This window comes from Glandiceps talaboti, chromosome 13 (assembly GCF_964340395.1).
Source record: "Glandiceps talaboti chromosome 13, keGlaTala1.1, whole genome shotgun sequence".
Taxonomy (NCBI): domain Eukaryota; kingdom Metazoa; phylum Hemichordata; class Enteropneusta; family Spengelidae; genus Glandiceps; species Glandiceps talaboti.
Window position 1 is genome coordinate 9,541,857 of NC_135561.1, and position 72,089 is coordinate 9,613,945.

The 72,089-nt window shown below is 33.6% G+C and overlaps 3 protein-coding genes across 3 annotated transcripts in view; 2 read left to right on the forward strand and 1 right to left on the reverse strand.

The window, feature by feature from the left end:
• Nucleotides 1-927: 927 nt before the first annotated feature.
• Nucleotides 928-6,823, reverse strand: LOC144445101 (tyrosyl-DNA phosphodiesterase 2-like). Its single transcript, XM_078134655.1, has 6 exons — nucleotides 6,692-6,823; nucleotides 5,569-5,723; nucleotides 4,618-4,788; nucleotides 3,859-4,072; nucleotides 3,016-3,186; nucleotides 928-1,238 (listed from the first exon to the last, which is right to left on the reverse strand). Exons 1-6 carry the CDS (start codon nucleotides 6,821-6,823, stop codon nucleotides 951-953), a joined length of 1,131 nt encoding a protein of 376 aa, XP_077990781.1. The 3' UTR covers nucleotides 928-950.
• Nucleotides 6,824-7,003: 180 nt separating this feature from the next.
• On the forward strand, nucleotides 7,004-20,784 carry LOC144444200 (uncharacterized protein YbdG-like). The gene is made up of 11 exons (XM_078133616.1): nucleotides 7,004-7,295; nucleotides 7,812-7,938; nucleotides 8,224-8,289; nucleotides 8,976-9,052; nucleotides 9,882-9,932; nucleotides 10,323-10,402; nucleotides 10,539-10,661; nucleotides 11,430-11,510; nucleotides 13,144-13,365; nucleotides 18,245-18,341; nucleotides 20,608-20,784. The coding sequence occupies exons 1-11, from the start codon at nucleotides 7,134-7,136 to the stop codon at nucleotides 20,782-20,784; spliced, it is 1,263 nt and encodes a 420-aa protein (XP_077989742.1). The 5' UTR covers nucleotides 7,004-7,133.
• A 41,531-nt stretch (nucleotides 20,785-62,315) lies between these two features.
• Nucleotides 62,316-72,089, forward strand: part of LOC144444201 (polycystin-1-like protein 2) — a 13,079-nt gene continuing 3,305 nt past the window's right edge. Inside the window, exons 1-15 of the mRNA XM_078133618.1 lie at nucleotides 62,316-62,361; nucleotides 62,595-62,765; nucleotides 63,504-63,769; nucleotides 64,223-64,369; nucleotides 65,246-65,377; nucleotides 65,780-65,870; nucleotides 66,454-66,527; nucleotides 67,106-67,351; nucleotides 67,808-67,916; nucleotides 68,144-68,259; nucleotides 68,899-69,148; nucleotides 69,411-69,499; nucleotides 69,898-70,128; nucleotides 70,686-71,017; nucleotides 71,546-71,850. Of these exons, the coding sequence (XP_077989744.1) occupies nucleotides 62,316-62,361; nucleotides 62,595-62,765; nucleotides 63,504-63,769; nucleotides 64,223-64,369; nucleotides 65,246-65,377; nucleotides 65,780-65,870; nucleotides 66,454-66,527; nucleotides 67,106-67,351; nucleotides 67,808-67,916; nucleotides 68,144-68,259; nucleotides 68,899-69,148; nucleotides 69,411-69,499; nucleotides 69,898-70,128; nucleotides 70,686-71,017; nucleotides 71,546-71,850 (2,605 nt within the window). The remainder of the gene's footprint in view (nucleotides 62,362-62,594; nucleotides 62,766-63,503; nucleotides 63,770-64,222; nucleotides 64,370-65,245; nucleotides 65,378-65,779; nucleotides 65,871-66,453; nucleotides 66,528-67,105; nucleotides 67,352-67,807; nucleotides 67,917-68,143; nucleotides 68,260-68,898; nucleotides 69,149-69,410; nucleotides 69,500-69,897; nucleotides 70,129-70,685; nucleotides 71,018-71,545; nucleotides 71,851-72,089) is intronic.

Genomic DNA, 72,089 nt, shown 5'->3' on the forward strand with positions numbered 1-72,089 from the left:
TACAACGTACACACGGATTATCGGTACATTTTCTGAACATTAAAACAGTGACATTTGACCTGTAGAATCCATATGTGAAATATTACTATGGTAACTATGAACAACACTGATAACAATTGCTGGTGGCAGACTTTCAGCTATCAAAGCATTACCTTGGCTTCTGACATCACACATTGAAAACACAGAACAGGCCAATAGTAAAGGATCACAAAAAAACCTGGCAGTATCAGAGAGTTGGCTACATTGCTACAAGTGTTATGCAATATTACATGCTATTAGCACACTTTCGTGGATTGTCAGAAAACAACGCTATCAAGCTTTGTGACAAACGTCCATAGCTAAGGAATTACTGACACTAACTGGAAGCTCTTTATTTGAAACAAATGACTGTAAAACACTGCTAACAACAGGACTAGCTGAAATACAGACGACACTACAAGTCTTACAGTCCCATAATTGCAACCGCCAGCAGTAATTATAAACTCATGATGCCATGCGAATGCCTGTGTCTAGTCTATATGCTATCCATGGCTTCCAATTTCAAGATCTCGCTTCATCACAGTCCAGCTCAATGAGAAAATCTTGAACCAAATATTGTTCATGCAAATGAGTAACCCCCAACTGTTTGATGTAAACAATGTATAAGTAGCATCCTGATGATGTTAATGACTGTGTGGATGGCTTCGTTTGAATTTGAAGTTTCAAATAATGACCTCATTGAGCTAGACATGAGAAGTGATTTGAAGCCATGGATAACATCTAGACTTGCCTGTGTCCTGACATCTCCTCATCTCCTTGTGCCTTCAGAAGTAGGCAAGTGTCATTATCAGTGATGGTTTATGGTTGCAGCTAGGCAGCTGTTTACACTGAAAGACATCCAGCAAAAACGACATAAAAACATTTGAGAGACATTTGAAGATTTCACTTTCATATATATTACAGACCACTTACTACTGCACTTTAAATTCACATAGTATTCCCCAATGGTCGCTAGGAAACCGTCCACATGATGCTAGTCTCTCTGTACCAACAAATCTAAAATTCTGTGGATGAAGTTTTGGAGACTCACTGCTTTGTCTCATGAATAATCTATCAAATCGACACTTTGGTTTGTTTTTAAATCTCCAATCTAGATTGTCATTTTTAGAAATATCCCAGGAATATTGTGCATCTGGTGGGCTTCCACACATCTGCCATACATCGTTGATGTCTCCAGGTAAACCACCGATGTCACTTATCTGAAATAGATTATTTTGAGAAATATCAACAATTTCGTATCTTTGTATTTAAATATGTCAATGTTTTCTAAAATAAGAAAGTCTTTGTTCCCTCTTGGAATTTTGATGCCAAGGAGTTGGGCCTAAAAAAAACTGTTTGCTTTCGGTTAACCAATCCCACCTAGTTTTTCACTGCCAATCCTGAACTTTTTAAATACAACAAAATTGCAAATATTGTGAAGTCTTGCGAGAAATAGTAAATGCAGACAGTGACATAACTTAAAAGACAATATAAAACTGTTCTCCCAATCCGTAATGGCTGTACATCTGATGAGAAGAAACCAATAACACAGAGACCATATGGAAAATAACGGAAAACATAACTACCTGAACTACACATTCACACATGAAGAAAAAACATATTCAAAAAAAAATATAAAAAAAATCTACCTACCACATCTATTCTAAAATTGAGCATCAGAACCACACAATTCTTTTTAGGCCTTACAGAAATGGTGAGTGCATGACAGTTGATCACCTATTCAACTATGGCAGTGGGTCTAGAAAATCAGTTCTTTAAAATGGGCCAGATGTACATTTAAAGCAATTGCAAAGATCTTTGTTTGCAAACAGTACACTTAACATGCTAAAGTAATCTGAAATCTTTTACTTTTTTTATTTTTTATTTTATTTTTTACTTTGTGTTTGACACGTCATCAAGTTTCTAACACCATGAGCTCTGTAGCATAGCCATTTGGCAAACTGAATGAAAGATTTCATCACATAATTTTTGAGGGTCAAAGGGTAAAGATATGCATTATGATGTCAGTTGGATTTTATGCACTAGCTGTAACTGGAACGTGTTTTGAAACTGCTTTGTTAGATAGAATAACTTACTTGTAATATCATTAAATGTTGCTTCCACATTGTTTGTACTTTCTTTTGTGTAGTATGTAATGTTTTTGGTGAGTGGTAACAGGGCCAAGGCGGAAATCAGCTTGTGTTGTTTCCTGGCTATCCTATTCTTAAATAAATTTACTACTACTACTACTACTACTACTGCTGCTGCTGCTGCTGCTGCCGCTAGCACCACCACCACCACCACCACCACCACCACCACCACCACCACTACTACTACTATCGTACACTCTAAACTGTTAAATCTCATTTGGGTAAACATATTAGTGTAGCAGCTTTACACGTATACGTATATGGTACAAATAATGAATCCCATCAAAGAGACTAAAAAATCAGTGCCCCTAATGACTCAAGTTTTTACCTACAGCTAAAATAGACATCTAATTAACATGTACAATGTCTAATTGGTGGTATTTTAACAATTCACAAGAGTGAATATATTGTTGGTTGTCTGATCGAAAATATTATGCCCCAGTGGCTCAAATATTTGGAATGACATCCCTGTCGACATATAATATATTAATTCTTTATATCATTTCAAACTAATCTCCAAACAACATTTACTGTCACAGTATAACTGATAAACTGTATATTTGTAATTTAAATCATGTGTACATAATACATTATATATTTTGAGTCCTGTAAGTACCTTTCTGTGAATTTCTGTTTATAAATATATCAAAAGGACAAGCCCAGACTAGCTGTAAGCTATTTCCTGACTCCCCATTTACCCACAGTTATATTTATTTGGGGTAAATAAACTGATTATTATGTTACAGCTAGTGCAGGTTTAAATACTTTATATTTCAATAAAAATAGTACGTCTTAAGTTGGCCAAAATCTTCAAAGAAGTCATTTTTTAGCCATAACAATATCTTACCTCCTTATCTCTAAGATTTGTATCTCCACCAAATATGACGGTACTTCTAGGATTCGCTTCAGACATCTCTTTTAAAACTTTACCTAACTGTCTCTTCCTCTCTGTGCCATGTTCTTTTGTACTCTCTAAATGTGATGTCATTAACACCAAGTTGTGAGTTGAAAATCTTGCCTGTAAAAATAAAACGAGTGTGAACAATGTAAGCACCTAAAGATACATTTATTTGGCATTTAAATAAAGTTTTGAACTATCCCTGTGTATTTTACAATGGTTCTTGAATGATAATTGAACCAGCTGATTCATTCATTCATCCATCAATCAATCAATCAGTAGTCAGTCAGTCAGTCAGTCAGTCTGTCTGTCTGCGATTCAGTCAGTTAGTCAGTCAGTCAGTCATTCATTCTGTCAGCAAGCCAGCCAGTTAGTTAGTATGTTAGTTAGTTAGTTAGTGAGTCAGTCAGTCAATTCGTCATTTTGTCAGCAAGCCAGTCAGCTAGTCAGCCTGATGGCTAGCCAGCCAGGTAGTTAGTTAGTTAGTTAGTTAGTTACTTACTTAGTAAGTAAGTAAATCAGCCAGTCAGCCAGTTCGTCAGTCTGTTAGTCAGCCACTGGGCCAGTAAGCCAGCCAGTCAGTCAGCCAGTTGATCAGTTTGCCAGCCACATAGTTAGTCTGTCACCCACTCACCCAGCCACCCTCCCTCCCTCACTCCAAATCAATCTAATCAATCAACAAATCACTCTCATTCAGGTCATCATTTCAACAGTAAATCCACCAACTAACAAATGACCCATCAGTCAACATGCCAATTCATCCATAGTCTATCTATGATCTAACATTCTTACCTTGACAGTCAAAAAGTTCCTCATCATTTGACTTGAAGTGAATGGCTCTATGCTATGGTCTAACAAAACTATTCTACTTTTCTTTAGTAAAACTGTTGTGAAATATCCTAGGGAATTTCCCGGAATGGCAACATAAGTTGGTGAACACAGTGTCTCTATATAAGCAAATGTTTCTGGAATGACCTCTTGAAGATACACTATATCAGGTAAATGACTGAAAAATAAATAAAACAACAATATTTTATTGAAGGATAAACTTTCGACCTCACAGAATAGAGGTTTGCTACAGCCAGTTTCAACTTACCATTCACTTGCTCTATTTTATACAATCATGCAGAAATTACAAAGAAACTGCATATTCTACTCAAAGATAGCAAGATCACATTCTCTTCTTACATTTTGTCTAAATGAAATAAACCATTTAAACATACTGGAACTAGATGCAGACACATGGGTGCCAATGTTTTGACATCTGAATGGTGGTAGATTAGTTCATTTCATTTATACAAAATGTCACAAGAAACTGTATTCCTTCAATCTTACTAAGTAAAAGTGCAGCATGTGCAATTTCGTATTGGTTTCTGCATAATGTTGTATCAAACAGAGCTGTGGGTGGTAACTTGAAAGTGACTGTATGTAAAGGAATTAACATTATTTACTGTAACAGTAACTGTTCTCAACAACTATCATTTGCAATGCACTATACCACTATGTATGCACTTGGATGATATGGCTACTACATACAGTATTTATGTTTACCTTTTGATAGTGGCGCAAACAGCTTTAGTTCTTTCTGTGATGTTTCTTTCATCCAAACCATCGATATTCCATGTAAGAAGTGTCAATATTGTGGGATCCATTCCTGGTGTTTCAACTTCCGTACTCTCACATCCATTACCAACGAGGGCATAGTCTACAGCTACCCCTGATCTACACACATGAAAGACAGAAAATGTTATATTTAAAATCCATATTTAAAATTAATACTATTGCTTAAAAATTATTTCATCATTTTAAAAAACATACAAAAACTAATTATCCTAATCAGCAATTGCTTATGTCAAAAGGGAGATGAAAATTAATTCTGTAACAACTACATGAAGTCAAGTTACCCCCTCCTTTCATGGACTTTGAAATTACCATATCATGGTTAAAATTCTGGGCAAACTGTTCAAGACTGACTGAACAAATGAAATATATAAATGAATGAATATATCATAAAATATCTCATTTTATAGACAAATTAGTACAGTTTATTGTCATCAATAGTTTTGTAACTGTTTTGGAGTGAAGGGGAAAACAAACCAGTCAGGCAATTGATTACATTTTGTTAGTGCTGCTCCTAACAAGCTTAGTGAGCCCATGATATGAAAGGGATCCAATTGATCAATCGATCGATCGACCGACCGACCGACCAATCGATCAATTGATCGATCAATCAATCAATCAAAAACAATTATAAAGCACCTAAATCAAGTACACAGTAATATGAAAAGGTGCTGAACAAGTATAAAGTACTCTTGTTGAGGTGTTTAAAATGTCCTTGTACAAAAATGAGTCAAGAGTGAGTGAATGATGTAGTGTTCATGCATGGGTCAATATTAGGTTATGTTGGGGGGATTTAAACATATTTAAATCTCAAATACCCAACGATAATCCTAATAGTCTTTATCTATTGCATAACTTCACTCCAGACCAATTTTTACTTACTCATAAGTTACCACTAAATCTGGTGATGTACTCCTTGACGATCCTGAACCAGATGGTGACATCGATGCATGGTCTAAATCTCCTTCATCATAGCTGTTTCCATGACTACCACCCTCAGCAGGATCACTCCCATCAAAGTAAAAGTTGACTGCAGCCTAATGAAAAGGATTGTGAATGTAGAGTAGTGTTATCTATTCTTGGAGACGGACTAATTGCTCAAAGTTTAAAATTGTATGGTTTGTATACAGGAGAAATGAAGATGATTTGGTCTTTGACTAATGAGACATGCTGGTTTTTATACAGACAGACAGACAGACAGACAGACAGACAGACAACATCAACCCAATAAAAACAATTACAGAGGTGTCAAATACATTGGGGATGTACTAGAAAGTAGAAATAATAGATGGGTTATCATGTTGATTTTCACTTGGAAAGCAAACATTGAAGCTTTTAAAATCATCAAGTCCATGTGCAATGTTTTCAGTTGAAGCCTGTTTCTAATGCACAGTAAAAGAATAACAATGCTTTAACTTTTCAGTTTGATTGGGTCAAGGATACTTAGTGGTGTCTCTGTTATTGTTAGTCTAGAATTGAATTATGTCTATCTATGTGTTAAAGATATCACGGATTGTGACTGAATCACCAAGATCACTCGCCTGTAACTGGTGTGTTTTAAGATTTAGTTTTTTAAATGTTTGATGCACGAATTATCTTTCACATAATACTGTGGCTATCTGTTATCTTTGATAGAGACGGTTTGTTGGGTTCAAACTGTTCAGTGAACGAGTATTTACAACCGGAACATATCCATGAATAACGATACATATTTGTTCTATATGTATGTTAATATATCCGGAATGACCCCCGGTTGTGACCTGGTGAGTCAGTCATACGATCCAATAATATGCATCGATGACTCGATCACGTTGTCGCACGCGAGTGTCGGTCATGTAATCCTGTAAATCGCTTTTCACACAAAGGTTTATTTTTCCGGGACCGAAAAAGAAAATATGCTGCTATGTAAAAAATAAAGATTAAAGGATATACGGAAATAAAATGCAATAACAATAAAATGCACATGCCCTTTAGACCATATGATATGGCAGGATGTGACATTTACCTCGAGTTGCCAGTCCTTTTCTCTCAGGTAGTACTCGCCAAGGCTAACGTCTGTGCCCGTTATGGCTGCGAACTCTTCGCACAACCGTCTTTGGTCGCTATTTATGCATTCACTACTTGCCGCCGTAGCCATTGCATCGTACTTCTTGACGAAATTAATGAGATTTTTTTCTAAATGCAAGAAACACGAACAAAAGCAATGCTCATCTGCAATAAACGTGGCTGACACGGCTGACAGGTATATATGCAAATTTCGGGGGAAGCCCTATGAACTACCAGAGCGAGGCTGGGCATGCGTAACACAGAAGGGGATCCTCGTGTGTCGTCGTGGCTGTGCAGCTGTGTGTACTAACAATCTGTGACTGTATTCTACCACTGACAGCTCGTATTTAAAAATTTAAACATATTTTGGTAGACATAGATTACTGTGGAAGGATTTGACCATGAAGCGACCAAAAAGTCAGCGAAAGAAGGAAGGTAACACTCATTCCGAACAAAGGTCAGATCGTTCAACGCCGACAACGGGGTCAACCAGTACAGACGATTCAAATACAAATGGCAGTGCACGTGTAATGACGACCAAGAGGTCACCAATTAGTCCTCAGGTACGTATTATTTCACTGATATTAGTTAGATACAATAGAATAATACTTTGAAATGATAAAAAGTAGTTAGTACACTGTCACTGTGTATTGTATGTATGTATGTATGTATGTATGTATGTATGTATGTATGTATGTACATGTATGTATGTATGTATGTATGTATGTATGTACATGTATGCATGTATGTATGTATGTATGTATGTATGTATGTATGTATGTGTGTGTGTGTGTATGTATGTATGTATGTATGTATGTATGTATGTATGTATGTACGTACGTACGTATGTATATGTATTTAATCATTAGTATTTAATCACCATGCATCTCTCAATTGTATTCTATACAGACATGTTGTGCAATTTCTCTAGTTTGTCAATTTCTGTATATGTATGGCATACTGTGACAAATTCATTCTGTCTATGGCAAATAAACAATAAATTAATGTAAATGTAATTGAAATGCAAAATCCAAAATATGCAAACCAGCAGTTACATACAAATGTCCTTTTCCATGCAGATACAGAAACCAGGTCTTTGTTCCCGGTGCATCAGTATAGGAAAATATGTACTTCTAGCAATGGTTCTCCCAGCATTCCTTAACCATGCATCATTATACAAAGAAGCAGAGGTCCTCACACCTCCAGGTAAGTAAATGTTTTCATGTCCAATTGAAGTAAGCATGATGATCGCGTACTGCAATACATTGTTATTGAACTAGATCTGATGCAGTAAATGTAGATTTAGCTATACCATATTGCCTACTCTGAGTGGAAAAGTTGAATAACAGTTTGCTCTGATAACACCACCTAACCAATGAGCAGTTACTCATTTTTGTAAATAAATAAATCAAGTGTATTGGATGACACCATCATGGCTATAGATATACAGAGTGTTGTCTAACATATACCTGCCTTCCATTTTTATTTCAGGACAACTTTATGACATTGGTGGTCAGAAGTTATATATGCATTGTATTGGCAAAGGAGCTCCAACAGGTATTTAATAATAAGTATTCTTCTCATCCTTCACTTTAAAACTTGGTTTGTTCAAGAACTTTTCCTATCTTAGATTACATCATCAAGTTATATCGTCAGGTGTTATATACCTCTCATAGAGTAGACACACATTGCTTGTAGATACCTGTAGCTAATGGAACTCATACATGACAGAAATACTCATCAGCTTGATAGACAAAATGAATTGCAATAGGGTACTTGCAATCCAGGCTGAGCATGCTCAAATGCAAAGGACTATGGGATTATCTGTGGTTATCATAATACCTAATCTGGAGCTACGGATAAAATAAACCTCCCACAATGGTCAGGGTGACTATGAATTGATTATTTGTGGTTAAAAACAGTGTAACATTATAGTTTACAATACTATTTGGTGAGTATTTATTATCACACATTTCCCATGATGCACCATTCAACATGGTGGGTTTGCAAGTTCCCTATTGTTATAATACAAGGAGTTATACCTTTTAAGCACTGAACTTTCAATCTGTTTCCGTCAACGATCATCCTCAGAATGACGTCATATTCTGTAGATAATAGCTGACCTCGATGTGATGTACGATCTCAATTCAAACATGTTATCAGAATTTGAAAACATACATTGTGGAAAGGTGAACACTAGGATTGAATGTCCTAATTTTGATATGTTTTGTTTTCTCACTAAGTGATATTGGATGCACCTACTGGTATGACATCAGATGTATGGTTTCATGTCCATGCTAAGTTAGCAAAACTGACAAGGGTAAATAATGTCATTCTTTTTTAAAATCACAGTTTTTATTGGATGCAAGTGTGCAATGATCAAGAATGCTTGCTCCTAATATAGAACACTTATCAGTCACTTTATACCTACCATGTTGAGATCATGCATTGTTTGACGCAGAAAGGAACACAGTTAATTACTATCATGATTATCATAAAACTTGAGGCTGCATACATGTCATTGTTGTAAGATTAACAGTATCATCTCACTATATATGTTGTAACACAGATAGACACAGATAGCATATTTTTTACACAGTGTGACTGAGGCAGTCCTTTCCTCTGTTCTGATAGACTAAATCATCATCAGTATAGGCACACTCATAAACCAGTTGCTATATTTAGTCATGATTATAACCAAAGCACCAACAGTTTACATATTCCAACTAATGAAAAATTCATGTAGTGTGATTTTGAATTAGGACACAGTAACCCTTTCCAGTATCTACTTCTCTTTAGCCTGTAGGAAGTAGTTTTCTGCTTGACCTTTAGACATTTGATATCTAGTATCTAAATTATTTAAATAAGGGTGTTGTGATTGGTTGATTGTAATTTCATTTATCAAGATGGTGATCAAACTATAATTGCATTCAAAAATTAACCCTACTGAATTGATTAATTGATACAGTTATGACAGTTGTTTAAATGATCATATTACTCAAGATTAATGTATTTCTTGCATTTCTTTTCATTATTTTGGCATGCTGATGAATGGATACATTAATGTTATTTCCTGTATTTTCATCAAGCCTTATTAGATATTGCAATGGAAGTACTTTCTCTGAATATAGATGACTTTCATATTTCAGGTGTGTGTATATGACAGAGCAGGTCTTGGGTTTAGTGAAGCGCCCTCAAGGGTAAGTTTGACATCTGTTCTTTCTTTTTCCCAAGTATTTATTTGTAAAGTGGGATTCTACATTTTAAAAAAAAATTCCTGATAAAAAATTAAACCTATTCATCTGTAATCTGTGTATTTGATTGACATTAAGCTCCAGATAAAGATGATAAATAATTTAATCTAAATAAGATATAAATTATTATTTTGCACCAAATGACAGGAAATAAATAGCACCGACTATCATAAAGTGAACAAGACTGACAGTTTGCAGTAGAAAGGTCTCAGCTTGTCAAATTATGTTGTGTATTCATTTAAATTTTAGTACTTTTATATAAAGGAAATGTTTCTAAATACCCAAATATCAGACCAAGTTTTTACTTTTCTTTTCTTTTCTTTTTTCCCCATACAGATTCAGAATGCATCAACAAGTGAAGATGCAAAAGAAGTTGCATACATGCAAAACAGATGGCAAGCAGTGACAATTGAAAGGTATTATGGAATGTCATTGTTTCAGTCATCATAATTCAATGATTACAGCACTAACAGCTAAAGTATTTTGATATCAAAGCAATAATTTTTTAACATACCCATGTTATATTATTATTCATTTTGTATATTTCCCCAGAATGGCAGACGACCTAAAGAGACTTCTTACTCATACAGATGTCAAAGTAGAATGGCCATATATCTTGGTTGGTTCAGAGCTTGGAGGATTAAATATGAGATTCTATGCTCAACTCTATGAAAGGTAAGTAATTAGATATAGTTACTTTGATAACCTTGTAGTGGTCTACAGTATACACTTATTGCCTGGCTATGAGGTCATTAGAGATGTCTATTACCCTGAGGGCTGTTATGCAGCTGCTATTTCCATAGGCTGAAAGTCAAGGGAATCAGTTGCTACATAACAGCACAAGGAGTAATATTATGTCTGCTAGTGCCCGAATAAGACCAGGCAATAAATATTTATTAAATACATCTCATTCTTTGGCAAGTATTCCTTCCAGAGGCAATCCAAATCACTGGTAGAACTGTCAATAATACTACCATAGTATCCCAGGGAATATAGATGTTGACCTCTGTATGTAAATTGAGGTCGTTAGGGTCACTAGTCCATACCATGTGATATGATGTTCTATATCTATCTAAAGTGTTCTTGGGGGAACAGAAAATGTGTATGATAGCACAGTCTTTCAGCAACCCTTTGATATTTCTGCTGTTGTGTTTTCCCTTACTCACACTGTAGTAATTATTCATAAACTGTATATATTTACAAGAATGAATGTTCTTGTTTATAGTATCAAATGAAAATTTATTCTAACAGAATCTTGAAAGTGAATCCTATATGTTTACTGACATCTCTCACATCAGCATAGTCACAGGGGGTGTACTACAATGGGCTATAGTGCACCTCTGATGATACTAATATGTCAGAGATAATTTTGGATTTACCTCCGAGAAAATGTCTTACTGTGTGAGTAGAAATTTTCATTTGATGTATACATTTACTTTGCAGTGATGTATCCGATGTGGTTTTGATTGATCCAATTACAGAGGGATTGTTTGAAGTGGATGATGGAACATGGAATCAGTTTTGGTAAGTATAGTTGTAACAGTAAACTCTATTATCTTTGATTGTTTAGGACGATCTCCTTGGTTACCGACAACCAGAGGTCATAGGCCAATTAACATTATTCAACTACAAAGAGGCCGAATAAAATATAAACTCAATATATATTGCAAATGATGGATCACAATATTCTCATAATTTGGCATTAATAGGAACTCGTATTTTTTCATTTATAAATAATAGCTGTCATAACTATAAATATTACAGTGATAAATGAAATGAAAAATGAACTTTGACTGCTGACTGCGTTTAAGTTATGGTTTGCAATGTAATCTGATATTAAGGGTTTTATCTATTAGATTGGTAAACATTAAACAGATTGTATAATTTTATTAATGAAATTCTGCAGAATGAAATAGTTAATTGCAATTTTCCTGATCATTGATTTTAAGTAGACAAATGTATTTTACTCTTGGGATGGCACAAAACAATCATTTCCGGAATAATATTGAAATGCTTTATAATATTGTTTTGGACACAGTATCAACATTTTAAGTTTTAAATGAAAACTTTATATCACACCATTATTAAAACTATATGTAGGAAAGTTTTGTATTCTGAATGCATTGCATGAAAAGTGGTGTTTGCGGTTTCATATGCATAATGGTCACACAACAAAATTGTGGCATTTTGGGATTTTCAGTAATTCCGTTGTGTGAAAGTCATGTATACAGAACCCGAAACGCCACTTTTAGTGATGTAATACATGAGTTCAATACCAACTGATTTCCAACTGAGTTTACACCTACATGTGTACAAGGGTGTTTTGAACAAAACAATTCATAGAAGCATTGATTCAAATATTATGGAAGAGATATGAAATATAGATACACATACAAATGATATATTAAATTAAAAACTAAAAATAACAATAACCACAGTAAGAAAGTGTCAAAGAAATAAAAAAATTACTAAAACTTGAGCACTTAAAATCCAGAATGTATGAGATACATTGAAAATGAACTAGGTAGATTAATAATGATATGTAATATCTAAACAAAAGTAAGCAATGCTGATACAAGGTGCTGTCCAGTGAAATAACATTACAGGACTGAGTTGTCAGTGGCCGAGTGGTTAAACCACTTGCTTCTTACCACTATCGCTGGAGTTAGAACCCATTCAGGGTTGATTAAATTTACCATGCGGTAAGTAGGAAGAGTGTCGTTCGGTTTGACTCTACCGAACAATGCAGATTTTCCCAAGGCATTCCGTTTTTTTTCCTGCATTAACACTGATCCAATGAGGGATGCCATGGCCCTCACTAGACTTCTTGGGAGATAATTGTTTATATTTAAAGTTGAATAATTCAGTAGGTGTATGTTTCTCACTGTCCCTCACTAGACTTCTTGGGAGATAAGTGTTTATATTTAAAGTTGAATAATTCAGTAGGTGTATGTTTCTCACTGTCCCTCACTAGACTTCTTGGGAGATAAGTGTTTATATTAAAGTTGAATAATTCAGTAGATGTGTGTTTCTCTCTGGCCCTCACTAGACTTCTTGGGAGATAAGTGTTTATATTAAAAGTTGAATAATTCAGTAGATGTATGTTTCACTCTGGTTTCTTGTTTTATTGTTTTGATTATTTGTTCATCTTTTTCAGGTTTGGGCATCTAGTTCCATCATTTGAAGCACTCCATCTGTCAGCAATAGTTGGATTAACAAGGATTGGTTTATTGTTAGGAATGATGCATCAACCAATCACTGCCAAGGATGTACCTGAGGAAATCATTGCTAGACAAAAATACTTACTATGTACTGGGAGACATCTTGGTACTGTTGTTGATGAGCACTATTTTATAAATGAAAGTATCTCTCAAATAAGGTGAGCCATGGCATTTAAGTAATTTAATTGTGTAGCCAATAACTGTAACTTTTTAGCTTGCAAAGAGGAGCTTAAGAGATGCAGAGCATCTGTCTATGTGTGTGTGTGTGTGTGTGTGTGTGTGTGTGTGTATCTGTCTGTCTGTCTGTCTGTCTGTCTGTCTGTCTGTCTGTACCATCAATATCTCAGGAACCACTGGTTTCTTTGAAGTGAAATTCGTTATAGAGATTCTATGGGCTAATGCAATGAACTGATTAAACATCCTATAAATATTAATTATGCATTTTGATAAATAACAATCTTCGGAATGCAAGCTTCGAACTTGTTATAATTAAGTACACATGTTGATGATAACAATGCACACATAACCTACAGAGGTTGGTGCTGTGGCTCGTAGTTTTAATAAAAACATTTGCATTAATTATTAATGGTTTTCAGATAATTAGGTAAATATTGTAAGTGTGCAAATTTCAAATAATTTAAATTGGTGTGCACATTAGTTATAACAATTTGCACATGTCCTAAAGAGTTTGTTGGTGTAGCTTTTAATTCTGTTTGTCGGTCGGGGTGTTTCTTAGAAATCAGCAGCCTGAGAAAATATCTACGTAGTGTTAGTAGTCATTTCTACTTTGTATTTACTTGCACAGCTCATTATTAGAAGTCAAATAAATTGATCTCTAAATCAATGAAAGAAAAGTGCACAAACAAGTAAAAGATAAGACATTGAAATAATCACATCAGACAATGCCAATTTTTATACAGAAAAATGTATTTAGTTTAGTTCATATGTTTAGTGAGTAACTGAATACATACAAACATATCAAATTGCTGTGGGTTTTTTTGAGTTAGGAATTTTCATTAAAGCTTGCTAACCTTAAAAAATGATTGTCGAAATGTTCAATATTTATTGGCATAATTAAATTGTACCAAAAATCAGCCATGTATTTTGAAGTTAACCAAAGTTGTTATTTCTCGTTATTTTCTGTTCAGGAACACCAAACCTCTACTAAAAACACTAATGTTTCAAACCAGTTAATCATTGTATACAAATTGTCAGTCTGCTGATAGGTTTGACAACTAGATAATCATATATGCTTTAAAAGTAAGTGAAAAATCAGAACAAAAATGTATGAAAGAATTGGTCTATTTACCAACTTAAAGCTCTTCAATCTGAGATAGAATACAATTACACAGATAGTAATTATTATACAGAAACAGGGTTGCTGTCACTAGCTGTCATTATTTACTATATATATTTCAGAGAACACACTTGTAAAAAATTCATACATTGTAATTAGCATGCAACCATGACCTTCAATTTGATAATAAATCATTACCATAGCAACAGGAAATTGCTTTATCAGTCAACTGTAGTGTTTACTGATGTGGATGTAATATGTAAAATTGGTCAAAAGCTAGTACATGTTTTAAACTTGACATTGAATACTGACAATTATTGGGTTAACATTAACATAATCAAAACTAAATCCTCAAGATGTAGTACTTAAGGCATATATCTAAAACAAAAAATATATTATACAAATATTCAAACAATAGGTACATCCATATAGTTATTTGTTAGCATACTGTCCATTTTCCATTTTAATGATGCGAACTTTAATAGTGTATGTAAAATATGTTACATCATGTCACCCTATTCATTAGAGAGGGCTGATGGATAGGAACCCATGACATGATATATCTACTAAAGTTTATGTAAAATTTGATGTACATAAACTTTAAGTACTAGAATTTCCAATTAGTTGAACGTTGTGCTCCAAAGTAACTGCAAGGATAAAGTCAGGTCAGGTCAGGTCTAGAGAGAGTAGCAAATAAAGCAAGCATGCCTGTTATTTACGTTTGCTAAAGATATACAATTAACAACACCCCCCCCCCCCCCCCCAGCAGTTTTGCTTAAAGAAAAAATTTAAATGATTTTTGAATAATTGTATCGCACATGAAGAAATTAAGCATTTGGACAAATACATGTGCAATGTCCTTTGGAATGAAGCCAGCTGTTACAGTTTGAGGGGCATATTATATTATATCTGAAATCTAAAAATCACTTAATCCAGAATATTGATATAAATGACTCACCTTAATATTTAATGATGAATAATGGTGTTAACACGTACAGAAAGGTAATAGATAATGTGTCATATGCAATGTGTAGATATGTAGATAAGGGTTGGGACCTGGCAAAATCAACCAACTATTCACAATTTCTTTGCTGGCTACTCTTCAGGGATTAGTTTTTACAAAGTCCTGTTTCAACTACTATATATTCATTGTTTGGCAGATTCACAAGTCTTGCACATAGTTATTGCTGCCTACTTTTCCAATCTTACCTTCGACTTTTAATGTTGATCTACATCCCTGAATGTGTATCACAAACGTTTCACTTTGTCGATGTAATTATGATGACTGTTGAAAACAACATCTGTAGTCCTCACACTTTGTATATTAGTTTTACTATTTTTATGTAGCTTTAAGTTGGCATTTGAATGAATGAACTTCAAGATTGAATGATATAGTTAAGTTTGAAATGGTTGCAGCATTACAAACTAATATGGAAGTTAAAAGTGTACTGACAAGAATAGAGAAACAAGGCATGTGATTGGATGCAACCAACCATACTTCTACTAATTAATTGTTTGAGAGCATTATTTTGTATGATTTAACAAACAGACGTCCAAGTAAATTGGCTGACAAAATTTTTGAAAACTTGACTTCCTGATTACGGATGAGTTAAGACAGCACAGTGGAGTATTGACGAAATAGTAATATGATAAGCGAAGAGTACAGTGTTATATATTCGATCTATGCCACGTTAAGGAAATTGTCTCTGCTTTATATTGTGAATAGTAAAATTCAAAAGGAGCAAGATGACCTTGTAGTAGTGGAACTTCTAAAGGCAAACTAAATAGCTCTTTTATTATGTACACTTTACGTAATGGAGACTTTACAAGTTAAAGGTTTTATGCAAAAATCAGATATAACTGGATGACTACTGAAAGGGCTTTTTGTTCAGCTTTATCACTGTAAAGGTAATTCAGTGATTCTGATCTAAAAGTGAACAAATCTGCATGGATATATTCAGGTATTGTACGTTTTGTCATATATGCAAATTGGTTAATTAATGCAAACCCAATCAATGAAATGTACAAGAAGTGTGTAATGATATAATCAATGCTTTCACTAAATAAGACTAAAATCTGAGGAACCATCAATAATATATCACCTACTATAGTATTTTGTAGCTATCAATAATTATGCAAATTTGTCATTTAATATGTAAGCCACAACAATCATGTCTTAAAGATATATAATTCATAATAATATCGATATATAAAGTGAACATTGTTCATTATTTTATATATTTTATATATTTAGGAAAATTATAAATCCATAATTTCAAAAGTAAAAATTTAAGAAAGTACGTTATTGAAACAATATAAGTGGTGACCCTCTCACAATCCATCTTGGAACAACTAGGTGCATGTTAGGGCCATCAACTGCTTTAATATGAGAGAAATCTATATTAATGTGTTTATTTATTCCAGTATACCTACTTAAGGTAATCCTTCAAACTCATGTATGATGCACAACTATCCTATAATAACATATGTTACCATGTTTTTACCCCAATTGATGGCTTTTCTTAAATGCATAATGTAATAAAGATTATGATTGATTTTACTATTTAGAAATTTTAAACCTAATTTCCAATTTTTCAAGCACATGATAATTTGTCATTTATGATCTAAGATAATCATTTACTGACATGCACGTGTATGTTATGATGAATAATCCTTTTAATTCTTGAATAGTAAAGAATATGTTTATAATGTAACTTTAAAAATGGCGAAATATTAAAAAAAAAAAAAAACACTTTTCAGAGTAAGTACACAAACATTTTCTCAAGCCTTTATGATAAATATGTGTACATTCAGTTTACAATTATTTTTGCCAGATGGTCTGTTATGTGTTGTACACATTGTCAAATTCTCTGTAGTGGTTCTTTTTAGATATTTGACCACACATACATGGCATTGGTACTGTTGTTTTAGCATGTACATTTCATGGATTGAATTATGAGTGAATAGTGTCTGATAGTAGTTGTTTTTGCCACTGTCTAATCCTCAGCATGCATGCACACACACAATATATATACCGTACTGACGAGAGTTAGTGCCCTTACACGGGTATATATACTTGTATGCATATATGAATGGATGCAGGTACACAAATATATAACTCCACAAATATGAGCACACCAGCACTTACCTTTACATGCATATATACTTCAAAGTTTCATATCTTATTCAATCATTGACATACATACACTGTACACTCATGAACTCAAACATGCATCCACCTAGCCAGCCATACATGCACATAGAAACATTTTCCCTCTCCAGATTTTCATGTTACTACAGGAAGTGCAGGCCGAAGATTGAGTCAATTACATGTGGCAGAATTGCAATGAACGTGTTTTTATCCTTACTATAGCAACTCTAACAGACCTAATGGCATCTATCGGACTTTCACCTACTCAATGAATATACACTCCTTGCTCAAAATCGAATTTGTGTGGTGTCTGAAGTTTCCCTATACCTTAAAGCACTCATGGCATTGTTTTGTGTAAACATAAACGACTCATACCAAACTAGAGTACCACTTCAATGAAGACCTATTGATTAGTAATACTAAAATAAATATTGGAAAAGTAATTTTCCAACTTTTATTTAATCAACATGATGAAGTAGCTATGAATTGAAAATTGTAAGTGTAATCAAATATAATAACACTGAAGTAATTGTATGACCACCAATATGGAAGGCTAGAGTTTTAATTCCAATCTTGTCTATAATTGCAGAACTCTCTGGCAAATGAAGTCGTTTCCCAGTAATATATCAGTGACTGTCATTACAGGGAATTATTATGATGAACAAATACCAAGTAATCTCAATACAGTAAGTATGCTCATTTTTTTTATATTTCCAGATGATTCGTCGTCAGTGGGAACTGGTTTGTAATTCTTGTTTTAGCACACTGAATAAATGTTCAGTAGTGGTCTTTGGTTGACAAGCACCTAGTTGTCTGTGTAGCTCTGTTTCTTTTTGCCAGCATGTCTGTCTGTCTGTATGTATGTATGTATGTATGTATGTATGTATGTATGTCTCTATGTCTGTCAGTGTAGGACTATGTTGCAGTGTGCCTGTGTCTGTGTTTGTCTGTGTGTCTTACTATTTTTCTTTCCGTATTTCTGTCTATGGCGTGAACATTACTTGTTATTACATGTTTCAGTATTCATGGAGAAGCATAAACTTAGCAAACAGAGTGTGATCTGCTAAGTAATTACATTTCAAATATCTTTAATCTTTGCCTACATTTGCATTCATGAATATTGTACAGATGTAGATGGGCTCAGAAAATTTCAATTCTTATTTCATGAATATAAATAAGAAATATAGTGTTCATGTACAAGAATATTGATATCTACTGTTATGGCTGATCATGTTTGTAGTTTATAAATGTTAATTTCACACTAATTTACATATTTTCACAGACAAATGTTAACAATTTGTTATTATTTAAAAACGGAATTTTTAGTAAGACGGGATGACTACGACAACAACAATGCGATGGCGATGATGATAACGATGACGATGACGACGATGATGACGACAATGACGATGACAACGATGATGATGTTAATGGTGGTTGTGGTGGTGGTGAACATGTCATAGGCTGTGAATTTTCAGCTATTGCATTTTGGGGCCATTATTTTAATGTTGGCCAAATTGCATTCATTTGATATATTCCATAAATACTAATAAAGGATATTTAGCACCTTGACATGTTGATGAATTTCTTACAGATGTAAGTAGTTGGCCATTTGATCAAAGCTAATAAAAACCAGTAATATATTGGGGAAAATAACCAGAAAATTACAAAATTAATTTCACAAAGGACTTATTACACTCTAATAAACTACCTTCTGTTAAATAGAGATTGATTATTTTTATAACCACTTTCTCATTTTCCAGCAGGATACCGCATAAAAGGCTAATTTATTTCATACCACCTTACAGTTTTCAGAACTTAGTTTTAATATAATTTAGTAGCATATAACCAATTCTAGTGATCAACACATGCTAGTTTTTTCTTTTCCATGAAAAGTATGACATTTTCTAATGAGGATGATAATATATCACGAATATACTTTTAGGGGTTCAGAAACAGGGTTTGATATTGTTGTTTTATATGAAATAACCTATCATTTCTAATGATAAGGACAGACAGTGACAGTGTCCTTCTAGAAATAGATTATAAATATTGGGTTTTTGCTGTATTTTAAAAGATTCTTGATGGTGACAGGCAAATCATTTTAAAATCGTTATATATAACAGTTACTGCTCTGCTTGACAAATTCAGTCACGACATTAATGACGTCTTTGTAAAGTGAACCAGTTGTGTGATATCAAGCATTTGTTATTCTAACGCATAGCTTAATCAAATCTTTAAAATCATGTAAATATTAATTTATAAGCAATATGTATTAAGTTCTGTAAATGCATTAACGCGTATATTAATGCATAAACATGTACAGTGTCTTATTATTAAAATCTTTCATTTTAGTCATGTCACATATTTATTACTTGTCAACTCATTAAAAGTGTTCTCACCAACACGGCGTTATATTTCAATACAGTGTATATTTCAATATTATAAAGTCTTATCGACCTCAGTGTGACTAAGAAGTGTACCTGTGCTTGCATTGTGTTAAGTTTGCACATATTTTGTGAAGTGGTTTCCATTAATATATATATGTGTAAATTGAAAAACAGCTGACAAAAATAGCTGCTATATTAGTTTGATAGTTTGAATTGTAACGTGATGAATGTCTGTCAAATCAAATTGAATAAACTGGATGAATCATTTTGGTCGCAAGATTTCTCAGATGTTCTGATGCTTTCAATATATTCAACATCTCTAGCTATTGCTATACCTGCCATTGCAGCGTTTATGTTTTTTTTTTGCAAGATTAAACCAGAACAGCTGTTATTACTTCCGTGACACTGCAAAATAACGAAAGAACCTCTTGATGGTCTTGACATCTTGGACGGTGCCGTAAAAGAGGGTGTGCTTTACGACAATGGATAAAAGTATTCATTTGAGATGTTTTATCTATATAATTTGCTGATAAGATTATGTTTATTATGTTTTTTTTCATAGGCCTGGGCAAAATCGAACCAGTATCTTATATCACAAGTGCATCCAGGTTGTAAACATATTGTTATCAATGGTGCTGATCATCACATGTTGTACCGAAACCCAGATGCAGTTGTAGACCCCATCAAAAGATTGGTGAAACAGTGGCGCAATCGTCATAGTAATAGTCCTAAATTGTAAAGATTTAATTCTAATGTGTACTTCAGTAATCATTTTTTAGAGAATAAAGGTACTACATTTTAAGATATTTTTTGTATAGATTTTCATTATTCCTCAGTAGTTAGTGTTTTTTGTATGTAAACAATCAATTGTAGACAAACACAAGTCAATAATCATTACAAACGTCAAGTTGAACAGTTATTAGGTGTACAAGAATAAGCTTATTAAAGCGGCTTGAATCTCGGGATTTTTAAAAAAAAGAATGTTTTTTTTTAGAATATACTACAGATCTGAGCATTTATCTGTTAAACAGCCATGATATAGCCAAGTATGGTAAAGTCAATATTGCTGCAATCACCACCATGTTTTCAAGTATAAAAAAAATACTTGTAAAATAAATATTGGGTTGCTTGACCTGCTCCTAAATTACCCAAAAACCTATTTTCCGTTAATAAAAGTATCAAGGTACAGATATGGTAAATAAGTACCCTACAAGGGCCCTTCAAAATCCTTAACCTTCCTCCAGGTTGGTACCCTTTGGACCAGAACTTAAACATTGGCTGCTTTTGGTATTTCAATGATATTTAATAAAGCTTTATTGCGCTGGCTGTTATGAAAGATTACTGCATTCATTAATTTCTCTTTTTTAGAATATTAAATTTGAATTATTAACCAATACAATTCTCAAGACCTCCTTCTCATACTAAAAGTGCAGATCGTATTCAAATCATCTATGTATAGGGCCATGAATTATGAACTTGTAAATTGTTCATTCTGTATAGATGATTGATTAATTGATTTTTAGAGATTGATAAACAATCGTGGTTCTGAAATCCTGGTAGGTCCTAACAGGGAAAACTCGGGCTTGTACAAACTGGCATATTTGTCTAAACAATGTTACCATAACTTTGAAGTACAACGCGTTGAGAACTAATGCGTATTTTACCTCCTTAGCATCCTTCAACAAGCCTATTATAATAATAGTTTTGTGTATATTAGTGATACCTGTAGCTATGACAATCGTTTTCATCAATACGTATCTATGGCAACGAAACTTGCCGCATCACATGTACTAAATCTAGACATATGGTATGCATATAATGACCTTTGCAATAAACAACGATTCAGCAAATCATAACGAATTCCAATAAAATCGAATATCAGCCTGTTTACTATAATAGGTCATTTCATGAATAATAAACAATTAATCCATGACCCATTTATATAATCGCCTACAGCTGTGGTGTTGATTTCATATTACAAGAATGCACCTCCAGCCTTCAGGGGATGAACTAGTTTTAATCAGTATGATTGATGTCTTTGTGTGTGACGTGACGTGTGTACGGCAGAAAATATTAATGATGCCTGCATTTCGATATATTGATTAAATATGAATTTGCGTTATCGTTTATCCATGTTTTAATAAAGCGAGGCTCCTACATGAGTGTGTGTATGTATGTATGTATGTATGTATGTGTGCATAAATATGTATATATATTATCTATCTCTCTCTCTCTCTCTCTCTCTCTCTCTCTCTCTCTCTCTCTCTCTATATATATATATATATATATATGTATATATATATATATATATATATAATTCGGTGAGTATCAATCTGCTAAGACAGAGCTCTATACCGCAGTGGCAGAGCGTAATAGTTTTGGTAGTTATATATATATATATATATATATATATATATATATATATATATATATATATATATATATATATATATATATATAATTATAAGCAGACGGCGATACATATACCACTTTCTTACACTATGATTGATGTCTTTGTGTGTGACGTGACGTGTGTACGGCAGAAAATATTAATGATGCCTGCATTTCGATATATTGATTAAATATGAATTTGCGTTATCGTTTATCCATGTTTTAATAAAGCGAGGCTCCTACATGAGTGTGTGTATGTATGTATGTATGTATGTATGTGTGCATAAATATGTATATATATTATCTATCTATCTCTCTCTCTCTCTCTCTCTCTCTCTCTATATATATATATATATATATATATATATATATATATGTATATATATATATATATATATATATATATATATATATATATATATATATATATATATATATATATATATATATAACTCGGTGAGTATCAATCTGCTAAGACAGAGCTCTATACCGCAGTGGCAGAGCGTAATAGTTTTGGTAGTTATATATATATATATATATATATATATATATATATATATATATATATATATATATATATATATATATATATATATATATATATATATATATATATATATATATATATAATTATAAGCAGACGGCGATACATATACCACTTTCTTACACTTACAGTTGTAATGATCGCTGTAGCCCACATCATCAAGTGTAGATTAGATGGTGGCAACCTTTCCCTGTTCGTATGACTTATATTTCAACTAGTAGGTGATCTGTTTTGTGCAGGGTGTCTCTACTTTGTGGTATAGTCGAAATTACTAAAATCTTTCGCAAGAATTCAGTCTATCAGCTTGTTCCTAACTGTTAACGCTCACGACTTTTATCTTAATCGACTTTGACAACATATATATCATTTTTTTTAAACAATCTAGGGAACCGCAAAACACACTACTTAGCGTCTAATTAGATATTGAGGTCTGTAGTAAAATACACTCTCTCACATTACTGTCAAATGATAGTTACATGGTCATATCTAAACAAAATAATAAAAAAATGTTTGTTTCCGATAACATGACTTAAAGAAAATAGGGTAGGTAGGTCGGATTTTTATTTTATTTTATTTCGTCGTCGTCGTCGTCGTCGTCGTTGTTGTTGTTGTTGTTGTTGTTGTTGTTGTCGTCGTCGTCGTCGACGTCGTCGAGAAATTGCTTCAAGTCTAAGATATGATACTTGTTGGTCGTAATACTTATGTGATGGTTTGATGAGGTGTAAAAGTAGTAAATGTAGACAATCGTACGTGATTCAGACCAACACAATATGCAGACTGTTTTGTTCATCCCACAATCTTAAAATACATGGTTTCTCTGCAATGGGATTATAACAATTCGACCAGAGATACTTTGGCAAAACAAATTACATGGAAATAGAAGTAACTTCTCAGGATATTTACCTTTTTGAATGGTAAAAAATGTTAAGGGATGGTAGCTGAATTTAGGGTCGGTCGGGTTATCGGAAATACATAGGTTTTTTTTTTATTTGACCTTAGAAAGCGGCAGCCAAACAGTCAAATTTCAATATATCTGTTCTTTATTTTATAACATACAATACAGTTTTTCATATGTTAGAGTCATCAAGTCCTGTGTATGGACATTACCATCAGTACGGCGATTACAAATTTAAAAAAAAATACTTTTACAAGATTTACACATCTAATATTTTTGGAACATAGAATTTACGTTAAAAATATTTCCATATTATTTTTGCTACATCTGCGGCTGCTTTTTATACTATCCTTAGCAACTAAATCAGCAAGGTATGTTAGACATACACTCAATGATATTAGATAAATTGTATCACTAAAACTTAAAAGTTAAATGTCTTAAATTCCATACGTATAAGAATGTTGATCGCATGCATGCTAATGTAATATGAAACTGTGTCCACATTTGTTCTAACTCATATTTTTAATAAAATGACAAAACCTGTGGCCCTTCCCTCTTTTTATCTGGACAATCCAATATCGGTTACTCAGATGAACGCTTAATTAAGACATGATACACAAGCTTGCGTTTTAAAATGAGATGCTTTATTCACAATTGAAGGTTTTGCAGAGAAGTTGGTCTCTAGCTATACAAATGCAATGTTTAAAGTTTAATAACAGCCGACATCAGCGTATAAACTACTATGTGTTATTTTGACTTTAAATGCGTATTAGTCCAATGGGAATTGTTAGAAGTGTATCTTTCCATTACAGAGGGGGATGGAGCAATTTATAACAACATCAAAATCAATTACAGATAAAATTGTTCATCAAAGACGTGCACGTTATGTACCATATTAAAGTGTTTGTCCTACTTAGACGCATAGAAAAATGGGTCAGAGATATTTATATTGCTTTTAAGAGTTGACGGAAATTAATTAATGTGGTTCGTATGAAATCAACGGAATCGAAGAACAATATTAAATGGGTAGTATGTGAGAAAATATATACGGGATTTTGTTACTGAGTAAACAGGAGATGAAACAAGTATAACTAGTACATTAATAAATGAAGGTAATGGGTGGTGGTGGTGCACGGGTCTGTCAGAGAACGCGACTACAGTTAAACCTGTGCAATTTGAGCGACTGAAGAGATTGACGGAAAACTATTTGTGTTGTCATGGTAACCATGATGCGGCGGATTCTGAATAAGTGTTGTGTTTAAGGGAATTTATAATCAGGTCGTCGATCGAATCACCTATCATTGACAGAGATTTTTTTGGGGGAAACAGTCCAATTCAGAAAAGGCGATTTCCTAACAGGTTTTGTACTTATGGTGTTCGAATAGACTGTCTGTGTAGTGAAAGGAGACAGTGTTCATCATCACGCACGTGCTTCTCAATTCAAACTACAAGGAAATCTCGTACGTCAGCCGTTCGGTATTTCGCATCTATCAACTTTATGATACATATGGGATAATTAATAACTACGTAGCATGGACACATTAATTGCATGAGATCCAGTAATTCGGGTTTTTCAACCACGCAACAACTTTAGCTGGTTGTAACTGTTGGAAGAAAACGGTTATAGCGAGTCGTTGGATTCATCAACTGGTTTATTGAACGAAGAAATTATTAAATACAGGTAAGTAAATACCAACCACGTATTAGTGCTCAACTTTAAAAATGTGCATAGATGACGTTGATGTTATCTAAGGGGTCAAAGTGACGTGTAACTTTGTAGTTCTTGGTGGTTACTGTTTTCCTAAAATTCAAATATCCTTACTTTTAAATTATTGCAAATTTAAGCATTTTGAATCGTATTTAGCAATTTGTAGAGCTCGCAGCTAGAAATGCGAGCTTAGAAATCGTTAATCGTTACAATAACATGGAATATTTAGGTTTGATACTATAATATTTGAAAACATACCACTTTGTCGATTATTAAGCCCTTTCGTGCGTACTTGGAGACATGATGATCGAAAGCTTAGAGAGTAACCTGCTGAAAATCTGCACGTTGCAGATTTGAACCGCACTGCCACTGTTTTTTTAAATGGCTAAATTCGTTGGACAAGATTGTGCCTCAGTCAACCTAGCTGTATAATTGGTTACCAGGTAAAATAGTGGTTGTAATGTTAATTTTGTAATCACATGCGCTTAATGAGGCTGCAATAGATTGTATGCTCGCAATCGCAAGGGATGTGACTAAGTATAAAGAAGGATAGTTATGCCGTATAGGTCCGTGCCATGTACATGTAACGTGCTTTGACCACAGTATATATATATATATATATATATATATATATATATATATATATATATATATATATATATATATATATATATATATATATATATATATATATATATATAGGTCCGTGCCATGAACATGTAACGCGCTTTGACCACAGTCTGTATATATATATATATATATATATATATATATATATATATATATATATATATATATATATATATATATATATATATATATATATATATGTATATATATATATATATATATATATATATATATATATATATATATAATGTTACAAAAGTTTAATATATATATATATCCAATAGAACGTAATTCTATCTATCATACACGACATTGAGTTTTTCGGTTACTAATTTCAATGTGTATTGTATTTGTTTATTTCAAAATGGGAGTATCGCCCTTATTGTGACTTAGTTACCGACCGTGTCGTTCTAGTATGTCTATATCACGTAAAAGAAATTGTAAATTCCTTCAATTCAAAATTACAATCACGTTGGTGTTAGTACTGCATGTAAATATTTCTGACGTAGAAATAGAACCGTTGGAATAGTAGCTGGAACAACGTATAGAAACATTATGACGAGATAACAGTATTGTTACAAAAGTTTAATATAAATTTACCAATTTTGTTCACATTTGTTAATTGGCCGACATCATTATGCGAAGTGATTCACAGTCAGTCGTGCGTATTTAGAACTGAACGGCTGTGCGTCGTATGTAAAGGACACGACTGGTACTTTAATATATATTTTGTGAAGAGCCGACGTTGGAGACCCATATCTACACATGAAATAATAAAACAGCTATAACATTTTGACTCTTAGAAGTGAGCTGTTTTTCAGTTGGATTTAATTTTGTTCTTCACAATTGTTCTACTTTAAATTAGGGACTGAAATCTTGTAAAAACCTGTCTGTTATTATTCTGCATATTCGTAATTAAGATATTAACGTAAACATCTCATTCGTAAAAGCACAAACAAAATGAGCACCAATCATTAAACAACATTAACCAATTTGTCTATTTTCCATGTTTCTGTTGTAGATAGATTCTTCAAGTGCTTTGTTGGTGTTGTGACACTTTTGTAACATAAAGCTTTTAAGGCCTTGATTGTGCATGTATTTGCCTGGGGGTGTTATGCATATACAAGCGGCACCTTCTAGCTCTGTTGAATCAGGATATGGTTAGTAGTCAGACTGTCTATACGGTTTTTTAAGAATGGTTAACGTTAGATGGATCGGACGAGCATTGACTGCGTCCATAATGAGTACTACGCTTCATGGCTTGGACATGTTGAAAAACATTAAAATGTATGGTTCCACTTGAGGAAGAAAAATTGTGAAGAACAAACTAAAATCGAACTGATCTTGGTTCTACTATGCAATGTAACCAGTTCGATTCAACATCACAGTCTCTTTAATTTAGTTTCACATCCAATGTTGGTGTCATACATGTATGTATGTATGTATGTATGTATGTATGTATGTATGTATGTATGTATGTACTACACTTTGTTCAAAGCGCTTTGCAATTGTTACATTAGACAATTATTAAAATACAATATCAGGAAACACCATAAACTATTTTTTCCATAGCTGTGAGCTGAAATTGCTAGTTATATCTGTTTAGATTTAACTACAAATAAATAATGTTATTTTTTTATATGGTCTTTACATCAATTTTCTAGGTTTGAAAGTTTCACTTTGTACTTTGTATAATAATATAGATGAGAAAAAATAATAAATATCGTTATATAAAGATTGTTTACTGTCTTCATCAGTTGTACTAGACTTGTTCTTTTGAATATTATGTATCAAAAGTGTCGGATAAGCTTGGTACCTGTAATAGAATCTACCACCAAGGTGTGTCATAAACATAAAACTTTTTGATTTCTTGGTCAAAACCATAACTTCCACTCCAAGCGCTTCACATGCATTACTATAGGCGCGCGAGAAATTAAGTCGACCGCCTTGTTATATTTCGACCCTGTAGATAAAATGCTATTGCAGGTAATGAGAATTGGAATACATTTATGTGAATTTGAGATTGTGATAATCTGGCAAAATTAGAAATGATACTGATATTTACCCTCTCCATGTTATTTTGGCACACAAATATTAACAAGTTGTACAAATCGCTGATGAACAGTACGTTTGTTATCAGTATTGTAGTTAACGTCAACAATGTCGTTATTAGGGGTACTAGATTTTTTCCTCTACCCATTTAACATTCTGTTGATACATTTGTTTTGCCAACGTTTGTCATTATAAAAATGTATTATCTAAGACATTGCACTGTACTATGCAAGGCAATGTAATATTGCTTACAGCTTTACTGATATCGTCTAAGATCTGCTTAAATGTAGCTTAACATTAAAGATGTTTTCCTGATCAAAATTCATACGTTGACGTATAATCCTATTGCTCGAAGCAATAATCTTTAATTACAGATATAATTTTCATTTATAAAGTGTAAAGCGCAGTGGTGTTAGTACAAACATAACATGATATAGATATTGCTGCTCACGCAAGAAATGACATGCCATTTGAAATTAATACAGTAATCTCTACTGAGCCATCCAAATTTTAATGAAACAGTAATACAATTCGACGTTCCACTAATAATAATTCATAGGTTTAGAAGGATAATTCTGCTTCCTGTTTTTGAATCAAAGGCCCGTTGTTGCGTTTTAATCCTTGGGTTAAAATTGTGACGTTTGCCTCTTTATATTTACATATAGAAGGTTATCTCGTTCTACAATCTTACCAAAGCTTACTGTCACATGAATGGGAAGTTTGCTTTGATTTTCCTATTATCTGTATACAATCAAAACATTCATATCATGAAGAATATCATTACTACTATATATATATATATATATATATATATATATATATATATATATATATATATACATATATATATATATATATATATATATATATATATATATATACATATATATATATATATATATAATTCATCGCTTGGAATGTTCTCACATTAGATAAAATATTAAACAGTAGACAGCGTTGCGAGGGTGCTGCATTGTTTGTGGGTATCCTGACTGACATGCGGTACATAAATTGTTATAGTCGACTATAACTATGAACAAGTGCCATACACTAAGATGAAGGCTGTGATAAGTCATCATAGAGTGCATTGTTAGGTCTTTACTTTTCCAATCATTTTGTAGCATCTGAGTAGTTTGTCTGATATATGTAAATGTCCAAATACGCCATGCGGCCATTACACTGAGAATTGTTATTTACGGCAAAGTGCCCTTAAACATCATTTTACGGCGAGACAATTTATCATACCATCCGTTTATACAGTATGGGTGTCAGTAATGTCTGCTACACGATTAAAATAAGTTGTATTCTCACGTCAATGATATCCGATTGCAAATGAAATATCTGCTCTCATTAGGATGCAAAACTCAACCTTTAACCTTTAACCTATAAGTTACCTGTATTAAGACAACATTTCAGTTCACCAACTATATGAATGTCCATGCGTATAAGTTGTAAATGGATATCGTTAAAGGGGAATTCTACTCCGCTACAGAATATAGTCATGACCTCCTAAAGTCTTACTTCCTTCAGATAAATAGACATGTATATTCAGTGTGCAACTGATAAATATTCATGTCTTGCTAAATCCATAACTGAAAGAACAATAGAGGTGAAACTGGGATTGATATTGATGTTCCTTGGCAACCAAGTGAAGGTTATGTGATGTAAAATCATCAAATGACTCTTCAGAATTCAAAGTATATAAAAAAAAAATGTATTTCCTTGAGTGAAGGTCTTCCCTAAATAGCTATAGGTCTTTATTTAGTCTGTTTCCTCCCTTTAGAAGGTCTATATTTAACCATATAATTCAGAAGAAGAAAGTTTAACTATGTTCAAAGAAAAAACGATCTGTCTTGAGGTTTACGAAGCAATTTTTAACAATTTAGCTTAAAAGTAGTCTGAAGAAAGTCTCATAAACAATGTTTGTATATAAACTGTGTATCTTACAACAGAAATGTAATTTATTCACACATTAATAACATTACATACTCTGGCGAGATCTATCAACACGTCCGCCTAGTGGGCAGGAAGATCCATCAATCATGTGTTCGTTAATTTAAACATGATATAAAAGTTTATTCCAATGACAAGTCATAATTTAGATTGAAAGAGAATTCATAACTTTATAATAATGAGAAACTGCAAGTCAACCGAGACCGGGGGACAGTCGTGTGATATAACCACTTAAGGCTTTAAGTATATTCTTTCTATACTAAATTACGGGCCATCATTCACCATTAGATGTCCATAGAGGAAAAGGGAAAGAAATAGTTTAGCTAAAGTGCATTGAATAGTGTGTAGTAACAGCATTCTCTTTGAAGTGTCCGATGATGTAATGATATATGGCAGCATCTTATGAGTGTGTTTGGAAGAAAGGGAACATTTTAAGTATCCATTCAACATCATTAGGGTACATCAAATAGGTGTTTGTCGTCACACTGTGCTACGCTCGAGCTCCCTCAACAAGCGATGGGACAATTGTTTACATTATCAACATTCTTGCCACAAAAATTACGTGATTTACCCTGGCAATCATTATCGTAAACTTTCTCTGATGTTACGTTCTTTTGTTTGTTTTCAGTCTAATTGTATATGGGTATACACTTGGTATGTTTGAACCAGCACTAGCTGCAACTGGGGCATATTTTTGTCAAACCAAAATTTGGCCAATTTCATATAAACGACATTGTCAGTTAGTAATTGATATTGTCTGTAGGTGGTGTACGTAGTGGCAAGTTTATCTTGAGAGAAAACTCGGTTTTGAACCTGTTCCCATGTTAAAACTGTAGCAGTTGTAACAGGAATATCATTTTCTATCAGACATCCACAATATATTCACTACAAATTGTTAAAATACCAATACATAGACATTGTACATTTTCATCTCTGAATGATATTATCCATACGTAGTATTGAAACCGGTTTTAATCCTGATCGCCGTTGAATGCGCTGATTTTTAGATGCGCAACTAATAATCAATTTGATTAGATCTGAGTTATCGCGTTTACAGTTACAAGAAATACATTTGCCGATGTTGCAATATTGTACAGTGTACGATATTACGATATTGTACATATTAACAAAACAATCTCTTAATATGTTGAAGCAAGTGCAGCTTTAAGCTTTTTTCTCATTTATACTACCGCATTCAGCTAAAGTTGATATTAATACTTCCAGTAAAATTTTCATTTTGCTATCTATTACAGGTTATTACAGATAATATATTTAGGATGTCCAAGCTGATCTCGAGAGGGCGTACACAGTCGAAAGGTTTCTTTTATCACTTTAGTATTTTCTTTTGTATTCAGTTCATATACGTCGGAGCAAGTAAGTACCTTATAATTCTTTACAGAAAATTCGACTATATGATCGTTGAAGTAAATTTTTTCAATCGTGATATTTAACATTCGTGTTGTTAACGGTTTTGATATTTGCTATCCATCACTCGCTTCTGATTAATATAATCATTGTTTGAAGAAGATTTTAAATATATTTCTTGTCGTTAGGTGAAATGCCACGATTTAACTTTTACAGTGAATATATATACATGGGTAATATGTACTAGGATAACAAAGTTTTGCATATTGTGTGGATAGCTTAATGTGTTATAGGTAGTACTCATTTTCAGTCATTTTATCATCATTTCATTAAATGCAAACTCACCACACGGCGACATACATTTCACGAGAAAATCCACGAAGGCCTCAAATGCATAAACCAACAGCGCCAGCAATGGTGAATATGGTATCATGTTGTGTTTTATTTTGTGAAAGTGAAGCAGTGTTGATTTCGTCTGCTTTTTTAAAAACTAATCCCGTTGAATTACAGAAGAAGGAAAATGTTTTGACAGTAAACATCGAAGATAACTCAATGTAATTGATTGGGGTTTGATAAGTAAAATGCAATAGCAAATTACGATTCCATAATACTTGCTTTCACGTTTGCCTAGAATTTCAATTCAAATGTTAACCTTGAATATCACAGATATTTGTTGTGTACAGACATATTCGCAGGAAATTAGAAAAATCGTTATGCACGACTACGTCAAAACTTACTTGTACATATGTTATTTTGTCATAATGTGAATTGTTGTGCCGACAATAGGCAGTGTTGCATACCTCCCACAATGTGGCTTAAGGGTGTAATTCAACGACGCTCAGAAGCGTTTACCAGATTTATTGTAATTTAATTCTTTATGGTTTATAGTTTTCGAAGTTAAGTCCTTACTTTGATACGAAAAATAGACAATCTCACTCTCACTCTTACCCTCTATAAAAGAATTGCTTCAGCAATACAGAACCATTAGACAATGTACCATAACAAATATAAACAGACAGATCGGCCATTGTGGGCGCTGTCTAATCTCCTTTCCCCAAAAATTAGGGGAAGCTGATAAGCTCGGACCGATGACGTCATTATAGTCTATGAGGAGTACAGTTTGAGGCGTATGAGGGCACTAGAATGTCTAAGTTATGTCGTTATTCATTATACTTTGTTTAGTAAGATTAACCATGTAATAAGTACAATGTGTGTTATGTGTCTTGATGTGCGAGTTGTATGCCTGTGTGTTTTGTGTCTGTGTCTGTGGCATTTCAGTCATAATTTTCACATTTAGATATTGTAACACACATCTTTCTATATCAATCGATGCCTACGATACAATCACGTTGTGAGAAAAGCAACCCGGTGATACCGTATACATTGTACACCAATTTATTTGAAATATGAGCGTTAAGATCAGAACGAATGACACAATACAATTTCCATTATAAAAATAGCATACGCAGAAATCGGCACTTTTCAAAGTTCAATGTTTTCGGAGTGCTGCTGTGCAAACACAATTGTTAACACGTATTATCACTTTACTAAGTAAATGTGAAAAGGTACCGATATGAGCTATTTATGATTAAAAATAGCACTATTTTAATGTTTCAATATTATATTTCTATATACTATAATATAAGTAGTTTGACCTTTGAAATGTGATACAACAAAATAAAGCAGGTATCATCATGTTCGTTTTGAAAACTGGGTTTGATAGCGTATAATAGATTGCGCCGTGAACAATATATATATATATATATATATATATATATATATATATATATATATATATATATATATATATATATATATATATATATATATATATATATATATATTAAATACTAGAAGAACTGTTGGACTTGATGTAAGTCGTTACAGCATTGATGAACATTGGATGTAACAGTGGTAAAAAACATCCTATTACAATATGTTTTGAAATGTTACGTCTGACGCAATACGTGGAATTCCTCCAATAAAATCGTATACGCAGCTCTAATTATGATTTCACCGGGAACAAATATTAGTTTGACATAGGTGCATAGAGTAAGGAACCATGGTGTATTACTCTAAATGATCACAAATAATTAATATAGATTAGCTGATGACCACACACACACACACACACATACATACATACATACATACATACATACATACATACATACATACATACATACATACATACATACGTACATACATACATACATACATACGTACGTGCGTACGTACGTACAAACGCACACATGAATGTACAGTCCGATAGATAGAGAGACAGACAGGCAGGCAAACCGTTCTAAAAAAAATTAAAGTAGTCTTCCACCCGAGGATGCGTAATATCAAAATAACAAACCAATATATCAGACATACATTTATACTTACAATATGTATTACAATGACGGCAGAATTTGTTGCCAACAAAAGTTACTGATATTTTGTTTATGGGGCATTATATATGCTGTACACAATATACCGTATGCTATGCTTCGGGCCAATGCTATCAAAAAGATCAGAGACAAAATTATCAGTTTTGCGGCATGTACCAAAGGGAAGAACAAGGTCATTACCATGGAAACACATTGTTTCTAAACAAAAACATATTGAACTGCATATCAATAAGGTGCCGATGTTGTGATGTATTTATCGAGATGACAACCCTCCCTTTTATGTGTGCACAAATATTTGGTGACAATATACTCAAAATACACTTTCACAGGCTTGCGTGAACATTGTCACCTATGGCTGTCCCTGAAAGTACCATGAATAAAGTATCACGTTTGACAATTAGTTGTTCTGCACAGTTGATTTTAAATATAGATTAAAAGGACACAAGCTGAGTTTACACATAATTTGGCGTACTTTGAACTGCATATTTAAAAGGTATATTGTACATACTGAAGTATACTTAACCAGTACTTGCAATTGACTGAACTCAATCCCGGTATTAATATATAACCCCCCATACTTTATCCGATGACATAATTTATCATACGTATAAAAACTTGTTCAGGAAATCCATACTGTGCAATCAACTATTCTGAGAATGTCAGAAGACAGTCGTAATGCTATACAAGACATTCATTGACATTATTATTAACCTATTCCTGCAATGTAGTTTTATTTGAAGTATTTTCACTCGAGAGAAAAAAGAGCACAAACTTAGCTTGTGCCATTTTAAATTAAAGTCAACTATTCTGACTGCCACAGTAAATAGACAGTGTTAATTTAACCTGCAACATCAATGCCACTTTACTTTCTTAAGTAAACTATATTTTACTCCAATACTGAAAGTAATGAATTCGAAGTAAAGGTTTTGCTGCAAAACCATTTAAAGTTCATTTTAGTTCTGGGGTAAAAATGATGTGTTATTGACTTCAGCAATAGAAACAGATTAAACTGTTGACCACGTATGTTTTGATGAATCTATTCTAGAAAAACTGTAACCACGGTGAATGTTTAAATCACATGTTATGTACTACTCTTGAGAATAACTAATTACCGTTACTTGGTTGATTAATATGCCTCTCCTAAATCTCAACGGCTAAAGTAGATGTTGATAGTTAGTAGTACCACGCAATCAGTCCATTTACACACACAGCACGTAGCAACGTCTGCAAAATTATACGGAAACCAATCAATTATACGAATAATATATCAATTCTAGAAATTAATAAATATTGTAACATATGTACACATATTTCGAAAACGACAAACACACAGTATCGTTATTATTAATTTGCCTGTATGTTTTTAATAATCAAATTAATCCTATCAGTGCTAGCTGTCGCTAATACAATAATCTATTACTGTCAATAAACGCTTTGAATGTTAGGCACATACATCATTTTTCTTCTGATAACAAAATAGGAAAATACACATATCTTCTGTACATGGCCGGCCTCCAGGATAAATGTTTTTCGAGCGAAAATCATTTCAATTAGGGTGTAGCATGTGGGGCATTCGGGAAACAAAACACAGATATAAAAACAGCGGTTTAAAGGTTGCGGAGTTACCACGAAATGTTTTGCTAAGGGCAAAATTGATTTTGTCGATAACACTGTATCTATATTAACACGATTGTATTATCCAAGTCTTCGATATAGCCAAGAAGATGGAAATAAGTTTGTCCTGGTTTGATATGAAATATGTGCAATAGTGTCATAAACTTTTTTTTTATTTATTTATTTATTTATTTATTTATTTATTTTTATTTATTTATTTATTTATGTATGTATGTATGTATGTATGTATGTATGTATGTATGTATGTATGTATGTATGTATGTATGTATGTATGTATGTATGTATGTATGTATGTGTGTGTGTGTGTGTGTGTGTGTGTGTGTGTGTGTGTGTGTGTGTGTGTGTTTGTTTGTTTGTTTGTTTGTTTGTGTGTGTGTGTTTGTTTGTTTGTTTGTTTGTTTGTTTGTTTGTTTATTTATTTATTTCTCACCCAATAGTAATAAAACATATAACAACAAAATTAAATACACACGATATGAAAGAGATGCATCTAATGTTCGAAAGCAACCACCGGGGACTGGTAAATAGTAAAAGCAGACCCATTCAGTAGCCAGTCCCCATTTAGACTTAAAGTTATGGCGATAATTAGGGCGATATGAATATTATACAGCATGATTTTCATTGTTTAAACCTTCGTTGTAATATATATATATATATATATATATATATATATATATATATATATATATATATATATATATATATATATATATATATATATATATATATATATATATATAATATCTCTTTCGCTCGATGATGAAATAGCACCTTTTTGCTTCAATCATGATGTCTACAGCAAGAAGTTATGCATTTCGAAAGTTCCAACTTATGTAAAATTTAAGTATTACCTAGCATAGACAAGACAGACCTCGTTTCCCTCTATATGATATTTCGCATGCCACAAATTCCAATTAAGCAGATACACACTGTGCTGAAAGTGCAACAGTTTGAAAGTCGTTGTACCAGATGATTTCCCTTCACGCATCAACTTTCATAGCCTAAAAATAATTTATCATTAGAGGAATGACACTTTCATTGCAGTGTTTGATCGACTACTTTAAGCAACATTTAATCAACCTACTTAGAAGTTGTTTTGAATTCACATATTTGAAATGAATATTTACTGAAGTATGCACTCTGTGTAATATCATTAGTTTTATGTTAAAATATAACTTTATTGCATATGCCTGTACATTTTTCCTTATCCTCTCTCGTTATGCATATAAATCTTCACCAGGTTTCATTGATAAATAGGCTTATATAGGTGTACATACATTTCCACGTGTCACATGCCTAGATATAACTTTCCTATCATGAGAATTATTTACACTAGACATCCGTGGCTAGGCTCTTCCGTTAACAGTGTCACGTATGTCAAATTCGTGAACCAGAGCAACATATATGGTTCCTTGGCGACATCAACTATATATGAAATGTTTACAGTTCGAATACTAAGAGACATTTATATCAGCCTTTAGGCTGAACTTCATCACTTATTATTACAAATAATAACATAAGGCTATGATTTATGTATGCCATAACACTTTAGTAACAATAATTAAAATTTTAATCATTACTAATATTTATTATGATTAATTACTAAGTAAATAATTGAACGAGAAATGCAACAACACATCAGTCATCAATTGTCAGACTGCATTTTCGTAAACTTCAACAATTTATTATTTCTTTCCACTACACTTCAAACACAAGTATCAAATTAATTAATTTTAAAATTGATTATCTATGATTAATTATAGGTCAAAGCATGGATGAATTATATAGCAATCCCCACAGTAAATTGTGAGATTGCTCTTTGTTGCTCAACTTCGAAGTTTCGTCTTTTACTTGTGATAATAAAGGTACCAGTGTTTTGTACTGGTTGTCCTTCCTTTACCCTTCAAGCCAAAATATCGACGAATCCACTTCCATGGCCATTACCAGAACTGTATAATGCAACATATGTTACCATTCCGAAGTTCGATATTTGTGATTTGGGATTTAACACGTTCTCTTTCCATTAAGTCTATTTTTTATATAACCAAACCCTCTTAATTGATAAGAGTTTTACAACATTTGTAACAACTCCAAATATACCCGTGAAATATTTCAGTTCATCCAAATATTCAAACTGATAACTTAAGATCTGTTATTTATCTTTAGGAGACGATAATGTAAAGTGTACATACATGTATATTGAATACCAAAATGACTGTAAGTTTTGTATGGTTCAATGCATTTAATAATTAACAGAAGAGTATACCAATATAAAACTAATCTTTTTAAAGCACTCGCCTTTGAACAAAAAAAAAACTGTCAAAGCATATTTTCATTCTCGCCATATAGTCATCACTGTCACGTGTTTTATGACGTGTGAAAGTATCTATGCTGGTATCTAACATAGTTATAATATACTCCATTGTTGCCATGACGACACTAATGTGCTTCGTCAATTGCATCTAGTTTGCACTTTAACACAGCTCAGTATCCTTATGAACATGTGTTACAAACATCGGGAAACTACAAAATGATGGATTTGCTGAGATATTTCCTGTACAGTGTTTTTCTGGTCATACAATCTTCTGAAAAGACTCTTCCGAGCAGCAATTCAGTTAGCACTTCAAGTTCCTCCGATTCTTCCAGTGTTGAGTCTACAACTACAAGCCGTGATTGTGGAGTGGGCTACTTTCATTGTGACAGTGGGGAATGTGTTCTATCGTCCAAGGTCTGTGACAATATAGGTGATTGTGACGATTCCTCTGACGAATTAGCAGATTGCTTTGGTAAGTTCTAAAACTAGTGGAACCCTACAGAAATATTATACGAAGCCATGCGCTATTCATTCACTAATGCAAAACTTGGGAAAACCTCTTGCAAGTAAGTTATACACAATAAATATACAAGTGCCGAAAAGTAGAACAGTATATATTTTTCCCGCGATCAATTAATGCAGGTAAGAATAGTTATTCAAATATATTCAAAGAATGATGTATTCAACATGTCGCATACAAAATGCCCTCTAGTACAGCAATGTTATAAACCTGCCAGTCCATATAATTCTATGTCAGACCATCATAAGTTACATTCCAACTGGCGTACATTTTGAGTATTTCGTTTCACTACAAGGCTTAGCACAGCAGTGTTGCATACACTTATAATTTCCTATATCCTTATTTGATAACTTCACATATTGTGCGCCATGACCGTATTTAAATAACTAAGGTGGGGCTGGTATTTTAAGAACGGTTTCATTATAGATTAAAACGTTTGTTAAAGTTATAAAAAGGTATTAGAACCACATAAGAATATACTCCTGCAAAGGAAAATTTCAATATTAACTGGTATAAGGCAAACTAAAAACTACACGCGTTGTAACTATTAACACTTCCATGTCAAATGTAAGTTTCTGTTCATGTATTGGCATCATTTAAGATGGCATTTAAAGAGACAAAATTATTAACAAAATTACATTCAGCAGTCATAAACTGTATGTGAATGGCGAGATAAATTATTAAACAAAATTGTGCTATAAACATTGGGAGGAATCACCTAAAGAATAAACCATGTAACACATCTAACCACTATGTGCAATTAATTGGGGTAACAAACAGTGTTTTTTCGTCGTTCGGTGTCTGTTACTCTGGCATCTGGCTGATTTATTTATGAGAAGATATATGTTGTATGTGATATAGATATAAGATGTATTATCATCTTCCTAAATGCACAACATTCTTAGTTCTTACCCATGTAAGGGTTACTGTAGAGATGAATACTGTAACAGACAGACATACAGACAGACAGACAGACAGACAGACAGACAGACAGACAGGTTTGGCAATGATATCTTTCATTACAAAATGTAAGCATTATTTTCACATAGTGATTCTGCTCAGAATTATACAAAAATATGCCATTTTATTGAAGAACAAAATTCTAATTCAAGGGTTCTCACGGATATTGTAACAGGTTCTTACAAAGTATACATTGGAATATGAATCTAAACGAGTGTATACAGGAATATGAGTCAATACACATTAAATGCTAAGAGGTTATACAGACTGCAATTGTCAATAGTGATCAAAACATATTCTGACTACTGTTACCATTGGGCTTATTCAACATTTTTCAATATTCGTAAATATATTGGCGGTTAGCTAGACATTATTTAAATCAGTATCTATATACTGGCACTAAGTAGTGATATAAGTAATGGTAGCATAGTAACCGCTATTTGAAAGAAGTTATAAAATTGTATACTTGTGTTATTGCTGTAAGGGCCAACAGTTTCTTGATTTGACGACAGTAAAAGGTTTGAATAAGTATATGAGATAATGAATGATAAATTAACACGTTCATGTTCACTGGTAAGTCTGTTTAACATTGAAGCAAATTGCTAAGGCCATACTAAACTAATCTACAGAGCTTTCTATATGAATAATATACATATGATATGTTGAACATGTCAACGAGAGGCGTCAGTCTCAGTTGCGTATTGTGATATGTTGAATTAGCCAAGTCAGCGGTGCATATAACGTTAAGAATCCAATCATCGAGTCTTCAATATTTCTGCTGTATGTATGCTTGTATATCATCCATGATTGGTTGGTTAACCATTACCAGTTATTGAAACTGCTGTTCTCGCAAATCCACCTACCCGTCCCTTTCATACACAAAGCTTAAAAAGTTGAACCTTATACAAATTTAATAATGCAATTTGCGTTCAACTAATTAAATTTTTAAAGAGTCTTCAGTATTCCTTCAAGCAATATCTCAAAGTTTTAGTCATCATTGCTTTATTAAAGAGACCGTATTCGAATGTACCAAGGTATGTAGTGTACAGTATGAAAGAACAATATTACATGGTGATAGAATATGAAATATTTATTCAATGACTCGGACATAAAAGAAGAAAATACAACGTTTGTAAGGAAAAAAGGAAAACAAAACAACAAGGAAAACACAGTACTAAGACATCATGATATCAATATTAGGAACAATGAAGAGATTGTTGTATTGAACAAAAGCTAGCACTACCTCCTCAACAATCAAATCCATTTCTACTAATGCAATTACTCTCGATATAAATCAAGTATTGAAATGTGTTTTGCATAGGTCTTTACCTTTCCACATTTTTCACAATTCATTGATAATATTATGACAGCTATGTCAAAAGAGCAATTACTTTTATGTATTTATACTTCTCTCCATAACCTATTTAACTGTATAACATAGATCACCCTGGGGATACCATTACATTAAACTAATCAATTGCTAAAAGTAATTCAGTTACTGACGCTAAAGTATTTGGGTCATTACTGATACCATGTCTATAAATCCAATGCCTTGAGAATATGTTATGTTGTAAATGTAATCAAATGTTCGTTATAAGGATACTTTGCGAAAGAAGCCATAAATAATCTCAATATAAGTGTCATATAATATAAATTAGTTTTTGTTCTAAGCACGCGATCATCTAATTTAACTTCAGGTTGTGGACTGTTTACCGAATCAGATAATTATTAAGTCTCGAATGTGAGTTATGCGCATGAGAAATGGTTTACATGGATGCTTTCAAAATATATCTAACAATCAGAAATTTGGGCGGCAAGCCCTAGCTCCAATAAATTGCATTTATTATTTTGATAAGAAGCAATGTTCTGTCCAGCTACAGTTGACTACACACTTGTTGTTTAAACCGAGTCCTGAATTATTACCAAGATTCTTGTATCGTTTAGTTAACTCATTTTATAGTGAACTTTGTATTCCTCAGATGGAGCCATCTCATCAAGGAATATGCGGAGTGTTGCCCAAAGAGTGACTGACTAGACTAGCCAAGGCTTTGATTTGTATTGTTTAAGAGTGTGTTCATTACTAGGATCGGCTTTCAAAAGTGGTTAGAACGATTCCTATTCTTTGTCGGTTTCTAGTACTTTTATATACACACATTTGCAATCTGCTTTAACACAGACTTTTGTGTTGGGGTATTGATACCATAAATCCACGCATAAAGAATAGTTTAAATGGGTGTTTCTGTCAGTTTTAGTGATCCTGTATATTGTATTTGTCTTATGTATGTATTTCTGTGTGTGTTTTACTTATCCTGTTTTGTTATCTTTTTAGAGGGCCAAGGGGGAAGACTAGCTTTTAGCTAACCAGGTTTTCCGATTAACCCGATTTAAATACAGTTTAATCAAATAAATAAATAAATAAATAGATAGATAGATAGATAGATAGATAGATAGATAGATAGATAGATAGATAGATAGATAGATAGATAGATAGATAGATAGATAGATAAATAAATAAATAAATACAGTATTTCGTAATTGTGTTAATTTTTTTATAAAGAACCTGACTGTTTGCAAACATATGTCCTGTAACAAAAATGCGGTTTGTCGTAAGTGTATCAAAGGGTTGCTTTCTCATTGTGTTGTGTGAAATCGTATTATGGAAGGATGTATGGGATATATCTACGGAAGCAATACATATGTTTATATTGTATGACGTCCTTTGTATTAGTGTATATAAGAGATCGACCTGTCACAATAATAATCATAAAAGAAATAACTTGCCACGTTTTTCTGATTACACCTGTACTTCCACCTCCATCGACAATATACAGAATGACATGATTTTACAATAATCTTAAAAGAATTACCCTTACGATATAGTAAGCCCGTATATATGTTAGCAGTACTAATTTATTAACACGTGTAGTTGCGTCAAATATACTAATAATTCACCCTACGACAATTCCACGGTAAACGTAAAAAGCCGTCCATCACCAACAATCGAAGCAATACGCTCATCGGTAGTTGAGGTGATCAATAGTTTCCATGGTGATATACTACAACTGTGTATAGTTAGATAGTATGTTAATTATGTATTATTAACGATATGCCTTTCCAGCAAAAATAAACCATATTTCGGGAAATAAACATTAACTAGCCAATTTATAGTATGACTCGAGGTTTGACCAATATATGCTTAAATGAAACATATGGTATCGAGTCAAAGCATGGCAAATTATATGGCATATTTCCACTGTTCTTGTATAATTTTTCATTTGTTTGATATTGAATTGATTCAGTAATCCATTGTTAGAAATCCTTCTATTTACTATTCTTAAATGTATTAAGCTTGGGGAATGGTGGGAGCGATTTGTTCAAATGGTAATCATGTATAATCATTATATGCATTGATTTTAAAGATTAACTGTGTTTTCAGTTGCGCATATGATCAACTATTTATCTATTTCAAACACGTTCTGGACATTCGGTTGTACATATTACATGTCTAGCAACAGTTGTTAGGAGAACCAGAAAGAAATGACTATCTATTGTTCATTATTTTAACATAGTTAAAGGATGAAGGATTTCATATGATCGCATTTAAAGTGGAAAACATAACTGAATTTCCATAAACCATGAGGCGCTGTTGGATGTTATGAATTTGTGGCCACTTTTATCAGCTATTTGTCAGAAAGGTTACACACGTTTCGTCGTTTCAAAAAACTTAAAAGCTTATCAATTCACACATGTAATATGCATTGCATGTCCAAAAGAACTTCCTGGGATATAGAGTCTCAACTTTTTGATTTTTTTCTAAATATGTAAATGCGCTCTGGTCAAGTGAAATACAACACTGATTAGGCATTGCAAATGTATCATTAAATTTGGTATGTTCATTGTCAGTGGAATTTGACTATGTTAATGTTTTTGTCCAACAATAAAGTCGAATGTGTAATTTTGATTACTCCTCGAATATTCTTCCATGTTATTTCAACTCTTACATATTTTCCCCTTTCATTCATATGAACGTGACACGTGAATACATACTTCTTCTATCCTCATAATCGCAAACTTCATTAACTAACATAATGTCACTGAATGTTTTTGAAAAATTACAAATGTGAGTACAAAAAAAGGCCTGCTCCGATCTGATGAATGTGTACTATCGATGTAATGTAATGTAATGAGATTTATTCTTGCAAGAAATTAAAGAAAAAACATGTCTTAAAAACAGAAAACTAAACAACTTTTCGCTCTTTGTTAATGTTGTATTTCTTGAAAGAATAATTATTCAGTTTTGAGTTTTGTAGACATGTTTTTCCTTTTATGAATAAGTCACATATTTATGCATAAGGCGCCACTATTGTAAAAAAATATATTTGACAAGTTTCGATCAAAGAGATATCACCTGATTTTCCTATAGTTTGTTAAAGAAAGCCCATCTCATCCTATCCTACATATTTCGTGAGTTCATAAGTTGTGAGATCATACAACATTTGTGCACAGACAGACGACAAGGTGAGCTTTTGGAGGCTGTTTGTTTTAACAGATAATTTGTATTACAGCACCACCACCACCACCATCAACGCAACCACCTCCAACACGTGAGTGTCGTAATTTTAAATATCGTATGGTATTTCGTCATCATTTTTCGATGAACTAGGGTACAGTTACGATTAGGGTTAAGGTTAAGGTCAACAAGACTCTGGCTAAGGGTAACTAAATAAAGTAATATAATATGGGGACTACTGAAAGATGGATATTATGCAAACATTAATCCAAACATGTATTGATCTGTTACCATAACGACTGATGACTAAAATTTAATTTCTTCGAAACTTCTTTCTATTTTCATAACTTCCATTTAATAATCCCTTAGATAGTAATTATTCATATTCAAAGTAACCAAAGCTGTATTTCCTTATAAGGCAAACATCCTTAATAATCACACCCAGGCCTGTGTTATTTGTTTTCTTCGAATATCTTTATGCGATTGTATAATAATGGTGTATAGTTCTATAGCAAAGGGTTAATATGTCGACTTTGATACAGTCATTCGAAAAACATATTTTGATCACTTGTAATTTGATCATCATGATAGCTGGTCCATGTGCTACTGATCAATTCGCATGTCAAGATGGGCAATGTATTCCACAAAGCCAACGATGTGACACCATTTTCAACTGCGATGATCATAGTGATGAAGTAGGATGTCCAGGTATGTAGAGCTTGGTATATGCGCACGTGCTAACCATCGTGGGAGGGGGGGGGGGGGCAACTCCCATACATGACCGTATGGGGAGGGCCCACTAGAAAGGGGTGTTTTTCCCACAAGGTATGAGAAAGGGTATACTTTCCAGCATACCCATGTATCGCAAAGGGGAGGGTATTCACCACTCACAAATTTAGATGCAACCTGTGCAGTTGAAATGTGTCATTTTCTTGCAAAGCAATCCATAGTATCTATTTTGTGTGTTACAGTTGGTATGAAAAAATGGTATCTTTTTTATAGGATTTATGGTATTTAGGTCTTAGAGACACCCTCCGTACCATTTTATACAGAGTTGCCACCACTGGGGGGTAAGCATGCATGTAAATCGTGCTTCTTTCTTGATCACCACAAGATAATATATGATGTAATCTTTTCAATAAACACTACTCCTTACTAGTGTCAAATGGAAATATACAAAATGGATTATTTTGTATACGTTTGAATATTTAGATGTTAGGAATATCCTCGCCTAAACCATCAGTTTCTAGTCTAGTTTTCTACACACAATTGCTCAATAGTGCGAATGAAAAAATTGGTGTATCACCTTCTCGGGAAGAATGGATATTTAAGGTGAAATAGTGCAGGCATGCTTACAAATCAATGACTCATATAGCTCTGCAACGAATTATCTTCCCATGAAAAAAATGAATAAACAGATCAAATATGAATAAACAGATCAGAAAGTAACCACCCTGCCCTTTATCAGAATGATTTGGCCAGGTATATTCTTTGTCAAAGACAGAATTACAACACCAATGACAAGGTGTTAAACACTTTGTTGATGTTGTGTTATTTTTCGCACTATGACAACAATTATCAAAATCGCTATTATATAATTGCCTATATATGCTATGCATATGCATGGACCAACTTACAACCCCATTCCCTCCATTATTGGTGAAAGTAAAGTATTGTTCGTATAAAGAGATATAGCTGACCATACTTTACAAGAATCAAATCATTAACAGATTCTATGTTTAGGGCTTGAAAGCACCAAAAATAGACTGACCTTTGATGATGATCTGTGTTTTCAGTGATTATATTATTATCATCCATATTCGGTTGAGTGCCTTTATTGCATGGGTGTGAACCTCTTTTATCTCAATTTCCTATTGTCTAATTTGCTATTCAAACCAGCGTGTCCACCAGGGGAATATGATTGCGGTAATGCTAATTGCATAGCAAATAGTTACGTATGTGATGGTTATGCTGATTGTCCCGGTGATGCGGATGAACTTTACTGTGGTAGGTTTAAACATATATCCAAGAAGAAAACTCAGTTTTCGAATTACGATTTGCTGCATGGTGCTGCATGTTATGTTATGTTATGTTATGTTATGTTATGTTATGTTATGTTACGTTACGTTATGCTATGTTATGTTATGTTATGTTATGTTAGAGCTGAGTAATTGCATAACATATTTTTGTTTACACTGCATGGTAAACCTAAAACAGTATGCAAATCCGGGGAATCCATGTGCAAAAATGGTATAGATTGTTTTCTCGTGGCTGAAGCATGTGATGAAATCATGGATTGTCCTGATTTTAGTGATGAAGAGAATTGCGGTATGTGACTATTCATTTGCCCAATCCTAAACTACGTTACTCCCTCGTCCCTTCCCATTCCCTCTACCAAAACACAACAGCTATATGCCTTTAATATGTTTCACTAATGTGACAAACTACAGAAAAACGCACGTGGGAGTTACGCCATGTACATATTTATAGCGATATTTACTGCATTGATTGCTGGCCGTTTACACCGGACTTATATGCTCCTTTGAATCTAAGATTGATTAGTACTTTGTTAACCACAGCAAACAGCCATGAGACGACTTTAACTATTTGCTTACCATAGTTATTGTTCGGCAGAACGGCAGCTTCTTACTGACTTCTGATTCAGACAGTTAGGGCGGCTGAGCCTTGGAGCATGCTCGTACTGTATGTTTGTAGAATCATGTGTAACCCGTGTTATAAAGGGGTCATATTTCTGGTAAAGCCTTTGACATTATACAGCTCCATTGCAGTCATAGCATATAATTAATTTTCTTACTTTTATTTCTAGTTCATATATTCATACCAAACGTGTCGATCACATTGATAAATATAATTACTTACACGGTGTTATCTCAGTACACATACATAGAGGGAGCCTTCAGTAACTACATGGTCTGTTAAATAAAACATGACCCCCCCCCCATTCTCCATTTGTAAAAAAAAAATGACCCTCCCCTTTGTCCCATTTTCTAAACCACGACCCTCCTCATAACAATTGAATACACTGAAAGTTAATAAATATTCCCATTATATGTATACATACAAGTTAAACGATTTTGACTCTGTTTTAGAAAGCAATAAGTGACAAACAGTAAAAGACTGGCTCGTTACCTTTCTTTTATAATCATACACAATCTAGTTAGTATCTAAAACGTGCTTTCCATGTTGTGCATACTCTGTCTGATCTGGTCACTTGTAAAAGTTCCCTGATATCATTGTCATCATCATCACCTTCGCCTTCAGTATTGTCATTATCAGTGTCACTTTAATCTGACTCACTGTCACTACTTGAGTCAGTACATGTATCACTGTCCGTGTTCTCTATGACATTCAAAACTAAATCATCATCATCATCATCATCATCATCATCATCATTACTGCTACCATCATCATATTTTAATAACAACATTCACGGACAGTGTGAATGATAAGGTGGGATGGTGCCCTCAACAAAATGCATCGTTTTATTTAACATTTTTCTTACAATATATATAGTTTTATTTTTGTATTTTGGCATGTAAAGTACTCGTAAAAATAAAGTTGAGTGCTCATCTCAGTTTTACATCTCAAAACACACAAAACAAATTGACTATAATTAAATCTTCAATTTGGTCTCAAAACTACGGATTGTAAATTGGGACCCTCCCCCAAACGTTGTAATGCAAAATATGACCCTCCCCCAAGAACAGGTTTGTAAAATGTGACACACTGCCCGATTCCTCCGGCCCTCCCCCTTGTAAATACTGAAGGCTTCCTAAGCATCATCATTCATAAGTTCTTCCTTGAGTTGTCTGTTCGAAATACGGAGCAATTGCTCTTTATAATGTAGGAACTTCAGATAAAATACATACAAGCACAACAAGGCAAATGGCTTTATTCTCTTTTCTAAAAGACACTATCTATCTCTGATTTAATTAATGCGTGTTCACGCCAAATCCAAGAGCGGCTTTGATACAACTTGGCATTATTTACATAGAAAATTAAAATCAATTTCAGTAGTTTATTTTTAGTTCTCTTCCTTTTAATTGTTAATTTCGTTTTATACATTTTTTTATAATAAAACTATTGCCATGCTATGCTTCCTTGCGTGTGTCATGTTGTGCAGCTATGTTGTATTATTATTAAGATATGGTCTACATATGCCTTATGTATATGGTTTGTTCTATATATCTTTCAGCATTATCATTTATGTTTTGAAACTATATACGTACGTCACATTTGTCAGTGTTGCTGTTTTACTCTACAGTTGTTATGTTTTAGTCACTATATTTTGTGTGTGTCAAACTTGATGATAAGGCCAAACAAAACAAAACAAAACTAGTTTCAGGTCAGCGCGCGCATCACTTTAATACCCTCACGTCGATATGTTATGTGTGAGTGTGTGTCCAACCATACAGTCTACATATCCCGGGAACACAAAAATAACCCTCTTTACATTAATTGCTACTTCAGTGACGACAACTACAGAATCAATCAATCATGAACAAGTAAATGACATCTGCCCCACGTACATACTTGCTTTACAGTACTAAATAAAAAGAACTGTAACTGTCATAGATTAGATTGAGTAACAATATGTTAAAGTGTTTGTGTGATTTTATGCTTGGTTATTTTCATATAAATATCCATAGGTTGTAAGCCCATTATTGGATATAAATTGACAGTATATCCAGCTTAAGATTTATGATCTCACCTGAAGACACGTAGATCTGAAGCATTTATAGAATTACAGACAGACTATTTAGATCCATCGCATCACAACAGTCAGTAGACATTTATCTATGTTTTACGACACTATCACATATTTGATATGAAAGAACTACAGTTAGAGTTCATAAGAAATATATGAAATACATCTATTATGAAAAGCATCTATTGGTCTTTCAATGGGAAATGGAAAAGTGGGGTTAACCTAGAAGTTGAATATGCATCTAAAATAATAAAGTCTTTAAAATGTTGCTAGAACTTTGTTCAAGAAACGTCAACATATACTCAGTTAGCATTTTTTTTTAAATCTGGGGTCATGGAACAGATTTTTGAAATAGATGTCAAACTGATAGCAGTGGTCATTTGAAAATCCAATATGGCCACCGAATACTGTGTTAAATATGCGGAAAACAAAAAGATAGACGGTTTCTTTAAAATCAAGACAGTGAAACCACAATTTATAGTATTATTTCAAAACGACCAAGAACAAGCTTTTAAAATGACAAAGTTGGGAGAGAATTGAAGAACTCGGTAGTTCATACAAATTTAATAAACCTTATGGGTATCGGTCTGAATAGCTTGAATTTCTTTAACACATGTATACAAGGTGATATTGTTTTTGTAATCAGAAAGTAGGTTACCCAAATTTGTAAAAAGTAGGATTATCTTAATAACTATGGGCATATTGATACAAGTGAGACTGGAGCATGAAAGACAAATTGCACACAAATGAATTCATCCTAAATTTCAGCGACATGCAGTGCTACCCAATTCACATGTAGCGATGGAAGTTGTATCAGTGAGATTAACTATTGTGACGGTATGATTCATTGTGACGACGGAAGTGACGAATTGAATTGCCAAGGTATGATTTTGTCCTACAAACATATGTGGTTGCCATGGTTACATTTCATCATCATGTCGTTGTTGTTGTTGTTGTTGTTGTTGTTGTTGTTGTTGTTAATGTTGGTGTTGTTGTCACTCTTGGTTTGGAATATTACAGATGTTGTGTTCTTAATTTCCATGCTGTAAAAAGTATTTTCAGTATACAAACATCATGTCTGCCTTAAAGGTGTAATAGCTGAAACTGAAAACGTTTTTATCAAACCAAATATATTTGTTTCGTCCGTACCCTAAATATCAGTGCCCCAATAAATTACAATTTGAACTTATTACTATACTACTTAGAGGTTAACAATAAACATGTCTATTTGACATGTACAATTTCTAATTAGAGTTATTGTAACAATTTTTGTTGAAAATATTGTTGATTGTTTAACAAAAAACAGAATACCCCAGTAACAGCTTTAAGGAACAGTTTTATGAATTGTTATCGTTGTCAATGTTGTTATCATGTTAATTCTAGTAATGCTTTATTCACATTTAATGCTTAGCAGATATAGTTATTAGAAATCTTTTACGATGAACTAAATGTTAAAAGGTCTATGATGAATATGATCGATATTAAGTCGCAAAGTCTATTTTACATCTCGAAGTTTTACCCCAACTGGGGTATTTGACGACATAATTTTAGTTTAATCATTTGCAGTTACGTTGTTGTCATCGATACATGAACATATTTAGTGTTATACTGCAGTAATAACTTAGGAAATTCTACTCACCTGATATTCACACTTGCGGCAATATTCTTGATATTGCTTATAATGTACCGTAGACACGCACAGATGATTAAATTAGTTTTTTTCCTCTTCATATGTATTATATTGCTTATTAAATTGTATATGCGTGCATACATGTCTGTGTGTGTCTCCAGTAACAAACCTTCAAGATGGCTGACAGTATTTTGTATATTGGAAAATGCCACTATCTATAGATTGTACCATATACACTTGAATAATTGACAATTAAAACAACTGTAAGATATTTCCGCCTCTCCATCCTCCTAAAATTATCCCAATACACCTATTTACAACAGCCTGCGAAACTGGACAATTCGAATGCGATGGTGGTGATAGTTGTTTTCCCATGTACTTTGAGTGTGATGGCTATGTCGATTGCGGTGACCTTACTGATGAAGCAGCGTGTGGTACGTAGACGTCGACGACCAAACAGTTTACATAAATGTGTCCACAGTCTGTCGTAGCCAGTAGACTTGCGAAGTAGAATAACGTTTTGCCACACCATCCCTTGCACACCCCTTAGAATAGTTACATGCACACCCCTAGAATAGTTACACATTAGTCAAGCTAGTGTTGTGAACCAAATACTTGTGTAAAATAAAATAAAACGATGGATTTATCTATTTTCACTATCGTTGTCTCTGATAAATGTATGTTAATTTACTTGACCCTTACTGTGTGATCTTTTGTTCTGTAACAGTTTATACTAAGTATGTGGTGATAAACACAATTAACTTGAAATTTAGCGGTAAATTCATTTTTCGATATGGGTAATGTATTTACTGGACATAGTCCTCACTGAGCTAGTTCAAGACACGATATTACATCATATTCAATGTGCACTATACATATATACTGAGTATTATTTAAGACCATTAATTCTAACTATGTGTACTCATTCAGTTGCCCAATAGGATATTAACTATCAACAGCAATGTTAAACTTTGTATTAACAACCCGGTGTTACTAATACTCTCCATATATTAAATAACCAATACATACTTTACGTATTGCGAAAGTACATTAAATATGGCTTCTTTGCTTCACTTAAAATTGCACCTTTAAGAAATTACTTAAAATTGCATTATTGAGCATTGAAGTTTAATAGGAAAAGTGTTTCAGATATTCATCTAAACAAGCAGACTAGTAGACTATTTTGTTATCATTCATGACTGATAAAACAAAGAGATCCTACATAGCTTACTTACAGAAAAGTACAAAAAAACGGTAGTTTTGAAAGGAACATCGATCATTTCCCAAGTCTTATCTCTTTAGAACCAAACATACTCAACAAGACCCCAACAGTAGTAACTACATGTAAAGTATGAACAAATTCGTAGGATGGAAAATTAGTTATTCCAGACAAATAAATGTATTTCTGATGATTCTTGAGTAAATTGATGTTATAATGAAAACAAGACGAAGTATATCCTTATTCCCCTTTAGTTTATATATGTCGTAGTATTCTTAGAATAAACATGTTCATAGACGTTAATAAAGTATGTAGTTCTGTAGTTCCCTGAAGCTATTTTAAAATATATAAATATTTGAGAAAATAAACATATGAATATATTGATTGTAATCTTGTTTCTCATTTCCTGCATTTTAGACCTAGATGCATGTTCAGATGGTACTCATACTTAATAAAGTATGTAGTTCTGTAGTTCCCTGAAGCTATTTTAAAATATATAAATATTTGAGAAAATAAATATATGAATATATTTTTGTGATCTTGCTTCTCATTTCCTGCATTTTAGACCTAGATGCATGTTCAGATGGTACTCATGGTTGTGCACACCTATGTATGCCCAATGGCACTGGCTATATCTGTGAATGTTTAATTGGATATACATTGGATACTGATGGCTTTCAGTGTAATGGTAAGAGGTGTATTTTATAATGTTCACACACAAAACACCCGAAGATACATGTAACTTTATCTATTTATAATTTTTTTTCTATAATAGACTAAAATGCATTCAATATTTATAAAAGTAATACACAATAAAAATAGAATAAATTAAAAAGACCAAAACTTCGGTTAAATTCACAAATCAACTTTCATTTATATGAAAAGTTGACAAAAGCTTAAAAGTTAACTTATTTTATGGTTTCTATGGTGACTACGTCAGCTATACTTTCTGATGCTATACCAATAGATCTGGAATTTTAAGAAACTTAGAGCTAATGGAAATTATATGTCACAATGACATAATTTGGCGAATATGTAATATCTTTTCACATTTTAATTAATGATAGCAAAAACAGAGGGTTTTGTTAATATGCATACTTGAATTCACTACTTTGAGTGAAGCATACACATATATATATATATCAATGTATAAGGCTTATGTCATTCTGAGAAAAACATGGCATGCTTTCAATTTCACATATTTGGGTTAACACATCTCAACCAAGATACAAATATTGGTCTTTATTTCATCGACAGTCTTTCGTCAAAGTTTGATATAGCATTTTAAGATAACAGAAAGGCTTAATATTTTCAACTTCACTTATTTATGTCGTTGGTGTGGCTAGGTCTAATGCAGCCATTCATCAATCGGTCTGTGACTCATAAGTAATATTTTTTTCAAATTTTTTATATAAATCCCTCTATAACATTTTGCCATGTCTTGTTAATAAAGAAACACACAAAATACAGACAGACAGACAGACAGACAACCAGAGAGACAGACGGGCGGACGGACGGACGGACGGACGGACGGACAGACATACAGACAGACAGACAGACAGACAGACAGACAGACAGACAGACGTGGCAACATCACCCCAGCCAACTCATGTAAAGTTCGATGTAGGTAATTATTAAGAGGGCGGGTGTAGGTTTCTCTTAAACGCCTCTTGCAACTGTTGACATATTACGCAAATATACTTTTCAGAATAGTAAAATATTTTACTGTAGCTGATATTTAATATATATTCTGTTCTTTGTGATATACGCAGATATAAATGAATGTGCCAACAATAGCAACAGTTGCCAGCAAAGCTGCAGCAATACAGCTGGGAGTTATGAATGTTATTGTGACATGGGCTATGAACTTGATGCCGATGGATATTCTTGTAATGGTGAGACAAGATAATATACTTTAAGCTAACACACATAATATGCTAAATACATAATAAGTGTTTCTCATGTAATGTACCACAGGTGTACCAATAAATGGCATTCATTTAACATCGATGCAATCGATGCAATTGTGTGTAAATGAACTTTTTGATTCACTCACACAAAGAGTTTTACTGCTTTGCCATACGTGCTTCTAGACAGGTTGAGAAACAGATGAGGAAATGGAAACGTAATGCGCCATTATTGTCTCTAAAACGCATAAAGACAATACGTATATTTTCAATTCTGATATTACATTTCCGGCCTTACTCGCGAGAAATGTACTTTATCATTATTCATTTTTGTTTAGTACACATTTATAGTACAACAGAACATTTGGTACAAACCCTCATATGGATATGAGATGATTAAAATGATGTGAAAGTCAACTAAATGTTGTGTAGTACCCATAACATACATTTAACAAACTAAGTCAAGTTGGTAGTTAAATTTGTTTATGTTGCAGGGCATGATATCTTTATTTCTTGAGCTCTTTTTTATTAATTGAAGAATGTTGATATCTTGATATTATAACATTTTTGGATTTTCACCCTTATTCGCAACATGAACAAGTTTAGAGTTTGTTGGTTGGTTGGTTGCGAAAATTGGTAAAGCTACTCGTTATGAATATAATTAATTGGCCTGAATCTAAACGAGCATAATGTTTTCCTGGTAGATGTTGACGAATGCAGTGACGATTCTCATCTGTGTGACCAGACGTGTGAAAATACAGTGGGTAGCTATTACTGTACCTGTACTGTTGGCTATGAACTTGACAGTGACCTTGTCAGTTGTTTTGGTGAGTAGACACTATCACTAACAAACTATCAGTAATCGCCTCCTTTGCAAATGGTACATAGTCAATATACAGATATATAAGATACCACTAGAGTAAAGTGCCATAAATAACTACAGTATTTTGAATAGCATTAATTAGTATTGTGTTATTTTTCAAAATACACAATTCAACTACACTGGAAGTGAGAAAATGTCTTACACTCGACAAAAATCTGTATTGCTACATTTCATAATTATAGCCTGGCCGGGCAGAATTCTTAGTGACATATATTTCTGTCGTCAAAATGCCAGAAATTGGACCAACAATCCTCTAATTCATCGCCTGGCTTGACATGTAATCTTAGTAACATTGGTACCTGTCTTTGTTTGTGATTGTTTTACTTAAATGATTTGTTCTGACTATGGTTCTATTGTTTGGGATGCCAGCATATTCGTATTATTGCATACGTTTTGTTACAGTATAAGTATTAATAGCGACGATCTTACAAGACGTTGGTCTAGCCAGATGTCATGTTTACTTAGTATTTTGTTTGTTACACATGCATATAACTGTACACATAGTATATCGTGTATTTGACGTTATTTCGCTTTAAAAGTGCACCAACGTCCGAGTATCATGTTCACAAATATAATTTCGATGTTAATTTGATTTATGAAGTTCTGTTTCTGTTAAAAACGCAGACAAGGACGAATGTGAAATTAGCAACAATTGTGATCAAATCTGTGTCAACACAGACGGCAGTTTTACTTGTCAATGTAATTATGGCTATAGCATTAACTCCGATGGATTTACATGCAATGGTAAGTACAAGACATTTCGATTAATATGACTGGACAACACTTTTCTTTTGATGTATATGTTGTCAGTTTACGCTTATAATAACCTATAGGGGGCGTTGTTATCGAGAATTTGAATCCCAATTTACTGGCTGCTGAATAGCTAGTGAATATATGAAACATTTAACGAAGACACCAATTGAAAAAAAGAAAAACTGAATCCATAATATATTTCCCAGTAGGAAAACGACAACTCTTGTGCATTCATCTCAAATATTGAAAACCCTGAAAATGTGATTATTCAACTGTGAATCAATATTCAAGCATTCTGTAGAATAATTGCATTGTCATTTTATTGTCAGACATAAACGAATGCGATGCCACTTATCTTACTCACAACTGCCAGCAACAATGTATTAATGTTCCTGTAGGTTTTAACTGCACTTGCAACACTGGATACGAATTTAACAATGATGATATTACATGTGACGGTAACGGTAGTATGTTCAGTCTATATGTTAGACAGTATAAGTAAACAATATTATCGTTGCTGCTCATTTAAGTATCGATCACTATGACCTTTAAATTTTAAAAGACCTATAACCTTTCATTCCTAGAAATAGATATTTCACAGCTGTTGTATTTCATTTACAACAATCTATGAATGCATGATTTTGAATATACACTTATTGCCTGGCCATGAGGGCACTGGTGGACGTCTATTTCTCCGAGGGCTGTTACGTAGCAACTTATTCCCTAGGGGTGAAAGCCAAGGGAAATAGTTGCTATGTATAGTAGGGTACTATATATCCACTAGTATCGAAACAAGGCCACGCAATAGGTGGTTTATAACACATCACACGCTCCAGCATGTATTCTTTCTCGGGTCAAAGCAAATCAGTGGTAGGAATCCTGTGCTACTGTAATAGTGCCCTAGGGAAATCATAAATCGAGTAAAATCTGTATACAAACTGAGTTCACTGTGCACCATTACTTCATACCACATGACAAGGTGACAAGGTCTAAGCCAATCACTGAAGACTGCGAAACGATGTGTTACACACCATCATATTAACTAATGCATGTAATATTAATAAAGTTATGCCGTCTGGTGAAAAGTATATTTTACATAGCTCATCTCAACATGGCATTTACGTCACACCAGATAATTAAACTCCAGAAAGCAATCCTAGATTTAACTTTGATAATAAATGATTTGATTAGATTTTGTTTTATTTTGTTCAGTGCTCAAAACACAATTGACAGTTTATCTCCAATGTGACTCAATGCATTTATATGCAATGTTAAGTTTCTGACAAGATGTTATACCTCTACACTTTTATGATTATTGAAATGTACTATGATTTTATTTTATTCAATAGCTCCTTCGACTTGAATGGAATGTAGATCTTACCATTTGTTGCATCTGAATAGAAAAACGACTTCATCAAACAGATAGGAAGTTGACATAAAGAGCATAAATATTAAAATAATCTATTCCCAAAAATAATTATACCAATGTTTTATCATTAGACATAGACGAATGCGATGTTGTCAATCCTACGCACAACTGTGAGCAACAATGCCTTAATGTTCCTGGAGATTTCAACTGTGCTTGCGACACTGGATACGAATTGGATAATGATGGTATTAACTGCTATGGTAAGTACAGCAGAGCAGTTTTGTTGTCAGCTTTTGTGAAACTATACATTAAAACCTATAGTCGTTGTTGACTATGTAACCTTTAAACCACCATGACCTTTAACCTTTGTTTGGTCAACGATAACTCTAATTATTCCACGGCTCTAGGAACTTATTTACAACATTGTGATTCGTAGGTTAAGTGATCATGAATGCAACATCATATGTATAGTCAAATGAAATATTCATTACGTCGTTGCCATCAATAAGGAACTCCACCTTAAACATTGTCAGTGATATTGGTATGAGTATCATCTTCAGAATTCACAATTCTTTATAAATCATCATTTATCAATTTGCTCGCCCAGCAAATGGCCAAACATACATAACTTATAATCTTCAAAATTTGGAAAATATTCGAAAATAAAATGTCGATGTTTTTGTTCATAACTTACTTCTAAATTTTCGATTCCTAATTTATGCAATTAAACTAAATGTGAAATAATGGAGATGGACCCTTTTGACTCTAACCCCCCCCCCCCCAAATGTGTATGTACAGTATGTATAGTGTGTATGTGTCGAAAAGTCCATATGTCATATGTTTTCTAAGAAATGACTATGACAAAATTGGCATATTCAGTTATAAATATACCATACTTGGATGTTTATTTTCCAGTTACTCACTAACAGTCAAATCACCAATCTTTCTTCACAGATGGCAAATTCAGTTTCAAATAATTTCATTTCTTAGGAAACTTGCCCTATTATAGTTACAATTTCTAAATAATACACCTGTGTGTGGTTTTACTTAAATCAGTTGCAAGAGAACTATTTTAGTAATTTTGTATCAGAGGACATATAGGTGACAAGACTCCCTTCACTGTGTCATTTATATATAAATATATATATATATATATAATCTCTCGATTAACAAAATACCGTTAGTCATTGCTTACTCTATTACCATGCATGTAATATTAATAAAGGTATGCCGTGTGGTGAAAAGTGTATTTTACATAGATCATCTCAACATGGCATTTACGTCACACCAGATAATTAAACTCCAGAAAGCCATCCTAGATTTAACTTTGATTATAAATGATTTGATTAGATTTTGTGCTTTATTTTGTTCAGTGCTCAAAACGCGATTGACATTTTATCTCCAAAGTGACTCAATGCATATATATGCAATGTTAAGTTTCTGACAAGATGTTATACCACTACACTTGTATAATTATTGAAATGTACTATGATTTTATTTTATTCAAAAGCTCCTTCGACTTGAATGGTATGTAGATCTCACCATTTCTTGCAGCTGAATAGGAAAACGACTGCAACAAACAGATAGGAAGTTGACATAAATATTAAAATAATCTATTCCCAAAAATGATTATACGTTTTATCATTAGACATAGACGAATGCGATGTCGACAGTCCTACGCACAACTGTGAGCAACAATGTCTTAATGTTCCTGGAGACTTTAACTGTGCTTGCGACACTGGATACGAATTGAATACTGATGGTATTAACTGCCATGGTAAGTACAGCAGAACAGTTTTGTCAGCTTTTGTGAAACTATACATTAAATCATATAGTCGTTGTTGACTATGTAACCTTTAAACCACCATGAACTTTAACCTTTATTTGGTCAACGATAATTCTAATTTTTTCACAGCTCTAGGAACTTATTTACAACACTGTGATTCGTAGATTAACTGATCATGAATGCAAAATCATATGTATAGTCGAATTAAATATTCATTACGCTGTTGCCATCAATAAGGAACTCCTCCTTAAACATTGTCAGTGATATTGGTATAAGTAGCATCTTCAGAATTCACAATTCTTTATATATCATCATTTATTAATTTGCTCGCCCAGCAAATGGCCAAACATACTTAACTTATAATCTTGAATATTTGGAAAATGTTCGAAAATAAATGCCGATGCTTTTGTTGATAACTTACTTCTAAATTTTCGATTCTCGTCTTATGCAATTAAACTAAATGTGTGTATGGGATATGTCACTGTTCGTTTAAGTCGTGAGTTAGATTTAAAGTAAATAAAATACCAGTATTTGATGGTTACACATTCATGTTCTTGTTGTTTTACGTAATGTGTAAGTAATGTGTGTACTATTTTAAGTATGGCTGGTATTTTCAAAAATATTAATTCACCTCTGAGTCAGTTAACTGTATTTTGGCTCTAGACATCAACGAGTGTTCCCATGGCAAAAGCAATTGTACACAAAATTGTGACAACAAACAGGGAGGATATACTTGTTCGTGTGACCCAGGATATATACTTGAAGGTCTTTACAATTGTACTGGTGAGAACTCTCTATACATCTAGAGCGGGTACTTTTGGTTGTCATTTGGTGTTGGTTCAACTCGGGATATTTGAAAGTGTAAATCTAAGGACCCTTGTTGTGGTTGATATTGTATGGGGCGTGTGGTCTTTGGACATTCTGCTAATCGCCTTTCCCTGGTTATTTATAACAACTTACGGAAGTAATAAGCGAAATCCAAATGGGAATGAAATGTCCACTCCATATAAATATTGTACTGGTAATGTGAAATTTAATTGTAAATTTATATGAAACGAACAATAAATAACCTGAATTATTTGAAAACATTTCTCGTGGAATATACAGTGTTAAAAGATGTAATAGTATCCATTTGCACCACCATTCTTGAATATTTTTGATATGATGTGTGGTATTTTGGCATTTAAGATTGCACTCTTATATGTGAAGGGACCAGTACCAAAAGGCCTAACTTCAAAAAAGTTATTTTGAGAAAAATACAAATACCATATTTTCGTCACTAGGCCCTTATGACCTTAAGTAAATCACTATTTCTTCCGCATTAGCTGTCTTCATCCACGACAATTTTGGCGAGAAAGAAGAAACAGCTACTTATCGGGAAATGTCATCTGGGCTTCTGAGAAATATGTCAATTTAGAAAAAACATTTCTTTTTGCACTTGACCCCCTTCGACGCCGAGTTAACTTTTATTCACATTTTTACTTAGTTATCTTTTAAAATAAAGATTGTCCTTTTCTGGGGTCAGCAATGATTTATGAACAACATTAGAAATGTTAAAAGTGAAAAAAATGGAGGTGGGATCTTTTGGCTCTAACCCCCCCCCCCCCCTACATCCCCTTATGTGTATGTACAGTATGTACAATGTATGCGTGAGCATGTGTCGAAAAGTCCATATGTGTTTTCTAAGAAATGCCTATGACAAAATTGGCATATTCAGTTATAAATATAACATACTAAGATGTTTATTTTCCAGATACTCACTGACAGTCAAATCACAAATCTTTCTTTACAGATGGCAAATTCAGTTTAAAATAATTGCATTTCTGAGGAAACTTGCCCTATTATAGTTACAATTTGTAAATAATAAAACTGTGTGATTTTACCTAAATCAGCTGCAAGAGAACTATTTTAGTAATTTTGTATCAGAGGACATATAGGTGACAAGACTCCCTCAACTGTGTCACTTATATATCAATATATATATAAATCTCTCAATCAACAAAATACCGTTAGTCATTGCGTAATCTATTATTATTACATAAAGTAACTTCTCATTTTCATTTCAGTATCATTTTCTCAGTCAACTTCTGGAATTTTGAAAGGTTTGTTAGCGATTTCGAAATAAGTAATATTACCTTTAATCCCACCTTCCTTTCTTTAGCCTTACCAACTACTGAACAACCACCCGAGACAGGGATTCCGCATACAACCAAATCAACAACTTCAGAACCACATACAACTATTCCTGTGCCGACACCCTTCTGCGGCTGGCATAAATACCAATGCCCAGGAGAGAACAAGTGTATTCATCGTAATTTATTATGCAATGGTCTAGTTGACTGCCTTGATGAGAATGATGAACTTAATTGTGAAGGTATGTAAATTCTTATCAAAGATTTTTTCAATTTAATTTTCTTGTTTAAAAAGAGCATATAACTGCCCAAGTTCCATCTACAAAGAAAATGATTTCGTATACAAAATAGAAACCATAAACAGTGTGGTCAAGAATGTAACTATATATTAAAAATATCGCATCATATTAAATATGTCGTTTGATCCAGTGATTTCATTGCGTGTAATATAATCCTCCATCATTGATAAATGGGTATGTTTTAAGTTGATAATTATACCTATAGTCTACCAAATGCATCCATTTCCTTGAATACATTACAAATCCTAATTCATTTTATATTTTGATCCCTTATTCCCAGAATTATCATATGTGTGAATCTTCTCTCTGTTTTGTAAACAGCCTGCTCCTTCCCCTTCAATTTCCGTTGTGATGATGGAAGCTGCACTGACAGTACAAATGTGTGCAATAACGATCCTGATTGCGATGACGAGAGTGATGAGATAAATTGCCTACTAATTGAAATAAGGTAAATAAGAGTTATCTGCCTTCGCGTTATTTTACATATACATTTCAATAACATCATGTTGGCAAATGTTATTAATACCATATATTATTGTATGGTAATACTGGATAATACTGTGCATGGTATTCGGGAAAGATTGATTTTAGCCAAAAAGGAGATACTTTTATTTATATTCGACAGGGATATATCATACAAGGATATTTGTATTCCTTGCCCGGTATTATTTCATGCAGTTCAATAACTTCTTAATTGAGAATGGTCCTGCTTTACAGAATATCCCTAGAATAATAAATTTGTTCATCATTTTTTCTTCATAATGCACTCAGCAAATCGTTTAACATCTTAATCAAAGTCAGCTATTTCGAGTACATCAAATTGCTTAGGCCATAACATCGATGTGTTGAAATGAAATAAGCCCACACACAATCTTATTTGCAAATATGCATGCTATCTCAGAGAACTGCATTTCAATTTTGTATAAAAAGAAGAATAACATAGACTCTTCGTAATATCAAATCCACACATCTTTTTGCTAAAGGTACCTTGGTGATTTACTCATTGCAATCACTTTTGTTTTTCAGCTGCCTAAAAAACTGTGACAAAGATCACTACAATCCAAGGCGTAAGATGTCGGCATCCATAAATTGTGTTAATTGCCCAGATCATTTCAATCCAGACTTACAATGGGCTTTAAGCCGTGAGATTTCTGAAGACCAAGAAGAGTGGAAGACGTTATTGGATGACAAAACAAAAACAGGTTAGTCATCATCATTTCGATGAAACATGTGCACACAATTCAGAGACATGTGTAAACAGCTTCTACTGATCTCACGTCTTTATAGTTGGGCATTTAAAGGAAAGAAGAAGAAACCATCCTACTGTGTGGATATCATGCAACTATTACTAATATTTGACTTTATAGGGATGGATTGCTAAAATTGGGTTATCTATCTATCTATCTACCTATATATCTATCTATCTAGAGAGAAAGAGGGGAGGGAGGGAGGGAGGGAGGGAGGGAGGAAGGGAGGGAGAGAGAGAGAGACAGGGGGAGGGAGAGAGAGAGAGAGAGAGAGAGAGAGAGAGAGAGTAAGAGAGAGAGAGAGAGAGAGAGAGAGAGAGAGAGAGAGAGAGAGAGAGAGAGAGAGAGAGAGAGAGAGAGAGAGAGAGAGAGAGAGAGAGAGAGAATGAAAAACTATTTTGGCAAGAAAAGTCTAATGAAGTTTGGTTTTAGAAGAGAAGAACAACATGATTAGAATATCTAAACCTCAACATATGAGCTATACACTGAAACGTATCAAGTTGATAGCTAGGAAGAATGTAACTCGCATGCAGGCCTACATATTTATAGTCATGTGGTTTTACGTCATACTATTTCGCCATTACCATTTGAATTGTTTAGGTTGCTCTGTTGCACCGTATACTGTTAACTGGGAAATGTCCTGGCAAACGGTATGTTTGAGGTAAACGATGTACTTGCCATATCATAACTGTTATATTTGTCTTAATTTTGACTTTGTTATCTAGGAACAACATCGTCATATCTGTCAATTGATAAAGATGAGTTGGAATATGGGGAGGATTACATTCTCTATCTTCTGGCATCACATCCTGTTTACAACTTCGCCACTGCTTCCTATGCTTTCAGTGTTAACACACCCCCTATTACAGGAGAATGTGAAATCTCCCCACACGAAGGTATGTATAATGACTTAGTTGTCTTCGTTAGTAATCTGTCAACCGTCTCTTCAGGATTTCAATGTACCGAATGAAATGGGGTTACAAGTATCGCTGGTACTTATAAAATGTTGAGGGATGTGTTTCAATCATAAGTTATGTAGTTTATATTTTTTGTAAATTCAGGTCTTCTATCTGAATTTTTTTTGGAACAATTTGGCTGATATAAACAATGCTGCCATTTTTGCTGTTGTAGCAGACAAGATTTAATGTAATTTATGTAATCAGCTGGCGCTTCATTACAATATATATATACACACACACACACACACACACACACACACACACACACACACACACACATAAATATATATATATATATATATATATATATATATATATATATATATATATATATATATATATATATATATATATATATATATATATATATATATATATATAATGAACCTAGAGAAAGCATTAGCAGGAACCAAAGAAATTACATCAGCTATGCATATTAACGGTCAGTTGATAGCCCACAGACTAACTATCGTCTGCCGAAAAAAGCTAGCTTATTTCTCATTTTTGAAAAGACGTAAAATGGAAAGCAATGTAGTTGTTTCTTAGTTTGAATAAAAAAAAACAATAACAATATTAATAACAGACAGCTGAACTTTCATTGTCATTCATAGATTATGCGTTACACGAATATAGTTTTATGTAAATTAAATCGATTTCGATTTGCATTGATTTTAGGAACTGTATTTGAAACACATTTTGTGTTGGAATGCCCAGACGCTTATGATGAAGATGGAAGCATCACCTCATTCAAATTCTTTGCTACAATCAGAGGAACAAATACAACAATACCATCAAAACGGGAAGATGTGACCGGGGGAGTTATTAGTAAAGATATGTTGCAGTTACCGATGGGTAAAGCTGAATATGACTATGCACTTGACGTAGTAATCAGATTGTATGACGGTTTCGATGCTTTTGCTGAGCACAACATTGTTGTGAAGGTAATTTAAAATGTTGCATGCTCTTCTTATCCAAAAATGCTTCCTATATGTACCCCAGTGTTGTCAAATACAATTGCAAATTGCTTATTTCCAAGTGAAAGGTTTGAATGCACAGTAACAATATAGTGACACCATTGCAATGTTTTCGCATATTTGTTCCATACGTTATCAAATAAAACGTATCAAGAATGTGTATAAATTGATTATAACCCCATTTGTTGGTCAACGACAATCTGCGCCATGATGGTCTTCAGGGGTCTTTCGACGTTGGTGGCGCTACGGGATTATGGCGCCATGAACGACTGTGTATGAAGGTATAGGGTCCTGTGTATGGACAAAAGTTATAGTATCGGGAATTTGTGCATTTCTCTGTCGTAATTACCATTTGTCCACTTTCAATGGTTCTTTTGATATTTTACATACAAATCAAATTTTACTCAAACGATTTTACAGGTAAATGCACCAAGTAGCAATGCGATGGACACAATCGTAGCTGATGTTGTTAACGAAGATGGTGCCTTGTCTGAATATCTCAGACAAAACGACAGTGTTGGTGCATTGGCTTTATTATCTGTGACCGCATCAGTGTTGAATTCAAAAGTACGTCTAGTGTTTATAAACATTAAATTTGTCATTTTTTGGTAATTTAAGAAATGTAGTTCATAGGAATTCTGATGAATACTAAACTGAACGATTTGCCGTTTTGACTACTCCATAAATAAATCACTCATACAGCAAATGATTCGGTCTTCTTCAAGTTCTTGCTATCCATCATTATTATTAGTTCTGTTTTAGTCTAATGTCTGGATGTACTCTTGGGTATTTGGAGATAATTTTACAAATCAATTTTTATATATCCAAGTAAGTCACACTTTGTAGTTATGTCATGAATTTAAAGAAATAACTCCGTCTCCTAGTTTTGAAATGAAAAGCCCTAATGAACTTCCCTACTATTTTACTCAGACTGAAACCGAGACTGATCAAGGATATTCTGATACACATATCCAGGTAAAGTAAAGGTTTTACTTTTCAGCTCTATGTATGTATGTATGTATGTATGTATGTATGTATGTATGTATGTATGTATGTATGTATGTATGTATGTATGTATGTCTGTATGTATGTATGTATGTATGTATGTATGTATGTATGTGTGTATGTGTGTATGTATGTATGTATGTATGTATGTATGTATGTATGTATGTACGTACGTACGTACGTACGTATGTACGTATGTACGTATGTATGTATGTATGTATGTATGTATGTATGTATGTGTGTGTGTGCGTGTGTATGTATGTATGTATGTATGTATGTATGTATGTATGTATGTATGAATGTATGTATGTATGTATGTATGTATGTATGTATGTATGTATGTTATGCATGCATGCATGCATGGATCAATGGATAGATACGAGTTTCATGTGTATCATAACGATGTCTACCAAATTGAATGTTCTGGTTACCCTATAGGCAAGAGAGGCTGGATTAATTGGCTTGCAAACATTGGTGTCCCAGCAAATGTCTGAGACGTTCGTACCTCAAGCAGCAAACACTCTCCTTGTGTTCACAAATGTACAGGATGAACTTTCAACAGAAGCAAAGGTGTGGTGGTCTACAAAAGTTATTGTTCTGTTCTGTTTGGTGTTAAATTTAAATACGTCACAGTTTTTTGCTATGTTATGCAGTATTGTAGTGTATGCTATATAAGTATTGGTTTAGGACCACGTTCTCTTTCTTTTCTTTTTCTTTTTTGTATTTTAATACTTTTTATTATTTGTAATAAAAATCACAGGTAGGACCACGTTCTCTTTATCGACTCCTATTTTCTCAATTCCCATCGTTCCGTACATTGTTGTGTTATAACAACTGTCTCTGTTAATGTGTACACGTGCACGTATGTGTACCTTCAATGTATGCAACCATATATGAGCCAGTACCATAACTGATCGAATATCGGCTACTTGGTCACAAAATAAATACTTTGTTCATCTCATCTTAAACTAGACTTCGGCAATTGCTGTCATCAAAGACTTGTCTTCCACTATAGCCAAGTCAGAAAGTATTGAGCAAGAAGATCTCATTCCAGTAGCCGAAGGTAAGATGGAAAGCGATATAACTTCGTACGAAGACATAGAATCTTTTAATCTTATAAGTCAGCGAGGCTGGAGACAATTATCTAATAAGCAATAGAAAGTGAGATAAACATACATGCACGTAAGTGTGAATGAGGTCGCATACGCACGCAGGGATTTAAGTTATGTTGTGTTATTTTAAATTCGTTGAACATTATTTGTACTAATTTTAACCTGACAATAATATGCCGTCCACAATCTCTCATTTATGGTAAACTCACAATACTTACCAGTACCCTATATTCAGCTTATCTTTATGGGGTTGCGATTAATCAATCAACAAACCTCAACGAGATCTAAAAACAAATTCCAGATGGCTTTTTAAATCATTTTTGCAGATCAAAATAAAACGTTATTACAGGTATGTATGTATGTATGTATGTATGTATGTATGTATGTATGTATGTATGTATGTATGTATGCATGTATGTATGTATGAGTATGTGTGTGTGTATGCGTGCGTGTGTGCGTGTTATTCTTTTTTCACAAGAATGTCGCCTTTCAGATCAATTGTAATTGCATCTCAGTCTTTATCTATCAAAACAGATATAACAAACTCAGTAAGCAATATATTGGCTAGTTTTGTCGAGGAGGAACCAACCACAGCTGACTATTCACAGGTTAGAAATAATGCACACCTATATTGGTTAATATCATTTTTTTATTGAACTACTTTCAACGTTGGGATTTTTGTTTTCCAACGTCATGATAATTGACGTCAACTAGCATGCCAAAAAATTCTTTCAAAACTTTAAATCATTCAGATATGTACTTTATAGAGTTTTCCATTTGCAAGTAGGGTTAGGTCAAAATGTCAAATTGAAGATATTATCAAGTTAATGTTATTCGAGATGATGATTTATTCACTTGTATACATGTGTGCAACAATGCAACCTAATCAAATTGTATATAGAGGGAAGATAAATCGACCTGTAAGAGTCAATTCCATGCAAAATTGCATGGAATAGAAGCTGAACCAGTATAAAATGAGTGCGACGCATCTCTTCGAAGAGAAACTGTCCTGCCTCTCGTCATATGTTATTGGAACAATGGAGATTGGTGCTTTAACCATTTCTCAATATTTTCTGCATATTTTCATTTATTGTACAATCATACTTGTATAATCATATTTACTGTAATTGAAATAAAACTATAGAGACAAATTTGCTAAAATAATGTCTTATTACTATTACACTAGGCACATACAATAGTTGACGAACTTCTTGGGGCGGTGGACTCAATTTCGAGACGTGTGCTAGAAACAAAGACGCCCGGAGAGTCAGCTGTACAAATGAAGAGTCCTTCAATGTCTCTAACCCTTGAAAGAACAACAATAGCGAATGCTGGTGAACGGACATTAACTATTGAAAAGACGGCGTTTGCGCTCCCTTCAGCGTCAAAACTCTTCCCCAACAATATCGAAGATGAATACGTAGACACAGTTGTTAGTATTATTGTTACTTTTTAAATCCAATTCTTTTAACGTAGTGGCTACCTTAGTGTGTTGCTACTTGCCTTGAGAAAACATTAAGCCTTGAGGAATATGGTCTCCCGATAGATAAACCACAGGGCCCGGATGTAAAGATAAACACACTTGGTGTGATCATGAAATATGATAGATAAAAGATAATCTACAGCGCCTTCTCCTTGATTAGCCCTTTAATCAGGTAGTTCCATGCAGCGACATATACTTCGCATGATAACTAACAGATGATGTTAAATACCGATCTTTTTCACACCGTAGGCACCCCACCCCCATATAGTCCAATGCAATGCATAGGTCATCTGTACATTGAACGAATAGAATAAGATGAATGTGTTAGATGATTATCAAAGAATTGAATAATAGTCTTGGAATAGTTCGAGTTATTCTTATATCACAATTCTTATATTTTGTCAGATGAAATATTTCCCATCAAGTCCCTGGCTGCAGAAGGAGTCAAATTCCGATGTTTCGTCGGCTATTGTTAGCCTCGACTTCGTTCACAAAGATGGGAATAAAATCGCAGGTAGGAATATTGGGACTGACAAACGGACGGAGGACGGGCGGACGGGTGGATGGGTGGATGGGAATGCAGCAAATGGTAGGATAACTTTCTTTCTTTTTTCTCACACATGGAAAAGGAACAGACACTTCCCTTGAGTGACAGTACTAGCACTACTTTCTTTTCCTGTACACAAAATATATATTTTAACATGTACTGTTCACATTTCATCGTTCCATATTTTCTTGCAGTGAACAATCTTGCTGAAGATATCAGGATTACATTCAACAATCCAAGAGATGAAAACATCACCGTCCTGTCGCCTGAATTTTTAGATAGTGATGAAATGTATATAGGCAGTGTACAGGTTAGTTTAGATATTGTGTCTGAAATGAATTCAATGAAATGCAATTGTGTATACATGTACATAACGAAACGCTCATATGTGTATATATATATATGTGTGTGTGTGTGTGTGTGTGTGTGTGTGTGTGTGTGTGTGTGTGTGTGTGTGTGTGTGTGTGTGTGTGTGTGTGTGTGCATCAGCATCTCCTGACGAGTGATTTACTCACGAAACAGGCTTGTAGAGACGAAAAACCCTACTTGACTTTCTTTATATATATATATGATTGGGTAATCGTGTATCCATTCGTCACTCTAATCCGAGTCATTTGAAAACGTTATATTAAAAATGTAGCATGAATTTTCGACAAGCTCAATCGTCCACTTGGTACAGATGGGTATATTATCACACAAAACAATGAAAAGAGCAACACTATATATGGTGTATTAAGCGTGTAGATAAAAATTCTTAAGCGTTCAAGTAAAACTCTTACAATGTTAAATTTAAGAACTAACGAAATGGTATTTCAAAGTCCCTTTTCGTACTTTTTAAAATCGAACCTATATCGTTTCTAAGAAGCGACATTGTTTACCAATGTTTCATATAACCAATTTGTCTCTGTTAAATTTACTCTAAATCCTTACGATGTACATTTTGTTTCAGATTTCGAAAACAGAGAGCCATTTATATGTGATTGTACAACCACTTTCAATGCCAAGCAGTGACACATTTATCGTCTACATCAAGAAAGGGAAAAGGCCGTCTCCGTATGACTATGACATCATCAAAACATTGCCATCAGAATTCGATGACGTTAATGTTGCAGTTGATGAGTCACAATATACACTGGTCGTATCGGCAGACGAATTAGTTATTCCTGGTGAATATTATGTCGGTGTTTCTTCTATTCAAGGTAAGAAAGAACCAACTGTCAGTGATCAACAGCCAGGAGAGAGATAGAAATTTGCAAGACATTTATACTTTTATTTGCAACAGGACATTTTACAATAGTTAAGAGCTTCTAAGCTTAAATCTCATGTTATATATATATATATATATATATATATATATATATATATATATATATATATATATATATATATATATATATATATATATATATATATATATATATATATATATATATATATATATATTTCTTTTCCTTTTCCCAGGCATATTTAATTTTACACTTCGGGTATTTACGACTTCTTGTCGGTACAGAAATGGAAATAGCGATAAATGGAAGTCGGACGGATGTAAGGTGAGTAACGATTTTTAAAAGGTTGGAGTTGAAGCAGATGTAATAAAGTGGTTTTAATATAGGTAAAGGTTAGGTTTGTAGCTTGATGCCTTTACAATTAGTGCCGGTACATTGTTGCTGGATGTTATTTGACCGAATGATCGACCAGTCTAACTTGTAGATTGATTGGTGGCTTGATTAATGGACGGATGTATGATTTAGCGTTTAGTTGATAAGGTTGGTTGGTTGGTTTGTTGGTTGGTTGGTTGGTTAGCGGGAGGGAGGGAGGATGGGTGAGAGGATGAATGCGGAGAGGCCTAGGGGAGGGAGGGAGAGGAGGGGATAGGGTGGGACAGTAGTTAAATCTGAGTAGCAGAGTCAACACAATATAACAATTAATCACCATACTATTATAACAGGTATCAGACAAGACCAACACATTGTACACTGAATGTCTGTGTAATCACCTGACGTCATTTGGAGCTGGTTTCTTTACACCACCGAACTCAATCAATTTCAATACAGTATTCAAGAAGTTTGAAAACCTTGGTAGCAACGCAGCTGTATTTTCTACTGTCCTTTCCGTCTTCGTTGTATACTTTATTTGTATATTCTTTGCAAGAAGGGCTGACAGGGAAGACAAACTAAAGGTAATCATTTTTTACACAAAATAAACTTGACATCCATAGACCAATGGCATTCAGATCACACCAATTAGACTAGTATATTAAAAGCCGGCAATCATTGAATGAAATTAGGTATTAATAAATGCCTTCTCCAGCACTTGAGTCTCTTGAAATAATGATACACAACTTCATGTACACGGTTCGTTTTCCTAACGTTGATCCTCGCTATCATGAATGTTTCTTCTCCAAAGTGTAATAATAACGTAACAATTTCAAAACACTCTTACGTCTACGGAAAAGATTGGAAATAACATTTTGGTTTTCATGCAAAAGTCGAATATACATGACTAATTTTTGGCTGATTGGTTGGTTGCTCTGTGTTTCGACAGACGTTTTTAGAATAACTATCAATTGCTCCCTCTTTAATTGTCTTTCTTTAATTACACTATTCTTTCGCCCAAATTTTAAAATGATTATCGATGTACGCCATCTAGTGGTACAATAAAGAAATTACTTTTGTTTGATTTTTTCCCACGAATATGTGGTTCTACTCTTAAATAACATTTTCGTTCTTACGACAGTGGAGTACATTGCCTTTAATTGACAACACAACAGACCAGCACTTTTATTATCAAATATCTGTCTACACTGGCATTGGTCGCGGTGCTGGAACAAGGTCAAAGGTCAAGATCTTGCTTTCTGGAGACAATGGTGACACTGGAGTCAGACAGCTGGATGACGGTGAAAGGAAGTTATTTGACCGATCATCTCACATGAATTTCACAATGAGTACAAATAAGTCGTTGGGACCTTTGACATATCTGAGAATATGGCATGACAACGCCGGTCACGGCGCCCAAGCATCGTGGTTTTTAGATAAAATTACAATACTCGATCTGCAGACAGGGAGAAGGTAAACACTTTACAAAGAATCTAAACCGTGAATGTAATCACCTCCAGTAAAAGGAAATAAATTTTTTTTTCAGTGGTTATGCGTGTGGGTGATTTTGTGAATATCACAGAAAGTATGTTGAATTAGTCAGTACAATCTGGTGTGTATATAGAATATGGCTATGAAGTTGTCGAATTTCAGAACTCACTGAAGATAAATTTAGACTTAGTAGCAACACAGATTTAAACTACCCCGTTGACTCCATATGTTGAAGTTGTGTGATTGTCTTCGTCGTATGGTTTCTTTCAACTGTCACTGCTTTGTCTTGACCAGGTTACACGGACAGACATTTCAAATTATAGCCAAAATATGCTTTAATTGTTATTACTGTCTCATCACAGTTTATCACACCAAGTTTCCATGCTGACTTTTCAATTAAGCAATAATTAGGTGTATACTGGTGACGGAGCAATAATGCATGGCAGTATTTGCTTCAGAAATGAAGATTTTGTAAAACTCAATAAACTGCTTGTTCCGTTCCAAATACAGATATTTCTTCATCTGTAATCGTTGGTTAGCTGTTGAAGAGGATGATGGGGCGATCGATCGGTTACTTCCAGTTTGTGGAAAAAATGAAGTTACCAACTTTCAGTACCTTTTCGCCTCTGCCGCCAAAAAAGACTTGACTGACGGCCATCTTTGGTTTTCTATTCTATCAAGACCGACTAGAAGTACATTTACCCGTGTACAGCGATTATCATGTTGTTTGTCCTTACTGTATACAACAATGATTGCTAACTGTATGTGGTATCGTACTGAAGATAATGTACAGGTCAACGTGGGAATAACACTTGGTAAGGAACACATACATCAACACATTGGTATCCTTATAAATTAATTTACAGGTTCAATTATCAAAGTTTTGCCTCAATCTGTTTTTGAAACTTACCTTGATGATGGGTGGGTGGGTGGTACCGTGGTTGGTTGGTTGGTTGGTTGGTTGGTTGATTGGTAGGTCGGTTGGTTGGTTGGTTGGTTGGTCGATTGGTTGTTGATGTACTCACTGAGTTAACAGTATCCTGATATTTGGCGA

What these genes read in the sequence shown, in the direction of transcription:
- LOC144444200 (XM_078133616.1), top strand. Translation starts at nt 7,134, where the DNA reads ATGAAGCGACCAAAAAGTCAGCGAAAGAAGGAAGGTAACACTCATTCC. An exon ending in AGAGGTCCTCACACCTCCAG is followed by an intron (nt 7,939 to 8,223) that starts GTAAGTAAATGT and finishes TTTTTATTTCAG; the next exon opens with GACAACTTTATGACATTGGT. An exon ending in TTAGTGAAGCGCCCTCAAGG is followed by an intron (nt 9,933 to 10,322) that starts GTAAGTTTGACA and finishes TTCCCCATACAG; the next exon opens with ATTCAGAATGCATCAACAAG.
- LOC144445101 (XM_078134655.1), bottom strand. Translation starts at nt 6,823, where the DNA reads ATGGCTACGGCGGCAAGTAGTGAATGCATAAATAGCGACCAAAGACGG. An exon ending in AAAAGGACTGGCAACTCGAG is followed by an intron (nt 5,724 to 6,691) that starts GTAAATGTCACA and finishes CCTTTTCATTAG; the next exon opens with GCTGCAGTCAACTTTTACTT. An exon ending in CAAATCTTAGAGATAAGGAG is followed by an intron (nt 1,239 to 3,015) that starts GTAAGATATTGT and finishes AATCTATTTCAG; the next exon opens with ATAAGTGACATCGGTGGTTT.